The sequence below is a fragment of the Pinus tabuliformis genome, chromosome 2_2 (assembly GCF_031772625.1).
Source record: "Pinus tabuliformis cultivar Carrire ecotype Pingquan chromosome 2_2, CPIR1, whole genome shotgun sequence".
Classification (NCBI taxonomy): Eukaryota; Viridiplantae; Streptophyta; class Pinopsida; order Pinales; family Pinaceae; genus Pinus; species Pinus tabuliformis.
Window position 1 is genome coordinate 953,643,262 of NC_142300.1, and position 72,089 is coordinate 953,715,350.

Below are 72,089 nucleotides of genomic sequence, written 5' to 3' on the forward strand. Positions count from 1 at the left end.
GCATTGAACAACAGTGAAGCAGGTTTTCAGGTATTTGCGTAGCACTAGTGATTATGGTTTGTGCTACCAAGGAAGACCAAGATTGGACAGAGTGTTGGATATTTGTGGCTTTGTTGATGCAGACTGGGCTGGAGATCTGGATTAGAGAAGATCTACTAGTGGGTATGTGTTTAACCTATTTTGAGGTGCAGTCAGTTGGATGAGTAAGAAACAATTTGTAGTGGCACTATCAGCTACAAAGGCAGAATACATGGCAGCCACTCATGCAAGCAAGGAAGCAGTTTAGTTGCAGAGATTGTGTTCAAGTATGGGGTTAGTACAGGGAGCTATAAGGATAGACTGTGACAGCCAAAGTGCAATTTTCTTGGCAAAGAACCCTGCTTATCATTCAAAGACAAAACACATTAATGTTCAATATCACTTTGTGAGGGATATGATACAAGACAAAAAGGTGTTGCTCGTAAAGGTGGACACTTTGAAGAATACTATAGATGCATTGACAAAATCTGTGAGCTCTGAGAATTTCTCTTTGTGTAGAGAAACAATGGGCATTGCAGGGCTGGATAAATGACTAATCTCTCTTGTGGCCCCTTGTGGAAAGAAAACAACAAGTGGGAGAATGTTGGGTTGTGTTATATTCTTTCCACGACTAGCCCATGTAGTTAACCAGGGGGTTAGAGGGGGGCAGAGCCCACACTTTGTTGCACTGATTGTGCAGCGGGGGCCGGGTGGCCCCCCTCTATGGGGTCTAGGGCAGTGCCCAAGGGAAAAAAATTTTGGACCCTATATTAGGTTGGGCAAACCTACCTATGGTTTTGTGCATGATTTTTGCACATGGTTTTGGACGCGATGGTTTTCGGTCCATGGCTTTGGACGTGATGGTTATCGGTCCATGGTATTGGATGCTTCGACATGTATAAATATGTATTATAACATTGAAAAGAACACAATGAAAAATCAATCTGGTAGTCCCGGTTTTGGGATCCAGGGGAAAATCTGTGTGTATATGTGTTTTATGTGTTATTCTCTTGCATTGTTTATTTTTTGTTTTTTAGAATTCATATGCAGTTAATTTCTGGACGGGGTTAAAACCTACAAATAGACCATAGCAAGATATCAGGGAAAAGTAGTACCCCGGAGGGAACATCAAGAGCTACTCCAACGATTTAAAGCATTGACAACAACTAAAGATGAGACCTATGCATAACTAAGAGCATCTCAAAAGAAGTTCCAAAATTTAAAGGATTCCCTCAAGAAAGCTGCAGACCAAACAAAGCAAATTTTCTCTATTTACTTAGATGCCTTAGCATGCAGGACCTTAACCCGAAATTATGCTTTATACTTGCTCGAGCAATACTTTTTGCTTAAACTAAAAGCAATACAATCTGGACAACCATACAAGTTTAGGAATGTACTGGATTTGATTTTTATTTTTCGAAAACAAGATGAGTATACACAGTACTTTCTGTGTGATATGTATATGCATAACTTCCTTTTAGAAGAGTAGGTAGAAAAAAATATTGTCCCTTTCATCAGAGATATTAACTATCAAGCTTTTATATCATTTCCTAGAAACCAAGTTAAGTGGGCAAAGGCTTACCATACTTTCAAAAGATGAGAACATGGCCTTGACCTTTGGGTTAGAGGGGAAACTCAAAACCCCTTTCACACACAAATTCACCATAGAATTTTCATACAAAAACTTGGTGTTGCCGCTGCACTTGTACAAACCCAATATGATGTCTTGCACTCAAGAATGGAATATTTGGAAGACATCAGAGAAGAGGCCCTTCGTGGAGCAAAGGAAAGACAGAAGGCATCACCAAATGAAGTCAATAACAAAGAACCTTTTGGTTGTCATAACTTTCAGTATGCTATGGATAGAATAGAAGATTATGTTCACCTGGTGTTGGAAAGAGGTAGCCACTGGATAAGATGCAAGTATCAGTGCCCCATGATCTGGTGTCCCCAATCATTTTATAAATCTGATCTTGACTTATCAAAAGAAGGTAAGTTGGTAGTCTTTGAAGAGCTCCGAGAAAGAAATGGGTTCATGAATAGTGGAGAAGAAGCTTATGAAGCTTACTCCTTTATTGTCCTACATGTTAACCATTTATTTGCATGAGGTCATGTAAAGAAGGTTATTTGGGGGGTGATGTTGGGCTTGATATTTGTCATATTTTCCTTGCCCTATTTCTCAAATTTCATATAGTTTTCTAAAGTCTTTTGTGAATTTAAATCATGTTAATGAGTAGAGTAGGGACTTTATTAGTATTCTATATGTATTTATCATCTTATTATTTTCTGAATGAATTTAAGTAATAAAACACTATTTCTAACAAATAGATCCTTGATATTGACAGGAATCTATTGGCTCATTGATATTTGTTGTTGTTTCCTAGAACGTTCGAAGAATACTGCGCAAGACTCAAATTGTTACACCCTGTTTGGAATGAGTTAGTTGATGACAACTTCTCGACTTGGCTTCTCGGATGTATTAAGATCATTTCAACTTAAAAGAGAAATCCTGAAAATATTCAAATTCTTAGGATCACTCATTATTAAGAATAGATTCTCCAATCTTTATCCTCTGTGGTTACGATATAAAAATTGGCATTCAACCTCGAAAGGGGTTGTTAGAATTGTAATATTATTTTTGATACAAACTCTGACTTGTGATTAGTTTTCAACTGGTTTCTCTACAATTTGAATGGAAGTATTTATTATTCAAACTTCGTCTACTGTGTTGATTTTACTCTAAGGTAGTTTGATTCTGCATTTAGGCCAATCTTGGGACAATGTTGTCTTCTTTTGTACCACTAAAATTAGAGTTTGATTTCTCTGTTCCATCTATTTCCATCTGTGTAATGGTTTTAATTTCTTGCTATTGGTTCATTAAATTGAATGCTTTGTCTTGAATTAGGTTTATTGGAATTTTCTATGGTTAATTCATTAAGAAGAAGTATTCCTTCCTTTCATTTCTTGTAGAATTATCATATATTTCTATTTCATTTGACCAATAGTTGTTAGTTAGTATGATTGTGTAGTGTTATCTTTTTAGTAGTTGTTGCCTAAGAAACAACTTGTTGTTCAGTATGTTTTCTTTTGATGTTTCCTTCATTGATATGTAAAAGTTAATAATTTGAATAGTTTGCGATAATTGGGGATTGCATTTTGAATTGATTCCTTTAATATTGTAGTCTTTCTTTTCCACAGGACGATAGAAACTAGTCATAATTGAATTCCTCTTGCACAAACAATGCTGATAACCTTGAAATAATAGAACGAAACCTTAGGTTGATAGATTAATGTGTAGCATACTAGTTGGTCCTTTTTAGGAGCAATTAATTGGACCAACAACTGCATTGACCTCTGCTTGCTTTTCGTGAGCTCTGGCAAGTCTTTCCCGTGACTAAATGATCCTGTCATTATCTTCTTTACAACTCCTGATCTCTGCCTTTAGAATTCTCAATGTGTCCGCTAGGTCAGGAGAGTACTCATCTCCTTGCTGCTCAGTTGATCTATAAGGAGATTCACATGAACTATAATCCACCATTCTCAGTCGTCATCTATAATCTTCTACTTCCTGCAAACATTTCATGTTAGATGAACAACATATAAACATAATCAAAATCATACCTTATTGAAGTTTAGGGGAGCTTATCTCGTTTGCATAAATCAATCTAGATTAGCACGATATATATATATCAACATTTCAATCATCCCAACATCAACATCACCAACACCATAACATACCAACATCATCATGGTGACACAAGACTGCAATAATGACCATCACAATGCATGCATAAAAAACATATTGAAAACTAAGATGCATGCATAAAAATCAGACCTAGCCCATCCAATCCAAGTGTTTGAACCTGGAAGCTTCGATACCAATCAGTAACCATCCCTCCCACATTTACCCAATTTCACAAGCTCGCTATGGTAAACATGAGACGAGTGTCATGACATGACCTGACTTCTAAGTTCCAGTTAAGGAAGTGGGGCCTACAAACTAAATACATACTGACATCCTATACGGGCTACAAATCACTCAGGATTTGAATAATAGCCCTAGGTGATCAATCCTTGAGCTAGAACTCTTTTTATTCGACCTAGCACCCAAACCACACAAATAAAAAGGAAAGGGTGTGGTTATAGGCCTCCAACCACACACACAAGCCTCCTTCCATGGAGTTATGGCCTAAATATTCCAGATCTGTGCATGTGGTCCTGGGATCTGTGGGTCCTTTTCAAGCCAGCCTCCAAACCACTGCCCAAAATTTCCTGTAAATTTCCAGAATGTAATAAAATATAATGAAAAAACCATCCAATGAAAACTCAATCAAGAACTTGACCCAAATATGCCTAATCCATAGTTGACATTTCATCGAACATATGGCAAACATGTAAGCTATAGGTCATGAATGCATATCTAATCATAAACTGATAATATTCATATGAGAATCACCAAGAAGGCTCTAAACCTTCTCTAGCTAGCTGCACCAACACTTGTTAGTCCATATATTTATCAACCATTTGATAACTAAAAAATTCATCGCTAGAGCCATAGGTAGCATACATCATAAAACTAGCAAATAACCAACATAAAAATCATGGCCAATCAACCATAATGTCAACAACATAATTACTACAAGTATCCATAAACCACACTAGGAAAATAAATCTTATTAATATATGAAAATACCAACCAAGTCGGGGAATTCCTCGTACCACCCATGTGCCCTATTCCAAGCATGAATGTGGGATCACATGGAATAAACCAAAACACAACCAAACCAGGGCTTCCAGAGGACAAACTACCTCAACCCTCATCCACAGTGTTTCCAACTCTACGATATGAAAGTCACTAACATCAACCAGATCGATCTCTACCCAAGTTGTCTAAGGCTTCAAGAACTAGTAACTCAACGCACAAACTTTTAGGCATCCAGAGTGTTTGTTCCAACCACGGCTTTAGGGACTAGTAACCAAACCCACCAAGGGCTCCAGATTATTTGTTCCAACGAATGGCTCTAGGAACTAGTAACTCAGCCCAATTTGTTCTAGGGTTTCTAGAGCGTTTGTTCCAACCCATAGCCATAGGGAACTTGAGCACCAATTAGAAAAGCAAGTGGAAGAAACCCACATCACCATGGCTATCTAAGAAATGACATGGAAAGGCTAAAACCACAGTCACTCTAGGAAAATCTCCATGTCAATGAAAACACATAAACAAAAAATCACATGCAAATACCATGCATCCAAAAATTAGGAAGGAAATCAAACATGCAACCTGTTACCTACAAAGAAATCCAATTGTTTCCTTGTGCTTCCCTGCTTTCCTTTTGCCTTCTTTCTCTAATCCAAGTGATCTCCCAAGTGCTCCAAGATTTCTCTGAGTGTGCAAGAGTATGAGAGAGCAAAGTTAAATTGACAAAAAACTATGAATTAATTCTCATAAGCCTTTTTATCATTAAGGCCTCTATTTTCTTCATTTTCTTTCATTTTTCTCTAATTTCCCTTGCATGTAAATCTATGTCTCTTTGCCTTCCTTTTCTCCTATTTTCCTTTATTTTCATAATCAAAATGCCATTTATTTCCTCTTTGCATTTTCCAATTCCAAAGCCATTAATTAATTAGAAGTGATGCCCATCACTATGCTTTTGCCAACATTCAGGTTGGAATATTTGTCCCATGAACTTGGTCTTATTTTATTTACATGGAAGTTCAACCAGGGGTTGTTACACTACAACCCTTTCACATAAGGTAGGTGTTAGAAAATTATATATTACGGAGCAATGGAACACATAAAATATTGCAAAAATATAAACACAGAAAACGCATAAAACAAGAGAGACACAGATATACGTGGTTCACCCAGTTTGGGCTACATCCACGGAGAAACAACCAGTCCTTCTCTTATTATATTATCCAACAAACTGAAGAGATACAACCTATAGCAGATCTGATGTAACACCCTCTTTGCTCTCAATCTCCTCTCTCTTCTTCACTCAGAATACAGATATCCATAGACACAATACAATTCCCTCATATATAGTGAGGGGTTGCCTTCTAGGGCAAAAAAACCTAAATTAAACATAACTTCTACTGTCAGATCATCTACCTAATGAACGGCCCAGATTGACTAGAAATTACTAGACTTTTACAAGGAAATTTTACATCTATTTTTAGCTTCAGGAGCGCTACCCTCGAGCCCCTGCTGGGGGACCGCTGGCCCTTGGACCCCCGCGGGGGGACAAGTCCCCCCCGCACCCCCCCGCATGGAGGGGTGTACAGTATTCCTGGGGTATACATCCGGTTGAAACCTTTGAATACAAAAGATAATCAGGCTCCACACCCAACAGTAGGCCACCAAATCCCCTACACTATAAACTAAGGAAAACCATGCATTCACACAAAAAATAAAACTTCACACCAGTTAGAAAATAAAAGTTCACTGTAATTGGAAAAGTAAAGAAACATGCACACTTGTAATGGAAATTAAATAAAATCCATAGTATAAGATAGTAACATGAATCTACTTACAAATGAAAAATAAAGAAATCCTGTCACAAGATCATACCCTTAGTGGGCCCCTACTCAAGGTTGGCATATGCCTCTACACTTTCTACTTGCTCAACATAGGCATCCTATTAAGCTCCAAGATACATACAAGATACCAAAATAGAGTACAAGAGCTCAAGTAATCACACACAAAATGATATTGATATATTATGCAAGAAAAAATATCAATGTCTCCACTATCTTGATCTGTTGGGCATGGAATCCCCCCCACAACATGTTTTGGGGCTCAAAGCCCAAGTTTTGGTCAAATGTTTTGTAAAAATCCATGAATTGCGGGTGTGGAACGCAAAGTATAGGTTGAGTCATAGGGTTGTACGCCCTAAGTTTTGTAATATAATATAATGTCATGTCGGCCTACCCATGGTCCGCAGACCATGGGATTGTATAAATAGAGCGAGGCTTTAAGCTGTAAAGGGAATGAGGGAATTAGAGATAGAGGAATACGAATGGTTTGAGCATAGAGTAAGAGTCTATGTGTATTGGGTCATAGTAGTAGGAAGAGGCTCTGCAACTGAGTGCGCAGAGGCCTAGTAGAGTTTGCAGCTGAGTGCGCGGACCCCTACAGCTGAGTGCGTAGGGCGGTGTCGAGTCTATAACCTTGAACGAAGAATAATAAAGAGAAGTTGATTCCAATTGCAGTGCATCTGCTTGTATATTGCATTCTATACATTTATACTATTTTGTTTATCGCGTGCACTTATATGAATGCTGGATGTACTGTTAATTATCACTAGAATTACACAGATAAGTTAAGTAATCAGAAAATAACAGGTTAATAGTAAGGAACTTGAGTAATAATATAGATCGCACCCCGAATAGGGTTGTGCAAAGGCAACATCACAGGTTGCGAGGGACTAATAGATGCGCGTAGCGACGTGCGCGCAGGGTGAAACCACGGACTGCCAGAGCTCATCAGACATCCCCAGGGTGCGGAAACCTGGTTCTAGCACCCTCCCATACTACTTTGGGTGAGACCTTAGTCCGCGCTCCGCGGACTGTTGCCGAAAGGGCCAGTAGTACCGAGATTTTTTTGGCTAAATCACCTCTGAACCTGGGTCAGGTCCATACAAGCCAACAAATGGTTTCATTGCCGGGACCGAGATCTGCATAAGGGATGTCTGATGTTGTGCCACTGGAATCCAACAAAGAAAGAAATTGAAGGGTGGTTGGACAAGAAGATTCACGAGTTAGCGGCGCATGAAAACAGAAATTCGCGAGTATTTAAGGAACAATGGTTGGAGCACTACTTGTATATAGAAATCCACGAAATTTTCTTTGCATCCTTTCTGTCTAAGCTGTATGAGTGTATCGCGAAGCTAGCAGATAGTTAGGGAAGGTGCAGGCTTGACAAACCAATCGTGTGGACTCCAAAATTAATGCGCAGACTAGAAGCGTCAGGAGATAAGATTGCGCGAGCTGTGGACCATTGGCTTGACCAAATTATAGGAAGATTTATCACTGAGTTCGCGGTAGATATGACCATCAGCTACAGTGAGGCGGAGCGACGTTTCCTCAAGGGGCCGCAAGTTAAGTATATCAAATATTTGAACACTTGGATTAAGATGCTATTGAGTGAAAAGCAGGTTATGTGAATAAATTAATGTTTGGGACTATGCAAAGTGGGAAGATCTACAGAAGCAGAAGTAGTGAAGAATTGGAAACCAATCCCTTAATTTCTCCCTCGCGGGAAAGAGAGGAAGAGCTCGTGAAAGTTTCTCTGAGAAGCGTGGTCAGTTTGATAAGGCAACAAATTCCGCGCTTACCACCTCCACCTACACCGCCACCCGTCTCACCCTCCTCACCTCCATCTCTACATGAAGCAACCTAATTGTTTTGTGGTGAAGGGTAAGAAAGAACTAGTATGCAAGTTAAAGAAGTCTCTGTATGGGTTAAAACAGTCACAAAGGATGTGGTATCAGAAATTTGATACATTTATATGGAGACTTGGCTTCACCAGAAGCAAAGCAGATCATTGTGTGTGTATTCTAAATTAATTGGTGACCGTGTTATTTATCTGGTCTTGTATGTGGATGATATGTTGCTGGTTGGAAATGACAAAGAAATTATCTAGGATCTGAAGACCCAATTGTCCTCCAAATTCGACATGAAAGATCTTGGTGCTGCAAACTATATTTTCGGCATGGAAATTAAAAGAGATCGAAAAAAAGGAAGCTCTGGATATACCATAGGAAGTATGTCGAGACAATATTGTAGAGGTTTAATATGCAGGATAGTAAATCGGTGAAGGTTCATATTCCTGTAGGTGTAAAGTTATCTGCTGAACAGTGTCCTAAGACACAAGAAGAGGAAGAGGATATGTCCCATGTTCCATATGCAAGTGCAGTCGGTAGCCTAATGTATGAAATGGTCTGTACTAGACCAAACATTGCACACGCAGTGGGAGTATTGAGAAGGTTTATGTCAAAACCAGGGAAGGAGCACTGGACAACAGTGAAGCGTTTTTTCAGGTATTTGTGTGGCACTGATGATTATGGTTTGTGCTACCAAGGAAGACCAGGATTGGACAGAATGTTGGATATTAGTGGCTTTGTTGATGCAAACTGGGTTGGAGATCTGGATCAGAGAAGATCTACAAGTGGGTATGTGTTTAACCTATTTGGAGGTGTAGTCAGTTGGATGAGTAAGAAACAATCTATAGTGGCACTATCAACTATAGAGGAAGAATACATGGTAGCCACCCATGCAAGCAAGGAAGTAGTTTGGTTGCAGAGATTGTGTTCAAGTGTGGGGTTAGTACAGGGAGCTATAATGATAGACTGTGACAGCCAAAGTGCAATTTTCTTGGCAAAGAACCTTGCATATCATTCAAAGACAAAGCACATTGATGTTCAATATCACTTTTTGAGGGATATGATAGAAGAAAAAACGTTGTTGCTGGTAAAGGTGGACACTTTGAAGAATACTTCAGATTCATTGACAGAATCTGTGAGCTCTGAGAAGTTCTCTTGGTGTAGAGAAACAATGGGCATTGCGGGGCTGGATAAATGACTAAGCTCTCTTGTGGCCCCTTGTGGAAAGAAAACAACAAGTAGGAGAACGTTCGGTTGTGTTATATTCTTTCCACGACTAGCCCACGTAGTTAACCAGGGTGTTAGAAGGGGGATGGAGCCCCCCCTTCGTTGCACGGATTGCATAGCAAGGGGGTCACAGAGGGTTTGAGGGGTGCAGGTAACCCCATTCTATGGGATCCAGAGCAGCACCCCAGAAAATTTTGGTTTTGGACCCTATATTAGGTTGGGCGGACTTACCTATGGTTTTGTGCATGTTTTTCGCACATGGTTTTAGATGCGATGGTTTTCGGTCCATGGTTTTGGACGCAATGGTTTTCGGTCCATGGTATTGGATGCTTCGGCATGTATAAATATGTATTGTAACATTGAAAGGAACAGATTGAAAAATCAGGCTGGTAGTCCCGGTTTTGGGATCCAGGGGAAAATCCCTGTGTATATGTGTTTTATGTGTTATGCTCTCGCATTGTTTATTTTCTGTGTTTTAGAATTCATATGTAGGTAATTTCTGTATGGGGTTAAAACCTACAATAAAGTGGTTGTAGAGTACAATATATAAATCGTGAAGGTCACGGAAAAAATTAAGCTATATATAATATTTCACAAACAAATGGTTAAACATATAGTTGCTAACTATTGCTATTAGCTTCGAAATTGAAACATGGATCTTAGGAGGTATGATGGTCCAATCAATGTGCTTAGTGTCTTGTTCTTAGAGCCAAAGAGAAAAAAATGTAAGTATGGTTTCCTCCTCCTTGCTTTAATATACTTCCTAAGGAATCCTAATTGGTGCTTAACTAGCATTTTCACCAGATGTTGCAAAATAAATGCGGTAAGGCATAAATTCGAGAAGCATTGTGACATATAAAGAATCATTGAAGATGAAAATTAGTAGGTAAAGGGTAAAGAGCTAGTACCCAGTGCCCATTGCATTAAATAGGTCTTGTTCTTTTTGGAAACTTTTTGGCTATGACATCTGGCCAAAAAAGATTTCCATTTTTAACAGGCTATGGCATGACTTCAATTAGAAGGAGATAATACTCGATACTATTACATTTATTGAGGAGCAGAATGTTGTCCTCGTTAGTAAGATGAATAAAGGCAACAAGAAAAGAGGAACTACGAAGGGTTAAAAAGGGAAGAAAGAGAATCTAGGTTCTTGTAACTAGGGAAAGAAGGACTTGAGCCACATCAAGTGCTTCAAGTGTCCAAAGTTTGGGCACCTTGCTTCCAATGTCATCAAAAGAAGGGGAAGGGAAAGCAACAATGCCAAAAGCGACTTGAAAGGAATGAAAAAGGATTAGCTCAAGTGGATGAGATTTCATCCATTCTTGAGATACACTTCTCAATTGTCTCATGTCTGTCATCTAACATCATGTCTGATGTCAACTGGTATGTGGACAGTGGAGCTTGCAAACATACACCTCTAACAAGAGTACCTTTAGTAGAACTTGGTGATGATGCCAGTGATGTACATTTTCATGACAAATTATCAAACCAATATATAAGTCCATCAATATGTGCATTAGGAGGTCATGTATCCTCCTCCATATCTACACCCAGGACAAATCATGAACATATAATTGATTTGAGCCTAGAAAACCCTATTAATGAGAGCCCTTCTAAAACTAGCGTGCAAGTTCAACCGTCAGAAGATGTGAAGGGGTCAAGTTTGGCATCCTTGTTTGCTCTTGAAGTGAAAAGTAGCTTATTCCCTCCAGTCAGTCATTGGCCTCGATCCAGTTGTATTTTTAGAGAGGATGCTTCAAAGAATGATAATAAAGTTGTTAGTCTAGAGGATGATATTGAGTTCACAATTTTTGAGAAGGGGGTGGAGATCAGCAGTGGCAATCTGTCAGAATTACTGGATGACAATAATATTTGTGAAGTGAATATTTTGACATCTAGAGAAGAAGACAGTAGGATCGAGAATGGCACAAGTGTCTCATAGGTTCAGCAACCAGTTTCTCTTGATTCCTGTTTGGAGAAGAAAGGTGATGCTCAAGTATCTCATGAGCATAAACAAGAGAGACACAACAATTTGGGAAAGGCTTCTAATATAGATGTTGATGATTTGGTTGAGAGTGAATTCCTCAATATGCTTTATAAAGATCATAATTTGTTTTGTTTAGGCTCTGTAAGTGAAACAGGCTCTACCAGGGCACGCCTTTGCCACCAGTTTCAGGAAGGATCTTTCTCGGAAGTAGGCAGTAGTGGGCAACCTTATGTCCCTTCTCTCTCAAGTTCCACACAAAATTCTAGAAATAATTGTGGCACAAATGAAGATCTGAAATTGGTATCATTAGTACTCGCTGTAGAATCAGAGCTTAAAGTGATGCAGACAACACGCAGTAAAATATGAGCTAGGATTCTAGACGATGCAGAGGCAGAAGCACTGATGCAAAAGTGGGGTCTAAAAGAAAATAATTTTCAGAATTCTCCTCCAGACGCCTTAGGTGGATTTGGCAGTCCCATAAATTCTCCTGCATTAGGGTCTATTCACCTGCCTGCTCTTGCAAATGATCTAGGTTCAATTTTCTCGATGAAGGAAGGAGGTTTACTAACGCAAATGAATCCCATGTTATCTAATAATAATAAAGCAATGGGAGATTAATCATGCAGGTATCACAGCCTCTAGCAATGCCAGTCCAAAGAGATTTGAGTGTTGTTGATATTTTTCATAGTTTGGCTTCTCTTGGAGCTGAAAAGCTTACCATGCAAGCTGAATCAATGATGCCACTTGAAGACATTACTCGGAAAGCCCTTCAGCAAGTAGCATTAGAAGCAGGTTATGACCTTGACATATCCAAAAGAAGGTGAGAAAAATATTATTGTCGTTTTTTCATTTCTGTGTGGAAAAATTAATGTGCATTCAGAGAAGCTCTTCTTGGTCATGACTATCACTTATGTTTGTTTTTTCAACGTGTAGCAATTTAATAGGTCGATTCAGGAGATCAGATTGTAGTTCTGACCAACTACATTTGTATGTTTATCACATGTTTGATTTACATAGACCATCTTTACCTGATTGTAGATTCTAAATATTTTGAAAGGAAACATTAAGATCAACTAACATATTCCAAAATCTGGAATCAAATTAAGCTAACCCTAATCCATAAGTAAAAGTATGGTTGGAAAAACACCTCCTCAACAGTATGATGTGCCAACATCTTTTTCACGAATTGGATAGAACTTAGATTTCTGGAGCCATTGATCAATGCATGAAATATGATAATTATTCTTGCAAGAACTAAGAAGCTGAACTTCGTCATCATCTTCGACCAACTACAAGCATATGTTGTACGTATAACTCTCCTCTATGTTTAACCTTCCATAATTTTCTTTTGGAATCCTTTGCAACTGGGACTCGGAGAAGCCGGGTGTACACTTATACTTCATAGACAAATACAACAATATCTGCATGACGAAAAACATAACCGGAATGAGACCAAAATTGCAAAATTTGTATGTTTATCACGTTTTTTATTTACATGGACCATATTTACCTGATTGTAGATTCTAAATATTTTGGAATGAAATATTAAAGTCAACTGACATATTCCAAAACCTGGAATCAAAATAAGCTAACCCTGATCCATAAGAAACAGTATGGTTGGAAAAACAACTCCTCAACATTATGATGTGCTGACATATTTTTTGCAAATTGGACAACACTTAGATTTCTAGAGCCATTGATCTATGCATGAACTATGATAATAATGCTTACAAGAACTAAGAAGCCGAACTTCGTCTTCATCATAGACCAACTACAAGCATCTACTGCAGGTATAACTCTCCTCTATGTTTAAACTTACATAATGTTCCTTTGGAATCCTTTGCAACTGGGACTCGAAGAAGCCAAGTGTATACTTAAACTTCATTGGAAAATACCACAATATCTGCATGACCAAAAACATAAACAGAATCAGACATATTTCACTCGAGTGGACATAAACATATTCATCTTCATCTTCAAATATGGTTGAATCCCAATTGAAAATAACTTGCCTTCCCATCGATTGACTCAATCACAAATTCTAAAATAATCAATTCTTTGATCACAAGGATTGGGAATGATGTTTCAGTGATGTATTGTCTTATATGAGGATAACATAATTTAGCTGATGGCTACTGTCCATAAATGTAACTATGTAAATGTAGCAAATGATTATGAAGTTTTTGTTTGAATTTCTCATGGTTTTCAATTATTTTTACAAATTTTTCAACTCACCTACAACCAATTGCTCATTCAGTGGACTCAATCAACAAAGGCTTTAAGTAACAGGCAACTCAATCATGATGGAAATGAGAGGTGTAGAATTGGAAGTTGTTGTAACCAGAATCAAACTGGAAAACAAACAACCTGATTATATAAATTCTTTGTTCCAATTGGAGGTGCAGGAAGATAATTGTTAAATGATGTTTAGGATTTCTAGTTCATAGTGAGTTAGCAATCAGGGTCTAGAACGAAATCAAGTGATATTTAGAATTGTAAATACCTATGTAGACATATATGAATGTTACTCTTCAAAGCTTTAATGGCTGACAATTCCCCCTTCCACCAGACTGAGAATACTTTTCTTCTTATCTGGTCTATCTAGTGAAAATTTAGCCATATAGTTATGGAGGCCTTTCCAACAGGGTTCAATGATGCTCCTAATATGTGTTAATTGTAGATTATACAAAATATGGAACTAATCTCTATATTTAAGCATAAAAAGGGATCTGATATGTGCTAGCCACATTATAGGTCATTTAATAGACTATAATACTGAATTTTATCAGCCTAATACCGGGATTGAACTATGATACTAGAGGTAGTGTCAGATATGACTTATACACAATTCTAGATAACAACTCCCAAGTTTAAGTGCCAATCTTGGTAGCTGAATTGAATCACAATTCAATGTGCATGTGTTTGTGTCTCCTTGCAGATTCACTACATACAATAGCCAATAGAGTTTGGTATAATTGTATGCAGCAATACACATACAGTGATAGTTGACCATATAAATGTAGTAGGTTTCCTACAAATACAAGTGGACCTATAGTCTGAGGAGAAGAAGAGATCTATAAAAGGGCCACATCACTAGATGAGATAGGATTTAGAATTCATAGCAATGTAAATTATCAGAGATAAAGGGACTGTTATTGGAATGACCTCAAGGATATCCAAGGAGATATTAAAGGAATACATTGAAAACCATTCAAATGAGATAAATTTGATTAATTTATATCTCAGCACACTCAAAAGTGGTGCGGAACCTATTCCCAAATAGTTGATATCTTATGAAGTTTCTTTTGAGCAATTGATATTCAAGTGCATAATAGGAATCTCCTCTCAGCATGATGTATGGTCAGCCTATCTGGATGATAAGGCACATGGTAGCCTATGGCTCCAACTAAAGACAAATCCTTGGTGTAAAATATCCTATTTAAATCAAAAGGTCATAACTACCAAGAAGGAAGTCCAAGAGTTCACAAGGCAGCGATGAGAATAGATATAAAAGGGAATCAACTAGTTGAGAAACAGGAATTCTGTTTGAATTTTGTCAACTCTTAAATTATGAATTTTAATGAAAAGAAGCCCTCAAGGCCAATATTGCAAGAGAAGCTTGAGTTCTAGTGACATGCACTAAGAATTATCTGGAACCATTGTAAGTTTGTATTGCTCTATTATAGACTTTTCTATATGAAATTTACATTCTTGCTTTACTGTTCTGAGATGGTGAATGTAAGGTTGTGAACAGTAAATTTGAGAACAGACTCTAACATGAACTTGGCTCATTCAGTGGACTCAATCAACAAAGGCTTTAAGTAACGGGCAACTCAATCATCATGGCAATGATAGGTGTAGAATTGGAAGTTGTTGTAACCAAAATCAAACTGGAAAACTAACAACCTAATTATATAAATTCTTCGGTCCAAATGGAGGTGCAGGAAGATAACTGTTAAATGATGTTTAGGATTTCCAGTTCATAGTGAGTTAGCAGTCAGGGTCTAGAATGAAATCAAGTGATATTTAGAATTGTAAATACCTATGTAGACATATATGAATGTTACTCTTCAAAGCTTTAATGGCTGAGGGATCATGCACTCTGTAATTATACATTTTAAGATCATATCATATCACTGTATGTGTATTTCTGCAGACAATTATACCAAACTCTATTGGCTATTGTAAGTAGTGAATCTGCAAGGACACACAAACACATGCACACTAAGATCTATGCATTCTTAGAAAATCTTGGAAGTCTAAGATTGAAATAACATTGAATCAACTTAAAAATCCACAGTGCCAAATACAATTTCCAATTTTCTACTGAAAATGTACAAGAAGGCAATTGAGGAAAGCAGACATGCCAGGGAGACAAGCAAGAAGATCAGTTATAGTGTGTACAGCTTCTGCCCTTAGTCATAAACGGTAACCCACCTATCGTCCCCCTTCACTATCTTCCCGTCTGTGTTCTGTGTCTCGGTGGGGGGGGGGGGGAGAGAGACTAACCTTAATGTTGGGATGTCTATATGTTAATAAATCTCCTTTATCTCTGTGCGAGTAAGAAAGTAATAACTTACAAGTATGCAATGCTCGATTTGATTGGATTGTGAGAAGTTTCCTAAAATTAAATTTCCAACCCAATTATGAAAAGATGTCCTCAATTCTTCCTACAGTTCTGCCATGCTTGGCAGATACATGGGCCATGCCCTAATCTCGTTCTGTAGTTTGTAAAGATTGGCCTTTTTGGGAACAGGAAAATTCGCCACACTAGGAAGCTTGATCGCTGTGTATATTGTGAGGCAAAGGAAAAACAAAAAGCCCACCAAATGTCTATCCAAAAAGCATGGATAATAATAAGCATATTAACAAATAACCAGAATAGACAAACAAAGAGAAATTTTCATCAAATGTGTTATGGTAAAACTGATAAATCGAGTAAGCCAAACAAAAGTAAATGCACTCAAAAGGAAGAGATAGGAGTATGCACAACCTTAAGAAGGTGAGTTGTGAGTCAGTGCGATTGCGGACAACTCTTTTTCACTATAAATTGGAAGAAAATAGAAATTGAGGACCCCTTGTCCTAGATCATTGTGATTTTGAAGAAATAGAAGCTAAAGTAAACTATTGCAATGTAAGGATTGTTTGAGATTTGAAATCCCCTAGAAGAGGAAGCTTTTTGGTAAAGATTAGTCGTGTTGCCCGAGAAGTGAGGTTCCTTTGTTGTACAAGTCTATACTCTTCCATTTCACAACCATAATCACAAAGGAATTCTTAACTTGTTAAGGAATTCACTCTAATAACAAATTAGAACTAGGGAGAATTCGTCTTGGACCTTGACGACTTGGTTACACCTCGGCCTCCTATGGAGAAGTCATGGGATTTCACAACTGAAATTTCTTCTGTGGCCATGGGGTTATTGGCCTATCATTCATGCCAACTACCATCTCAGCTGCAGATGCCTCGGAATGCAGTTATACCCACTGCATTGACCCATGAAGACATTTCCAGGATATGAAGCCCTCTTTGGCAAGGACAAGTAGGAAACCCTCTCTGGAAGGGAGATATTTATAATTTTAAATACCTATGTAGACATATATGAATATTACTCTTCAAAGCTTTAATGGTTGAGGAATCATGCACTTTGTAATTATACATTTTAAGATCATATCATATCACTGTATGTGTATTTCTCTAGACAATTATACCAAACTCTATTGGATATTGTAAGTAGTGAATCTGCAAGGACACACAAACACATGCACATTGAATTGTGATTCAAGTCAACTACCAAGATTGGTACTTAAATTTGGGAGCAGTTATCTAGCATTGTGCATAGGTCATATCTGACACTACCTCCAGAATCATAGTTCAATCTTGATATTACGCTGATCAAATTCGGTATTATATCTATTAAAGGACCTATACGAGGGCTAGCACATATCAAATCCCTTTTTTTTGCTTAAACATAGAGATGAGTTCCATCTATTTGTATAATATTGATCCAGATTTAAACAGGAAGGCAACAAATTATAGATATAACCATAAATACAAATATGTAATAGAAATAACACTTCATTTCATTAATATCAAATACTGAAATATGCTTACAAACAAAATGAAGATAAGACTAGCTCGGGCGATGGTAGCTTATCTCTGAGAAGAGATGTGGTGGCTACATGCCTCTGAACTGTGTTACAATGAGGCTCGAAGGCCTATTTATTGTTGAGAAACAATGGAAAACCCTAAACATCCAAGAACCTAACCCTAGGAGATGAAGCGCCGAACTATGGGTCCCGTTTGGATAAATTGGTACATCAACTTCCCGGGGTCATAACTTTGGCATGTGATCTCTGTTTGACATGAAAAATACCTCGTTAGAAAGATCTAACCAAGGATTACATCTTTTGAGTGAGAAACATCAATATACGTCCCATGTTGCTCTCAGTTTTCCCAAAAAAAATCATTTAGGGCCTCAAAACGACTCCAGAAGTTCAGGACCCAAAAAATTGCCAAACATAGTAAATTGTGCTACAAATAAGGAAACTGAAAGAAACAATGATGGGGTTCCAAGTGGAATAGGTGGGTGGCCAACAATATCCACCTAGATCATTCCTCCCCCCTTAGGAAGCAATGGTCCCCATTGCATTGAGTTCCTCCATGAGATGAACAAACTTCTGTTGAACTCGAGCCGAGTAGAAATGGATCGTTGAGATTGAAAAGTCGGAAAGGCTCGAACACATATTTGGTTCATCCTTCAAGCGCGTTTCTCTCCAGTCATTGCACCTTCGACTGCTTCCATTTTTTTTAATACACCTTTTAATGAGTAGAACTTAGATGTTCTATTCACCGAAGGCCTTTATATATTCGATGAGGGTTCCTTGACCTTTTCACTGAACGGTGAGGATTTAATGTGGCAATTGCCAGGGCAAATGCTTCATCTTAATGAGTCCAAGATTTTGGGTGTTCGGATGACATCAACGTCTACAGCTTAGACATCTCACTTGCCATACACAAAAGCAAACGCAAACGCAACATATCTTTTTATATCAATATGGATATATGATTGTTATTGTTTTATTTTTATTATTACCATTGGGTATATAGCCCTAAAGCTAGATTGTAGACCATATATTTTTGTGTCGTCAAATTTGGATGGATTTGATATGACTGTATCAATAGATCTATGATGGTAATTTGGCATCATCAAATACAATATGTACTGAATATACTTAGATATATATAATGCTTTTCTATATTGAAAAAAAATATCCAAAAACTGTGTATGAATACAACTCTATCTAGAATGTTGTAATAGAGACATGTTATTGAACTGCATGATTTAGAGGTTCTTTCATTATTATGCTAGGTATTAATTAGAAATTGTTTTAAAAGGTGTAAAGAGAGGTAGATAGATTGTTAAATTGAAAAAAAATGTACTTTTGTTTTCATAATCAAGTAAATAATAAGTGAACTTTGGTTTGGAAGATTGAATTTTGGATCATTATGCAATTGTCCTTGAGCTTCACATTGAAGGTTGTGTATCTCATTGTTTTTAATAAAACGGTGGTCATAAATCCGTGAGGACTGCAGTTATTAAAAATGGTGAAAGCAATAAAGCATATAATATATGGATGTTGTCATAGTACATCATATACCACTTTACTCAAAATGATAATGCAAAATAACACATAAAAGATTATATCCATGAGTTTGACAATTTTCTGGACATCTAAACAAGTTTTGCCAAGCTAAATTTACTTCTCTTGTTTTTCTCTTTTGAAAGTTCTCTAAGTTAAAACTTAAATGTAATGAATTTTCCATAAAAACATATGGTTTCTACATTTTGGATAGATGCTCCTTCCTACCCCAATTTTGTGAAAACTAGAAATTACTACATCAAAAAGCACATAAGCATATAATCTTTGTACATTTTCTATTTATTTTATATTAGTTTAATAATTTTATAATAAAAATAATTATATTTATAATATGATGATTTTATAAAATTACTATAACAAATAAAAACAAATCTTAATAATATTTAATTTATAAAATATTTTTAAAACTTATATAAAATAAAAATAAAGAAATTATTCATCAAAAATCTTGAAAAGTTAGGAAAAAGAAAACTTATCCTACACCCTATTTATAAAATTATATCAAAAAAAAATGGTCTCCTATCTTAATTTCATAAAACTAACAATGAAGTTAATTTAGTGGAATGATTTATTTTATAATTGATTTGATGTTTTTAATGGTAAAAAGTCATAAAAATGTCAATGGTGGCAACCTTAGAAGCTTATCCTAAGTGGGGTGATCTATTTTAAATCTTTAATATATTAATGACCATAAAATGTATTAAGGATGCTTTTCTTAAGAGTTGAAAGAAGAAAAGATGTTATTATGAATATTGTATGGCTGATACTAAATATTTTGTTTTATTAAAATGCTATATATTTTGAGTTTTATTTTTAATTAATAATTTGGATGGTTTTAAATTTGGTTGACAAAGTTCCATATACTTTTTTTTATAATAATGTATTGTTATTTCATGTTTTATTTAGGTCATGTAAACGTAGTTCTTAAGGTTGGTAGAGATTATTTGAAGTTACTTTTTTTAATATTTTTACATTTTAAGTTATATTTAAGTTATTTCATATAAATATTATATTAGTGTAGTCATATAAATTAAATGATTGGTATAATACTCTTAGTTTATGACATACATCAAATCATTTATTTTATGATGCATTTCATATTATCAAAAATAAAAAATATAAAAAATAATTATTAAATTAGAACTTTATTTTTATTTATTTTTATTATTAGTTATAAAAGAATATAACAATAGTAGTAACTTAAGATTTATTGTCATTTTATCACATTGAGCAACGTAAAGCAATTGCACACATGTCACGGGTGTAAAATATTGGAAAGATGTGATAACGTAACATAGTGAACACATGTCACAAGCATAACAAAAAGAACGACAAAATGAATCGTGAAAAGAAAAGCCTATAGGCTTAAAAATTCATCGTTTTATAACAACATGTCACAACATAACAAAAAAGAGAAAGAAAACGGATCGTGAACCAATTCAAAAGAAAAGCCTATAGTTAAAAATCCATCATTTTATATTATTATAAATATTTTATTAATTGGTTAAGTTTGGAAATGTTTTTAATAAAAAGATTGGTTTTTGAATTTTGATATTATTTAATAATTCTAATTTCAAAATATGTATAATAATATAATTTTTTTATAAATTAAAATATTAAAATTATATATAATTATAACCAATTATTTTCAATTTTAGCAATTATAAAATTATTTATTTTTGAAATTAATTAAATTTTAAATATTTTAAAAACCAATAAATTAAAATTAATTTCTTTTACCATCATTATTATTAATTAAAATTTATATATAATAAAAATCTTAAACTAAGAATTTCTTATTTAAATATAAATGTTAATATTATATATCCTATGAACTAATAACAATTTTGGTTATTAACGTTTTTATTTTCTTTTAAGATAATTTTTTGAATAGTAAATTGTATTTGGTATTTAGCTATTTTTATGAGAGCACATGTTAATTATTTAACATTGAAATAATTCATTAATTAAAAATCTAAAATAATAGTATAATGATTTGTATTTTGGACCATCCATGAGTTAAATGGACATTATTTTACGTGACATTTTCTTTAATTTTAATTTTCAATTACATTCCTTAAAAAAAAGGACTCAAACATTTTTGTGACATCCTCTAGTAAATGTTATTACTTTATGTATGTGTGTAATAAATGTTGATATAACCAAACAATTGGATTAATTAGTGTAAATAATTGATTTATAAAATAAATAATTATTTGAGGAAATTGTGCACTCAGGTAAGACACTCCAGATAAGATTGTAAATTCTTCATGATTAAAATCTTTAAAGATTCTAGATAATATAAAAGGAGGGATATAAAGCCTCTTAGAAACACCTCAGTTGGAGAGAAAAAGGTTGAGACTAGTTACCTTTAAACTACCGTGGGTGAGAAAGGCGAGCTTTAAAAGCAAAATCCTAGGCAAGAAAACAGTAAAACTTACAAAAAAGCCGCTGAATTAGAAACATTATCATGAAGAAGGGAAATTAAATACCCATTAAGGAGATCAACAAGAGGTTATTGATCCTCTAGAAATTTACAATTGAGCTCGAGGGAGAACTGGAGGCAGTTCGTGGTTGGGAGGATAGTGTCTCCTAGTGTAGGTTTTCGCGCAACCAGTTCCTTCAATCCTTTGGTTTGGCTTATGTTATTTTATTTTGGTTTGGCGTATGATGATATCTTGATAGTGACACTCTTAAATACACATGATATATGAAAATTTACTAGCTCAAGAGTGATACGTAAGGTATGGGCATAGGTCCATAACGAAAAATTAATGTACTAGTTATGATTTAAGTCATTACTGTAGATTCCAATGCAACTCTAGATTTCTATATTAGATATTGAGTTAAACTATTACAATACATTCTAAGGCAATTGCATATTAATAAAGCTAAATAACTACTAGTTAGGTAACAATCAAACGTTAGAAAGGAATATGAACAAACACAACCTCACGTTGTAAATAAAACACACTTATAATTATAGGAACAATGTTAAATATGGTTACATCGTAGGTTAGGTGATCAATGTATAAGAATATCACTTTTATTTAATCAGAGAACCTTTTTTGCTACTAAGGAGGAATAACTCCATGCAAAACTAGTTATGAGGGAAATAAGAGTTGACTTTTGGGTCAAATGATTCGAATCAATGGCAGTATAATTGTTAATTTTAGGATAACAATGGTATATTCTATGTTTATAGAAATTTTACTTCAATTTCTTTATAAGCCCAATATCAATAACTAGTTTAGCAATCACATCAACATGATAGTAAAATGTAGATATAACATAAACAATAACAGTAGAAGACGAGCCAAGACAAAAGGACACAAGATATGGTACTAGCTAGGGACAAACCCCAATGTGGGGAAGCCCTTGATCAATTCTTCTTATAATTCTTCAAAAGTTCAGCACAGAGAGAGAGAGAGAGAGAGTACAATCTAAATATTCACTTGCCCAATCTGATCAGTTAAAACAACAAAAACAGAAAGCCCTAACCAAAAAGTCAACGCTAGTCAACAAGGATGAAATAGACCTCCAAAATAGCTTGGTCAACCTTGGTCAGCTTGGCCTCCAACAACAAGAAAATGTAGCTAAAAATAGTCCGAAAATAACCAGTCAAACGTGGTCAACAAAAGTCAATGCAGGAACCAAAACTAGGGCAGTCAACGATAGTCAACACTAAGGTCAAAAAGCCTCCCTTTTTGTGCCCGAAATTGCGGTCTACCCAAACGGAAGTCTCCCTCACAAAACTATAGTGAAATAGGGTCAACGTTGGTCAAAGTCAACCTCCCAAAATTTTAGTGAAATCTGATCAACGCAGCACCTAGAAAAACGAGTCTTCCCTTCGCACATGTGGGGAGAGAGGTGCCCAGAAATCCGTACCCAATCAAGATGTGAGAGAGAGAGAGATGAATGAGAGTGATGCCAAAATGAGAAGGAGGACCCTTGTATTTATACATAACGTTGAAGGTTGGAGGAGGCTAATTTGATGGTTGGTCAACCTTTACAATTTGCCCATAATCAAAATAAATGCATAACTTCATTTGTACATGTCAGAATGGGATGATCTTTAAGATACTTATAAAGTTCTGCATGAACAATGTGAAACCTATTAATTTTCCTGTAGCTTCCCATTTTAAGCATTCTTTGGGTTTAATTCCTAGTATTGATGAAGAAAAACGAGTATATGTCTCATGTGTTGGGTGTGGAGCCTGATTATCTTATATAGTACCGGCATTTTGGACCCCAGTTCAAAATGGGGCGGCAACGCCGCCCGTAAAATGATCGCTGTCGTGGGGGGTCCAGGGGGGGGCGGCAGCGACTTTATGGAGCCCCCCCCTGGCGGGGGGTTTCGGGGGCAGCTCCCCCGAAGCTAAAAACAGCTGTAAAATTGCCTTGTAAAAGTATAGTAATTTCTAGTCAATCTGGGCCGTTCATTAGGCGGATGATCTGACGGTAGAACTTATGTTTTGTTTAGGGATTTTTGCCCTAGAAGGCAACCCCTCTCTTTATATGATGGCATTGTATTTGAGGCTGTTATATAGGTGAGTATTCGATGAGTGAGAAACATAGAGGTGAGACTGTGAGAGAAAACAGAGGATATTACAACGGTTTTGCTGTAGGTTGTATCTCTTCATTTTGCTGGATAATAGAAAGGAAGGACTGGCTGTTCGAGGTGGACGTAGCCCAAACTGGGTGAACCACGTATATCTGTGTCTCTCTTGTTTTGTGCGTTTTCTATGTTTATATTTCTGCAATATTATATGTGTTCCATTGCTCCGTAATATATAATTTTCTAACAACTGGTATCAGAGCCGAAGGTCTATTTGGCTGATAAACTCGTAGGAAAGAAGGGTTCCTGGTTCGAGTGGGAGCAATGGCGGAAGATGGTAAGTTTAGGGTCGAGAAATTTAACGGCAAAAACTTCTCGCTGTGGAAGATGCAGATGGAAGATTATCTGTATCAGAAAGATCTATACCTACCATTGGGCGGAAAAACAAAGATGCCGACGGGTATGAAAGACGAAGAATGGAACCTTCTCGATAGAAAGGCACTCGGAACAATACGGTTGTGCCTTGCTGTGTCAGTCGCCTTCAACATTTCGAAGGAAACCACGACAGAGGGTTTGATGCAGACGTTGTCGAAACTATATGAAAAAACCTCGGCCTAAAACAAGGTATTTCTTATGAAACGGTTATTTAATATGAATATGTCGGAAGGTGGATCTGTTGCAAACCATTTAAATGATTTTAATACAGTTACAAGCCAGTTAAGTTCTGTAGGGGTAAACTTTGATGATGAAGTTAGAGCTCTGTTATTCTTGTGCTCATTACTAGAAAGTTGGAATGGTTTGGTAATGGCCATTAGTAACTCCGTTTCTGGATCTAGTACTTTAAAGTTTGATGATGTTGTCGGTGCTATCCTGAGCGAGGAAATGCGACGGAAAAGCTCCGGTGAGACATCGGGAAATGCTTTGAGTGGAGAGTCTAGAGGAAGAAAAATGGAAAGAGGAAAGAGCTCAGGATATCGCAGTAAATCAAGGAAAGGCAGATCCAAGTCCAGATCGGGGATAGTGTGTTGGAAATGTGGAAAGAAAGGACACCTAAAGAAAGACTGTAGATCTCGGAAGGGAAAAGAAGGAGATGCACAACAAGAAAACAATCATGAAGCAAATGTGACAGGTGAGGTGTTACAAGATGCTTTGATTCTTTCTTTCGAAAATATTACTGATTCCTGGGTGGTAGATTCAGGGGCCTCATTCCATACCACGCCTGAAAAGAAATACTTTTATGACTATGTTCAAGGAGATTTTGGACAAGTTCGTCTGGGTGATGACAAACCCTGTAAAATTGTTGGAATGGGTAAGGTTCTTGTAAAACAGCAGAATGGAAACCAATGGCTACTAAAGGAGGTAAGGCATGTTCCAGATCTAAAGAAAAATCTGATTTCAACAGGGCAGTTAGGCAGTGAAGGTTGTGTGACAACTTTCACAGATAAAGCTTGGAAGGTCACAAAAGGAGCCCTGGTAATAGCAAAAGGTGAAAAGGTTGGTACATTGTATTTATGCAATGGTATTTCTAACTCTGTTAATGCTTTGACTTCCAAAGGAGCAGATGCAGCATTATGGCATCATAGGCTCGGACACATGAGTGAAAAAGGGATGAAGATTCTTCAGTCAAGGAATTTGTTGCCAGGTTTGAAGAATATTGATTTGGATTTCTGTGAGAACTGCATTTATGGAAAACAGAAGAGAGTTAGATTTCTCAGAGTTGGGAAAGAAAAGAAGAACAAAAAATTAGAGCTTGTGCATACAGACGTATGGGGACCTTCTCAAGTATCATCTCTCGGTGGCTCTCGTTATTATGTTACTTTTATTGATGATGCAACTAGAAAAACTTGGATTTATTGTATTAAGAATAAATCTGATGTATTTGATACTTTCAAGAAATGGAAAGCTTTGGTTGAGATTGAGACAGGAAAGAAATTGAAGTGTCTTAGATCAGACAATGGAGGTGAATATTGCAGCAAAGAGTTTGATAGGTACTGTTCAGAGCATGGAATTCGCAGAGAGAAGACAGTTCCAAGAACACCACAAGAAAATGGTGTGTCAGAAAGGATGAACAGAACAATCATGGAGCGTGCAAGGTGCATGAGACTCCATGCAGGATTGCCTTTACAGTTTTGGGCAGATACTGTAGATACTGCTGTTTATTTAATAAACAGAGGACCTTCAAGTTCCTTGGATGGTGGTGTTCCAGAGGAAGCATGGACAGGGAAAAAGGTAAACTACTCTATTTTAAAACCTTTTGGTTGTGAGGCCTTTGTCCATATTGATAAAGAAAATAGAACAAAGCTTGAGGCAAAGTCAAAGAAATGTACCTTTATTGGATATGGTGTTAATGATTTTGGTTATCGCTTATATGATTATGAAAATCACAAAATCATTAGGAGCAGAGATGTAATATTCAATGAAAAGGTCTTGTATAAGAATCAGTTGCAGGAAAAGAAACAAGAAAAAGGAAACAAGGAATACGTAGTTCTTGATGAAATTACTGAAAAAGTAAAGGTGCCTAAAAATAATAATAATAATCAACAACCACAACAACAGCAACCATCACAACAACAACAGGCACTCCAAACACCTGAAAGTGGTGTTAGAAGATCTACCAGGACAAGTAGACCTCCTGAACGATACTCTCCTTCATTATATTATTTATTGTTGACTGATTCCGGTGAACCTGAATGTTATGAAGAAGCAATGCAGGTTGAAAGCAAGAAAAAGTGGGAGGTAGCCATGGAAGAAGAGATGGACTTCTTAATGCATAACCAGACTTGGGATTTAGTCAGGTTGCCTGCAGGAAAAACTACATTGAAGAATAAATGGGTTTACAGGCTGAAGGAAGAAGATGGAGGAAAGCAAAGGTACAAAGCTAGACTTGTGGTGAAGGGGTTTGCACAAAAGAAAGGTATTGATTTTGATGAAATATTTTCTCCTGTTGTTAAAATGACTTCAATCAGAACTATTTTAAGTCTTGTAGCAGCTGAAGATTTTCATCTTGAGCAGTTAGATGTAAAGACAGCCTTTCTCCATGGGGATTTGGAGGAAGAGATATATATGCAGCAGCCACAAGGATATGAGGTGAAAGGGAAGGAGAAACTTGTGTGCAGGTTGAAGAAGAGCTTGTATGGTTTAAAACAGGCTCCAAGGCAGTGGTATCTAAAATTTGACAAGTTTATGTCTGAACAAGGTTATACTAGATGTCACTCTGATCATTGTGTTTATCTGAAAAAGCAAAATGATGGCAGCTATATTATATTGTTATTGTATGTAGATGACATGCTTGTTGCAGGATCTAACATGCAGGAAATAAATGTGCTCAAAAGAAAATTGGCAAATTCATTTGCAATGAAGGATTTGGGTGCTGCAAAACAAATCCTTGGTATGAGAATAACTAGAGACAGGAAAAATAGAAAATTAACATTGTCTCAGAATGAGTACATACAAAAGGTGTTGAAAAGATTTAACATGGAAAATGCAAAACCAGTTAGTACACCTTTTGCTAGCCATTTCAAACTTAGCAAAGAAATGTGCCCAAAGACCCAAGAAGACATGGATTATATTTCTAAAGTTCCATATGCATCGGCAATTGGAAGTTTAATGTATGCAATGGTCTGCACAAGGCCTGATATTGCACATGCAGTGGGAGTTGTAAGCAGGTACATGAACAATCCAGGAAAGGAACATTGGATGGCAGTGAAATGGATTCTCAGATATTTGAGAGGTACCACAAATCAGGCATTATGCTTTGGTGGTTCAAACATATCCCTACAAGGATATGTTGATGCAGATATGGCAGGTGACAGAGATAATAGGAGGAGCACTACAGGATATGTATTTACTGTTGGAGGAACAGCTGTCAGTTGGGTTTCAAAAATCCAAAGTGTTGTTGCACTTTCAACAACAGAAGCAGAGTATGTTGCTGCTACAGAGGCTAGTAAAGAAATGATTTGGTTACAAAGGTTTATGGGTGAATTGGGTAAGGAGCATGATATGGGCACGTTATACAGTGATAGTCAAAGTGCCATTCATCTTGCAAAGAACTCAGCGTTTCATTCCAGGACAAAACACATACAGCTCAAGTACCATTTCATACGATCAGTGTTGGAAGATGGAGAGTTGAAGCTGGAAAAGATACACACTAGCCAGAACCCTGCAGATATGCTAACAAAAGTTGTAACCAGGGAGAAACTGAGAATATGCTCAGTTTCAGTTGGTCTTCAAGGATGACGATGAAGATGAGGAACAGCCAGGTCCAAAGAGGAGTCATTGTCCAGCAAATGGAGCAGCGGTGGAGTTGCTACAATCAGTCTCCAAGTGGGAGATTGTTGGGTGTGGAGCCTGATTATCTTCTATAGTACCGGCATTTTGGACCCCAGTTCAAAATGGGGCGGCAACGCCGCCCGTAAAATGATCGCTGCCGTGGGGGGTCCAGGGGGGGGCGGCAGCGACTTTATGGAGCCCCCCCCTGGCGGGGGGTTTCGGGGGCAGTGCCCCCGAAGCTAAAAACAGCTGTAAAATTGCCTTGTAAAAGTATAGTAATTTCTAGTCAATCTGGGCCGTTCATTAGGCGGATGATCTGACGGTAGAACTTATGTTTTGTTTAGGGTTTTTTGCCCTAGAAGGCAACGCCTCTCTTTATATGAGGGCATTGTATTTGAGGCTGTTATATAGGTGAGTATTCGGTGAGTGAGAAACATAGAGGTGAGACTGTGAGAGAAAACAGAGGATATTACAGCGGTTTTGCTATAGGTTGTATCTCTTCATTTTGTTGGATAATAGAAAGGAAGGACTGGCTGTTCGAGGTGGACGTAGCCCAAACTGGGTGAACCACGTATATCTGTGTCTCTCTTGTTTTGTGCGTTTTCTATGTTTATATTTCTGCAATATTATATGTGCTCCATTGCTCCGTAATATATAATTTTCTAACATCATGTACCATATGCAATGTTGTAGGTAGATTAATGTATGTGATGGTGTCTACAAGACCTAGAATTTCACATTCATTTGGAGTTGTTAATAGGTTCATCGAAATGGATGCTTCGATGTTGGTGAGCAGTGAAATGGGTGCTTCAGTATTTAAGAGGCACAAGTCACCATTGTATCATCTTTAGTGGTTGAGCTTATTCAATATGTGGATATGTTGATTCATATTACGCTAATGACTTCAACAAGAGATCTATTAAAAGATGTCTTTAATCTTATAGGTGGATTGATTAGTTGGATGTTAAAGCTTCAGAAAATAGTTTCTTTGTCCATAACTGAGGTAGAATATAAAGTTTCTTCACATCTCTGTAAAGAGGCAATCTGGTCAAGTTTCCACTAGGTGAGCATGAAAGGATAAAGGAGAAAGTGAATGTATTTTGTGACAATTTGAGTGTTATTCATTCAGCTACTAATCCATATCATCACTAAAATACTAAAATACTAATCATATTAATTTAAAATACCATTTTGTAAGACATGTAATTAATGGTAGCAAAGTAGCTGTCAAAAAAGTTCACACATAGGAGAATTGTGCAGACATGTTCACTAAACTATTTTTGGTAGAGAAGTTGGGGTGGTATGTATTTGGCTTCTCTTGACCTACAAAAATAGATAATAAATGGGGTGAGAAATGAATTAGGAAAATTGTTCTCAAAGTGGAGATTGTTAAAGAGGTTGTTAAAAATGAAAATATTTTGTAAATGTATTTTTTACTTGTGTGTAACTATAAGATGCATATTAATTAAAATGTTGTATCCGATGAAAATTTATTGGTAGGGTGTGTAACTATAAGATGCCTATTGATTAAAATGTTGTATCCGAGGAAAATTTTATTGGAATGTTGTATCCTCAGAGGAAAATTTTATTGGAGAGTCATTGATTGACCGTGATTACAATGTATTCCAATCCCTTAACCTATGGAGGTTTTCTTGACACACTAGCAGGTTTTACCACATACAACTTCTGTTTATGTTTATGAAATTAGCTTCTTCTTTGCTAGTTTTCGCATTTTTTCCTTTTATTAATTTAAGATTATGGGCTCAAAAATATCAACAATGGTCACAAACAAAACAGTTGTTAGCAATTGTTGATTATCTAATCCGGTCCATACTAAGTCAATAACCAAAGAAAAAAGTTAAAGCTAAATAACAGATAAAAATATGAGAGAGTAGTAGGAAATGTGGCAAAGTATTCTAGGCACATTACAAATTGAGAATCACAAGATAACAAAGCATCGATATGTCCATAGCTCGAAAGAAAACTAAGCTACCACAAACAAACAGACTAGTTTGCCTTGCAAAGCACCTTTGGCTTCCTGCAACCCACATATTCACTATTGATACCACAAAGACAAAATCAAAACCACATCAAAACAATAAATACCTTCATGAGAGAGATCTCCACCAGATGTATACATGGATAGATACAATCCTTCAGAGAAAAAGAGAGTGAGTTCAAAAGCCAAAAGATAAATGCAAACACAAAATATTTAAATTGTTTCCAGGGAGAGAATGATTCATGAAAACTTCTACATTTGATGGAGTTCACAAACTCGTTGTTTAAAGCACACATTTGTAAGTCTACACGAATAGTCAGTCTTCCCGCTATACATTCAACAATCATATGATGACATTGCTGGGGTTTTTTTCGCTTCAGGGATTTACATGAGAATTTTTTTTGCATATGGAGCAATTACGTGAATATTAAATAAGTAAGAAATTAAATATAATATTTTTGTTAAAAGTAACATTTAGAAATCCTCAAACCGTATAAATAAGAGGAAATTGAATATAATATTTTGGCAAGACAATAACATTTAGAAATCCTCAAACCCTATGAATGTATTTTATGGTGAGTGAACGGGATGACTTGAGAAAATTCAAATGGTTTGACGATGAATTGTGTGGAGAATTCTTAGAATGCGCCACCCGGAATAAACGCATAACACGTGGCTTAACTCTATGAATTTCACACCAACGTCAGGGCTTATCATAGGAACGTACGCCCTCGATGGCCTGTTCAGTCCATGTCGATTGCTCGATGAGATTATTTTAAATTTTAGAAATTTTAGTGCATGTTGCGAGTTTTTAATATGCAAAATGTCTTGCAAAATTATTTTAAGTTTTAATAATTTTATATAGTATTTAGGCTATTTTTAAGATATTTTTTCTGTAAAATTTGGGAGGCCATTTGATTGCCGCAACTAAATAGTTAAATTCAAATTTATATAAATCAAATTAAAATAAAATCCATACATCATAATAACAATATTTAATAAAAATTCCAAACAAAATATTTAAATTACCATTTACGAATAAAAAACAAAAAATATCAAATCTCATTTCCATAAAAACCGAATGAATCACAAACCTTAACAGATCTCATTTCCACATAAAATGAGTTGAACTTAGATGTTTTATTCGCCGAAGGCCTTTATATATTGGATGAGGGTTCGTTAACCTTTTCACTCACGGTGAGGATTTAATGTGCCAATTGCCGGGGAAAATGCTTCGTCTCAAGCATTATCTACAATGTACACAGAGCGGGTGGGGTGGACTTAATGAATCCGAGATTTCGGGTTTTCGGACGGCGTCATTATTGATAAAAGATTACTAAAATATATAATTATTGATTAATTATTTTTATATAATATTATTATATAAAATATTTATTTATTTTCTAACTAAATATTAAATAATTTAACAAATGTTTATTTATCATATATTCTTAAATAATTTTTTTTTCTTAATGATGATATAAAATATTTATTTATTTTCTAACTAAATATTAAATAATTTAACAAATGTCTATTTATCACATATTCTTAAATAATTTATTTTTCTTAGTAATGATTTCAACAACGCCTAACCCTGAACAATGACGCATCTCTACTATTTGTTCTCTCATATCAATTGATTGCTCACCTTGTCCTGAGGATGAACCACATTAGTTGGTTCGAAACCTGGACCCAATCTTAGCGATGTGATTCGAAACACAGATTTCTATATTAAAATGTTATATATTTTGATTTTTCTTTTTAATTAATAATTTGGATTGTTTTAAAATTGGTTGACAAAGTTTCATACACAATTTTTACAATAACATATTATTATTTCATATTTTATTTAAGTCAAGTCAAGATAATTGCTAAGGTTGGTAGAATTTGTTTGAAGTTATTTTACTAAAATATATATATATATTTTTTACTATTTTACATTTTAATTTACAGTAATAATATTTTTGTAATACAAATTTTGATTTAGTTATTTCATATAAATATTATATTAGTGTAATCATATAAATTAAATGATTGATATAAATTAGTGTAATCATATAACTTAAATGATTGATATAAATTAAATGATTAGTATAATATTATCAGTTTATGACATATATCAAAACACTTCCTTTATGATTCATCTCATATTATCAAAAACAATTTTATTTATTTTTTATATTAAATTACAATTTTATTTTAATTTATTATTATTAATAATTATAAAAAAAAATATAACAAAATTAGTAACTTAAGATTTATTCTCATTTTATTTTATTTTATTAAAGTAATTTTTAATGTGTAAATATTTTTTGCTATAATATTATGGGGAATATTGTAACTTATAAATATTATATCTCTAAATAAATATGGTTTATTTCATAATTAAAATACTTTCTTTAATTTTCATTTCTAATGATTATTTATATTCCTTAAATAAACACTCAAACTTTTTAGTGTTTGTATTTTCCAAAAATGATGAAGCATGCACATAAGGTATTTGCGGACACTCCTTTTCCTTTTATTTTAAGAAAAGATAAAAAGTGTCCAGATAAAGTTTACATTTTATATATCTTAATTTAAAACACTTTGCTTTATAATATTTATCTTACAGTTTATCATAGGCTTTTCTCAATATGAAAATCAATTATAGTCAACCATGGTCAAGCATGGTTGAAATTAAGATTGTGACAAAGAATGTCTAGACATTAAAATCAATCATGGTCAATCATGGTCCATTTTCGCATTGTGACAAGGATTGTCTCAATATGAAAATCAACCATGGTTAACCATGTTTCAAAGTTGCATTGTGAAAATGATTGTATTAATCACTGTCAATAAACACACTACCACACCAAGGGCACTTTCAAGACCTTTTTTTAAGATGAAATAAATATTTTGTCTTAAAAAGTCACTTTTTATTTTAGTTATTTTACATTAAAATTTAATATCAATTGATTTTTCTTAAATATAAAATTTAATACAAAAATAGTTTGAGACAAATATATTTTAAGACAAAACTTTATATTGAAGACAAAAACACTATAAGACAAAACTTCAAAATTTCATACTTCTCCTATCATTCCTATGCCCATACATTTCTATTTTATTGTTCTACAAAAGTGTATTTCTTAACATCAAATTGTAGCTTATAACCATTACATTTTCATAAATGAACACTTCCATTGTCTAAGACACAAAAATTCCATCAAAATCAAGTCTGTGTTAAAATGTCTCCTAACAGAAATTGATGCTGCCTCCATTTACCATGATACCTTGCTTGAAGGCTGAGATTTTTTTTTTATGTATTTCCTTCGAAATACCTCTTTTAGATAAGAGGTCCATTGTCTAATTATGTTCTCTGTATATATGCTGGAAATGTATATGATTAAAAGTCCTTACCCGGTTATGAATCCTCATCATCTAATTTGCAAGTATGGGGCAGTTGAAATTAGTCTTCTTGTTTACCTAGTCAATGATTCCTTTTACATCTCCATATCCCTTAATTTTGTCTAATCTTAACCATTTTTCCATGATAAGGACTCCCCATAATGTTGTAATCTCCACTTTGTTATTTGATCCCATTCCGCCCTCCTAGTAGAAGTGCAAGAAATTACCAGGCTTAGTAACTATGACTGCACCACATCCGCATTTCCTTCTATTGTTGGCTCCGTAAAAAAACTCAACTAGATATTCTTTCCAAATATCAATGAATTTGCATTTCCTATTTTTGTTAGGCTTGATCACCGACCCGATCTCATTGAAAAAAAGAACTGTCTTGATAATGTATTCTCTAACAATTACAATTTTTTGATAAAAATACTAGTGTTCCTACTTTTCCTTATAATCCATATGATATATAATGGGAGGGACTTGTACTTCCTAAGTAAAGTGAACCATGATAAAAGACATATGAACAAGGGTTGATTAGTGCCAATGAAAAGAAGCTTCATTTCCTCCATAACACCATCCGAAATCAGCCTCACATATGATCATTTGATCAACAAATGATCTATCTCTGCCCCGCCCCATGCATAGAGGGAATACCATAGAGGGAATATTCTAGGACGAAATAACCCATACTTTTGTAAGTTGTTCCATGTGAATATACGATCATGTGCTACTACCTACCAAAAACATTTTAATTTGTTTAGGAAATTCCATCTCCATGGCTCTTGTAGATGCTTATTATAGTCATTGATTCTCCCGAGCCTTGGCCTTGGCATCTTCAACTAGATGTCTTGGACCATCGGATTGTTCTTTTTCATTTTACCGCATATCATATAGTCCTACCTCGCATCAATGAAAGTGGAACTGTTAGATGTGGTTCTTCATGTTAACAAGATGCAGTTCTTCAAGTTAAAACGAATGATAATAGGATGACTATGGTAGCCGCTTCAAACGGATTTTTATGAATTCGAAACAACACTTTTGTAGATGGATGGGACGTTTGCTTTTGGTGGGAGGAACTTAAAGAAAATATTCACTCGTGTTTTCAACTCAATAGGTAAATCTTGTAATCATGCTCGCTTAAATTGTTCGAAGCCCTTGTAAAGTTAATATTCTTAAATATTGAACGATATCCTACTACAAGCAGTCCACGACAAATTAAGCGAAATGACAATGACTTTGCAAGTATGTGGTTTTTTATTACTGGCAGTGGCTTTTGACTCATCAATTTTGGACCTTTTGATTAATATTCTATGTTGTTTGTTTGAATGCGTACATGCAAAATTTGTTATTTAAGATGTGATGTGTTGTGTGATAAGTTTTTGACCAGAGGTTAGGAAAAAAATAATGAATAATTAAATTTAATGTAAGTTTAAAAATATATATAATGAATAGTGAAATTTAATATAAGTTTAAAATATATAATAAATAGTTAAATTTAGTTAAATAATATATAATTATTTACTCATAATTAAAATTAAAAGAGATATAAATTTTATTGACACCATTGTAATAATTGGATTTATATATATTTTTCTCATGTATATTTGTTATTAATATTGTGTAATTAGAAAGAAATATCTCTCACACATATTAATGTATATACGGTGCAATCTAATTTATAAACTAAATGATCTTTTTTCAATAGAATCTTACAATACAATTTCAATCAAGATTGAGATTCTTTGTTGTTTAAAATATATTTTTGAATCCTCTTAAAAATCAATAGAGAACTCAATATTTTACAAACTGAACCACTTAAAATCAACTTTTTAAAAATACCTCATTTTATCATTGCTTTTAATTTTGACCATTTTTTTCTAATCTTTACGTTGTTCTTATCCTCAATTTAATAACTACTCTAATATTTTCCTGAAAACGGTCATTTTATCCTTGCTTTTAATTTTGCCTTATTTTTATTTTTTCACTAATCTTTACGTTGTTCTTATCCTCAATTTAATAACTACCCTTAAGATTAATAGAATATTAAATTAATATAATATGAATATATATTTTTTATTTTTTTTCTTATCCTCAATTTAATAACTACCATTAATATTAGTACACATTATTAGAATATTAAATTAATATAATATAAATATATATTTTATATTGGAACAATATTACAGTATATGATATTATATAGTTAATATTAATTAGTTAACTATATAAATATAAAATATATAACTATAAATAATTATTATTGCTTAGAGAAGCACATTTCCGTTGAGTATATATTAGTATATATTATTAGAATATTAAATTAATATAATATGAATATATATTTTATATTGGAACAATATTACATTATATGATATTATATAGTTAATATTAATTAGTTAATTATAGAAATATAAAATATATAACTATAAATAATTATTATTGCTTAGAGAAGTACATTTCCGTTGAGTATGGAAAAGATGTCGTAATTTCCAATATGTATTAGTAATATTATATAAAAATAGAAATCAAAGTGAAAAAAAATTAAAAGAAATAATGGTCACAGTAAACGAGGAGAATTAATGTTGGGCGTGGCTACCCCATGCATGCATAAGCATGTGCTCTTTATCTTTTCCATCATTATGTTTTGCGACCCATGCATGCATAAGCATGTGCTCTTTATCTTTTCCATCATTATGTTTTGCGACAAAATAAAGACCGGGTGGTGAGAGTTGGTTTATGCATTCATAGTGACAAGGGGATGATTCAGTGCCCCAATAGATATTTTAGGAAGGAAATTCATAAAGGATTCGGTAGAACTATTTATGGGCTTGTTTCAAAGTAAAAGCTTTGATGATAATCTTTGTTAGGGGAACTAAAGGTACCATTCTGTGAATTACCTGGCAAGCTAATCTGTGAAAGTCATGGGAGATTAAATCAGAGGACATAGATAGAAGGTGATGTGGAGTGTGTTTTAGCTTGTTCAAGTTCATGCTTCTAGTCACAGATGTTCCAACTTGAAGTGATATGCCTCCCTCGCTTGAAATGAAAGGGTATTTCTCCATATTTACTAGGTATTTCTTAAGCTTTAAGATAATTCTATGAATTTCATTACATCTTTAGAAATATTTTGAATTGCTCAAAGATTGGGTCTAATTTGGGTGTTTTTTTAAAGAGCCTTTGGAGTCTTATGTGTGGGATTTTGTATCAGATATTTGTTACAATCTGTGATCATGTCAGTGTTGCTCGGGCAGTTGATAGATGAACTAGGATAGAGACCCTTTGTGTCTTAACTTGTCTTCTCTTATTTTGGGTCCATCATTTTCTTGAGGTCCGTGTATGTGTAGTTTTAATGTTGATCTACCTCACCTCGCTCGCGCTATGGCTGGCATCCAAATTTTCCTAGTGGTTTATTGTGTATAGGGACAATTCCTAATTGTTGTGGTGTTTCTGCATTACATCCTGTATTAACCTTCCTTTGGTTAGTCTATAATCAGTTCGTTAAATCTTACCAGGTCTGGAAATTGTGTCCCATCTATCATGGTGTTGTGTCTTGTGAGTTTTAACTCAAGAGCACATTGTCAATAGTGGAAGATGGAATGTGAGAGAATGCACAACAAACATGCAGGAGAGGGTATTGATCCCTCAGGCTACAATGGAGCTCAAAAAAAGACCTAGGAGCCTGTTGATAGCTACCATGTAGTGGTTCCCATAATACCCAGAGTGAAATCCATAATTTGGAGTCTCGAGCTATCTAAGAAAGATAGGTATTTTGGAATTCTAAGATCCCAGATAATGTAGCGACTTGGATTCTTGACCTGTGTCACACTTGCAGATGAAGGAAGCACTATTATGGAGCACTAGCCATATAATGCAAGATGAAGATTATGTTTTGTAGAATATTTATGGAAAAACATGTTGAGAGGTACAACATATTTGCGAGTTTGGAGGATGTCAGAAGATACCAACACAATCAAAACTATCATTTAGACAAGATTGAAGAGAGTATTACTCACATATAACTCCATTTCTAGTGCAAACTAGATTCATGTGTTCCTCCAAGATTGAATGATAGAGACAAAGTCCTAGTCACTTCTTTAGACACTTAAGTCTACATGCTTATATTTAGTGTATGTTTTTGCAGTGCACTAATAAATAGTTTTGTTATGCTTGCAATGTTGGAAATTTGGACTAATTATTCTATAGGCAGGTGGTAAAAAATATATGGTTTCCCATTAGATAGATTGAGACCACTTACCAAGTGACACATATGTTAATGATTCTTAATGGATGTACATGATTTTCTTGAGATTTTAAGATAATATAAATTAAACTTAGAAAAAACGTAATAACTAAAATAAAATTGAGGTGAAATAATAAATTTACAATTGTTTATTTTACAAAGTACCTAGAGGGATCAAATCTCTTGAAAAATTCCCTGATGGGGGTGAGGAACCTGACGCACGAAGCACCACATGGCTCATGTTTGTAAAAAATTGGCATAAGGGTGGAGGGTCGGCCTCCTCGCCCTCTCAAATCACCTGGCATACGAGGGAGATTTATGGCGTATGTGTGAAATACCTCAACACCTTGACTAGTGCAGGAGGAAACGATCTAAGACATAGGATGGGTTATGGTGAATTCATGTGCGTTGGAGTTTCCATACGGTTTCACGTTCCTTGTTGGTATTCTTCTCACTGATGAAGGAAGTGTTGCCGATCTTTTTTGGAATGGTGGTAACCCTAGATTTTCTTCCCAGACTCTTGGCTCTACAGGTTAGGATCCTTCCTATTCTAGGGGTGGTATCCTGTGTTTTCCTACACATTCACAGTTCGGCTTTCAAAGGTGTCAACTAATTTGTATTTCTAGTTCATTTGGAAATTGGAAGTTATGGGTTATTAGTTCCTTAGAGGTTGGTGGAGGCGGTATAGCTGGCAGTGCTTCTAGCGGTGGTGGCGGCTCTGTGCGTGGCACTCCCTAGTAGGCTGTTGGGCCTATAATTGGGTTACTCTGCTTCTTAGTGTTTGGTTTTATGTGTTTTACAGAGAAGGGAGTTTGGTTCTTGAATTTTTTCATCGTTGCCTGTTGTTGGTGTGGTTGGGGAGGTGCTCCTTGGAGTTCTTCTGGTAGGTTCAGGTATTGCTCGGCCCGTCATTTTCTGAATTTTCAAAATTACAGTGAGGTTATGTGTTAGAGCCTAGGGAGGCAAGATTGGTGGGGTGGCCGAAATTTGGTAGGTGTGTGTCACTACTTCGGGAAGGGAAGTGCTAGCTCTCAACCCTACCTGGGTGGCTGGCAATTACAACATGGGCAAAGTGGGCCAGGTGGTCAACGGTGGGGTGTGTTTAGAAGGACATTGATGGTTCTTATGTTCTTGGCTTCAGTAAAGACACTGTCATTGCTGGTCTAGGCAGTATGCCTGGCTCAGATCGACGTGGGGACCCAAAACACAAATACAATCTTTGGAATCTGGAGTGGAGACGACAGGGGCTCTCCGGGGTGGTATGATAGTGGGGTGCTCCCTATGGAGGGTGGATGGTGTGTGACGTGGTCATGGAGTTGGTGACTCAGTGATGATGCATGGGGGGCAGTCACTGAAACTACATCGAAGAGGTGGCGTGCAGTGTGGTGACATGGGAAGGCGTGGGTCTACAGGGCATTTGACATGTGGCGTGAGGGAAAATTCAACATTGTTGTATGGATATTTTTTCGAGATGATACAATACCTGTTGGAGTGATTGGAAATGGTTGAATGGATTCGAAGAGAGGAGCATGCTGAACTAGTAGCCACCTTAGACAAAATGCACTACTTCGAGTGCTAGGATTGAGAATGAGTGGTGGTGGTCTGGTATGGATAGAACTTGCTAACGAAGAAGGTGGAGAAGCTGAAGTCCTGGATGGCTCACTTCTAAGTGTATGTCCAATGCTCCTTCTGTCCTTCGCTTACTCCTGGGACAACCCCAGACAACCCAACTTCCATCATGTCAGATGATTAGCATGACTATAGATGTTCTCTTTGTGTTACTTCTTTTCTTGTGTCTCTGGCATTCTCAGTTATGGATAATGTCCTCAGTATCCTTTTTGTTTTTTTGTCATATGCTGCAAATGGTGGTCAGCAAACCTGGTGAGGGTGAGACCACCTATTTTTTGTTACTCCTGATGTACATATTTTTTTATGAATGAATAACATTTGGACTTTAAAAAAACATCTCTTGAAAAAATTATTCCCTTTTAACTCGTAGTAGATTTAAAATTAACATAAATACAGATTAATATATACATGGTTAGGTTATCATTATTTTTAAAAAACCAAAATTAATTTAAATTAATTTTTAATTAATTACATCTAAATCAAGCTATTTGAAAGTTATATATTTTTTCAAAAATATATAATAATGTTTAAAAAAATTCTAGTCATATTTTCATATATATAAACAATATTGATATTACAATAATAATAATGTAATCGAAATTAAATAATCGACTCAGCGATAACTAGTTTATATAGTTTCGATTATATATATATATATATATTATTTTTTATAATTTATTGTGTTATAATATTTAAAGGAAATATTTAAAATGTCTTTTTTTTAATTATTTATTTTATTTTTATCTTTCTAATTTTAATATAATTATATAATTAATTTTCTTAAATATAACACTTTGAATATAAGATTTAGTCATCTTAAATTTAAATTATTTTTAGAATAGGTTATATATCTATATATATATATGAATTACTGGAAAAATTATGGGTTGTTAAAATGTGGAACTCATAATCTTTTAATTAACTATTTTACCTCGGTTTTATTTTAGTTATTAATTGACGAGAAGACATTGCAACATTTCTTCTACGTTAAGCTGGAGAGTGCCTCTTAGTACAACTTATGTAGCCATATAAATTAAATAGCTGGTAAAAACAAATAGGCATCAATCCATAATAAGCAATAAAGCACTTATTTACTCTCTATCTCAAACTAACTAAGTTATAACTTTATTTTAAATTATTATTATTATAATATTAAGATATAAATATATATTCTAAAGATATATATGTTTAAGAAAACATGAAACACTTTTTTCTACCATGGAGATTTACCCCTAATTTATGAGAAATTCTTAATCTAAAAACATACTTTACTACAACACTATGGACCAATACCACATGCTCGAAAAATGATAACTCATTATAATTAACAATTTTTGATATGACATTTTTTTTAATTAAATCAATTTAATTAAAAGAAAATAATGGCATAACTACTTTGAATAGAAATCTCAACCTTTGATTTGTGTTTATTACTCTGAATATTCTAAAATATTCGATGGAGATTAAATTCCTACCATCCATCAAATAATCACTAATAAAAAAATTAAAATTCTTAAAGCACTATTCCAAAATATATATGCATGTAACAATATTTTTCATTATGGAAATTCTCATATGGAGATTTTAAATCCATAAATAGTATTTTCTATAATACTATGGGCCAATACCATGAATTATCAATACCACTTGTTAAACAAATCATAACTCATGTCATTTGATACTTGGTCATATCATATTTTTTAATTAATCAAATTAATTAAAAAATAAAAATAACATAACATTTTTGTAATAAATTCCAATTTTTTATTTGCCACTACAAATACCAATATTTTAGGATGTTCCATCGAAGTTATATTTCCAATCCATCTAATAATTAAATAGAGACGCTATACCCATAAATGAGAGTATAGGAGTCAAGTGAGCCTGTATGTAACTTCATTTTTTCCTATCTAATTATAATTAAGTAAAAATTGCACAAAGTTGGTTTCTAGTCAACTATTCCTTACTTGATTAAAGTTTGTATTAGGTTGAGTGATAAATAGTGGTAAAATATAAATATAATATGGTGTGTCATGCTAAATTCATTTGATTTCATTGCTTCGGGGTTGGCATGGAAGGTGGGGAATGGTTTGAAAGTGATTTATCTGGAAAGCTAAATAGTTTGAAAGTTATGTTGGATAAAGATCCCTGGTCTCAAAGTGGTTAATGCTATCGGTTACTTCAAGCGTTTTTTGATAGGCTAAGAGGAAAGGGTTTCTCTTGTCTTGCACATACAATTAACCCAAATTATACCACCATTTGGAAATAATGATGGCTTATGGTAGATGATTTGCAGATCAATCAAGAATTCAAGGAAGTTTGGAGGGGTTACTTGGAGGCATTGGTAAATGGTCATATCAGAATCTCTAAAGAGGAGGATGAGCTGGTTTGGGCTCATTCTATAGATAGTACTTATACTCCAAAGGTGAGTTATCTTCATTTAAATGTGGAAGCTAAGAATTGAGCATAGATGTGGTGGTGGAAAGGGGTATGGAGAATTAAGAGCCTACAAAGTCATGTCTCTTTATGTGGTGTATCTTGGAAAAACGAGCCTCTACATGGGAAAATTTGTATAAGAGGAATAAGATCAGGCCTAGGTGGTGGACTTTATGAAATCAAATGGTGATTCTATCAAGCATCTCTTTGTTGATTTCCCTTTCTATTTTCATATCTGGTATAGATGTCATTTGGTCTATGGTCAATGTTGTGTTTGGAAAGTACCTTCATTGGAGGAGTGATGGTGATCTTGGATACAAAGAATGAATACTAGACCCTTCAAGGCTTTTCCTCTTCTCATTTTTTTGAGTGTTTGGTAAGCATGAAACAAAGAAATTTTTCAAAATTTGTGTTCCAATCCAATCAAGGATGTTACTAAAGTGTTGTATGTTTTGGGTCATTTTTCATAGCCCATGGTTTCCATCTGTGGAAGAAATGTTCCTCATGTAGGGCATGATATTTCTTTTCCACGAGGTTTCTTTAACAGGGATGAATACGTGGAGGATCACTAATGTGGCGACAATTTTATCTTATATCTTTTTTATCAAATTGCATCAAATTTAGTATGTGGTTAGGGAGTGGCACATAAAACTTGGCCGAATTATTATCTTGTCATTTTGTAGTTTCTTTTGCTAGAGAAAAGGGTTGTGAACAACTTCAAGTGTTTTATGAATATGTTTTTTATCATAAACTAGGTTAATGAGATTCAACAATGTCACGTTATTCACTTGGTTCATATTTTGGAGCATTTACAGAGAATAAATCTTAATTATTCATCTTTTTCATACACCTATATTTACATAGATATAAATAATGAGGTAGATTTGTTTTATAGGGAAGGCTTGTAGTTGGATTGGGGCTCTTGGCATATTGAAAAAGTGATAAATGATGCTCACTACAACTATAATATCCCCAACCACGCTACGTGGAATATATAATTTATTAACATGAAGATTATTATTAACTTAGGGCTTGTGTGGTTATGACCAATGTAACTAATTCAAGGAGGTTCTTTCCCATTAGTCTCAATTTTTAATATGACGGGAGGCTTTTTCCTCTTACATAGGGAGATGTGTTGAATTGGGAAAAAGGATTTCAGGATCTCATGAATGCCTGCACCATTAAAAACAATCATGGTGATTTAGACATAACTTATAGTGATAGTGAGGCTTTGCTTTCATCATTAACTATGAAGTGACCCACCTCTAACTCTGACAAAATCTACATTGGAGCTTGAACGCACATGATACTTATGATACTTGAGACTTGCGAGCAATAATATTGAATCCGAGGAAAAAGGTCCAACCGAGAGGAGGAGGAATTGTTGGGGTTTGTTTCCATCTTGAGAGTTGTGAGAAAATTACTACTTGCTATAGAAAAATGGTTTGGTGAGAATTTCTGAGTGTACCAATACTTCATTTTAATGGTTGCATGGGAATATTTATATGAGTATCCACTCTCTTACCTTAACTCTTGCATTGTGAATTAAATATCCATGCATATTGAATGACATAATTTGTTGCATTTTGCTTATTTAATATGCACAATAGGAAGTAAAAGGAGGAACTTTCTTCTAAGAGTAAAACAAAACTGGTTATTGCACGTCTTAACATGATTTCATTACCAAAATTTTAGATTCGTATTCTTTGAGGTATGCCGGTGAAGAATAGATTCTTTGACATTGTAAAAGAATATCTATTCAAATTTCATAGTTCTTCTGAATAATATATATATATATATATATATATATATATATATATATATATATATATAGAGAGAGAGAGAGAGAGAGAGAGAGATCAGGTTGTGTATTCCAACCCTCGTAAGGTAAATTTTTACATGAATACAATGTGTTATTCACATTTGGCTTCCAGTGGATACATTTTATATATATGGGAGTTGCAAAGGAAAAATTAATAGTAAGATTATTGACCTTTAATAATATACTACCAATGAATTATGATAACAAAAGAGGAATAACATTGCAATGGTTAATGCATTTGAGTTTTAAGTTCACAAAAAAGTAGAGTAAAAGGTGGTTTATTTTGTAGAAATTAACGTATAGATTTTAAACTGCTCATGAAATTTATTAAATCGCAACACTAGAAGATACTCAACTAATCTATGGAAGCTAATTCATGATTGAGAAAAAATATCGTTAACATGAAAAATGAAACATCACACATGCATAGAGATTTATCTAGGGGAATGCAACTGCTCAAAACCCCTTACTATCTGTTTTGGATTAATCAAGGAATAGAGATAAAATACAATGCTTGCTCAAGCTTGAGCATAACCTACAAGTGTATAGTTTATGTGTCTACCTAACTAACAGAACCTGGCTAATACATACCCAAATTTTCAAGCCTCCAAGCTCCTAATTCCTCGCGTTGTTCCTTGAGAAATTAACCCCTATTAATTAGGATATTCCCTCATCTAGATTTCACAATTGCTTTAGGTCCTTCCTCTCACTACATGCATCAGCTGTACACATTGGAATATGCTACAACTAATAGTACATTGCCTTGAAATATCCATCTCATCTGGGTAACTCTAATTCTATGAATGCATGAGATAATTTAGGTTGATTGATTAGTTATCTGGATGATCACTGAGTGTGGTTGAAGTTCCACTTCCACAACTTAACCTTCCACTAGTTCCTCCAACAATTAGAACTAGTTTATTCCTAGTTATAACTTGATCTTGTTATTTTCTTCATTCTACCTCATAGATTTCATAGGATTTTTGCATACCAGACACCGTTTCAAGAACTAGAACCCATAAAAGATTTAAATAAAATGGATATGTAGAGGAATTTCTTGTTTATATTCTCAATAGAGTCCCTTGAAAATCACAAAAAAAATTAATTTGTTCACGTTCGTATATACCATGTGTATCCATCCAACCCATGCTCCCAGCATGTGTGAACAAATTTGAGAAATCGTTGGAGGACTGATTGGCTAGGGAAAGGAAATCGATGGGGACATTGTTTCAGAGTTTTCTCTCTAATAAAAACAAAAGCACTAAAACCCAAAATCAATTGATTACTAGTAGATTGTCTTGAAACAACCCTTGAAGGGACCTACAAGAAAACCCAAAAATGTCATTCTGGTTTCATTACTTCAAACAAAATTGAATGAATATCATCAAAAGGGTTATGAATTTACCCTATTGTTTATAGTGTGAAATGATGTAGAGAAAATCATATTAGTGTGGAAAAATGAAGCGCAAACAAACACAAGAGGAATCATATTAAAAATCTTCTCCTAGCCCTCGCGTGTGGAGTTTTCCTCTATCCACATAAAATGATCACATTGAAAAATAGCGAACAAAAGGATAGCATAGTCAAATACTAATTTCATATTAAATTAAACGTGTTACATTGCCATGTAGTCAATCAACAAGAATTGTATGGTTAACCTTTCATATGCTAAGTGTTGTAAGATTGCTAGCTAAAGTTTGGAAAGGTAAATAGTTAGAAATTGCTATTTAAAAGAAAAGAAAAGTTTTATAATTATCTAAATTAGTTGTTAGGAAATTATGTAGGTGAATTTTAATGAATAAAATTAAAGAAAAAAATATAATTTGTTTGAAACATTACAATTTATATCTTAAAATGCTTTATGGATCTCCTTATATCATTGGAAACATTCAAACCATATTTACACATTGCGATGTTTTCCTTTAGAAGGCATAGAGTTTGGGGTTAAGTGGTTAGTAAAATGGAAAGATAGGATATTAAAATAAATCAAGCAAGTTAAGGACATCCAAATATACCGAGTAGACATTATAAAAGTTGGAATACCTATCCTCGTCCTTTACATTCAAAACATCTTGAATTTTCAAGTTATGGCATAGAGTTTGGGGTTAAGTGGTTAGCACAAGGTAAAGCTAAGGAAATAAAAAAAATGAGGCAAGTTAAGGAAATACAAAGATACCAAGTAGACATCATAGAAATTGGAATACCTATCCTCATCCTTTACATTCAAAACATCTTGAATTTACAAGTTAAGTAGAGTTCCCTTAAACCCTAGAATCAAATCTTAATGGTCCCTGTTTGTGAAAGTAAGGAAAAAATAAATTCCTCTAATTACAAGCCGCCATGATAACCCATATTTCATCCAAGATGCATGGAATTATATTTGAAATATATATTAGTTTATGGCTATAAATATGTAGAAAAAGAATTGAAGGCCACACCAAAATTAAAAGTTTCAAATTAATTATGGACCACATTTTTATATTTCAAGTAAGTGTTGAGGATATTTATAATAATGAAACTAATATCCCATGTTTCTTAATTGAATTCAAAAAAACACCTTTAATATGGTCCTTTGAACTCACCTTTGGAGAAAAATTAGAGCTAAAAGTCCCTTTCTAATTGAGTATCGTTACATTACGGTTATACATGAATGCTAGTACAAGTGTAACAACACTAAATTCTCATCAAATAAATTAATTGTAATATAGGATTTAATTATGGACAACATTGTTATGATTCAAATAATTTTGGAGGAATTTTCTAATAATAAAACTAGTCCCTTATGTTTTTTCATTAACTTCAAGAAAACCTTTGAGCTTAACTAAACTTATATTATTGAGGGATGGACAAAAGGAGCGTGTACTTGTGATCCATAAAATGTCGTGGATATTACACTAGATAGTTTTTCACAACATATCTGATAAAATTACACTTAAAAGTTTGAAATATACACTATTATAGTTTTATATATTTTTAGATTTATTGATATGTATATTATTGTTAATATCATATGCAGGAAGCTTAAAATCACACATAAAATAGAGAATGCCAAAATAAAAGCTCATAAACACATTTGGCACATGATATGACTTGGGAAACCCTTTCACTAGAAAAACTCAGCTGTAAGGTGAGGTCATTCTTCTTATTTCTCTTAATGGAAATATGGCTATGAGTACAAAGAAGTATGGCTTGTAGCCTATGGGTTGCTACAATGCACAAATGTTCTTTGTGTGCTCTACCCCTATCCCTCTTGGCTATTTTTTCTTAGGTATGGAACAAATGCACTCAAAATAATGTAACCCCTTTTCCTCCTCGTGGCTTGGTTATAACACAACTTGATAGCATACTAGTTGTGTGGTTTGACTACCTCAACTCTTAACCAAAGCTACAATATAAACTCTTTCTTATCTTCTACATCATAATCATGTGGAAAGCACCCTATCCTTGGACCCTCGTCCATCATCATTATGGATCATCCACAAACCCATGGTTAGGGGTCAACCACATAATACCCTTACAACCGAAGAACATTTGCTAGGTCGTGCATTGTCAACATCGTAGTCGGCACACAAGCATTACATGGTATCTCTATCCTTATCTCTTCGTTCATCATGGCTATGGGTCAACCACACAAAACCCTTGGCATCGAAGTCCATTTGCTAGGCCACACACTATCCATATCACAATTGTCTCACAAGCATTACATGATATGTCTATCCTTGGATCTTCATGCCTCATGGTTATGGGTGAACCATGCAAAACCCTTGTCTTCAACAACACTTGGTTTTTGGTCATCCAAAAATCCACAACTCATCTTTAATAAAAGGTTCTCCAGAGGGAACCACACGCAATGGGGACTATTGCTTTTTAAGGGGGGGGGGGGGGGTTGTGTGGGGGAAATGATCCAAATGGAAAGTCACATCCACCCATGGTCTTTACCCATGGAATCCACCAATGGTAATTACCCATGGTATTGTGACTCAAAAGGCTATAAATTTGACGCTACCTTGTAGAAGGATAGATTGGTCTACCCAATGTAGTTGAAACAACATTTTTCTCTCTTAATTTTGTTTTATGGTGTATTTTGTTCAATCTTCTAATTTTTTGGATGTCTTCAATATTTGCATTCTTTGTCAATGTTTTCGTGTTAGGTTCTCTACTTCTCTCGCTTGGTTTGGGTCTTAACCCCCAAAATTTGGATCTGTCAAATACGTGACTAACGACATTATCATTAGATTACTGGAAGATAACACCTTCTATAGGTTCGGTTTTCCTACAAAAATAGTAATTAATAATGCTAAAGCCTTTAGCTCCTTTAGGATGTTATATTTTTGCCAAAAATAAAAGAGTCATGTAAGTAAAATAGTCATGAGGGAAGTCCAACACTCACAAGGGCTAGTTTTACCCTTTGCTATAAATGCACCTCATTTGTACATGCAATGAACTTTTCACCTTGGCTCCTCCCACATAGCCTTCAGAGTCTGTAATATTTTGTTTGAGGAGTGAGTAGTGGCTCCAACGCCCCGCTATTGAGGTTAGTGATATAATGGTGTATGGATTTGTCTTGGAACTTTTCTTAATTTAGAAGCCCGTTAACAAGGCAACACATTTTCACACATGTATTGTACTAGTTTGTAAGACTATTCTTTGGATGCTTGTAATGCATGTTGCTTTAACCGGTATTAATACAGTTGAATTATTTTGGTTGTTTTAGTACATATGCTATTGTAAATGTGTTGTATTAGTCATTAACATTGTCTCCACTGTGTGGGATATCCTACCAGACACTCGACATATTCATTGTTGTAAATTTGTTAGAAAGACCATTGCACTCGTGTCGACTATTCCGATGTGTGTTGTACATGCTATCTATTCATCTTGTGTTTCTGACTACCGCATTCGTGTGGACTACTCCCACCAGAAGCTGCACATGTCCTATTGTGTTGTGTATCTCTAGCAGAGTTGGGAATATTCCCTTTCAACCTGAGACTCACTTCCACCCTCTCCCTCTGCAGTGAAAGAACTCTGACACAAGTGACAATACACACTCACGAGGCATGTGAACCTCGTTGTTCAAAGATAAAGCAAACCACTCTCACGTGCTAACAAGAAAGAGCTAAGGCATATCTTTAAGATCATGGCAACTGGGCCATTGTACCAGATGAGACTCCTACACCAAATGATGTGAGGTCTAGTTGGGACTTCATACCGGGGAGATCCTCTGAATGTTGGCGGGTCTAGCCACATCAACAAGTTGCATGATTACTCAGACAGCATGAAAACCAACATAGCTACATTCAGTCTCAAAGGTAAAGTAAAAATTTGGTGGGAAGATGTCAAGAATGTCAGAGGTATACATGAGGAGAACTTGACATGGGATGAGTTTGAGTGGCTATTCAATAAGAAGTACCTATTAGAGAGATACTTTGATGATAGGAAAATGGAATTCTATGAGCTAAGATGGGATCTATGATAGATGATGAGTACACTAGAAATTTATTGGAGATACTCAGGTATGTTCCTTACACCAAGGTGGAGAAGGCCAAGATTCAGAGATTCACTAGTGGGTTACTGATGGAATTCAAAGACAATTGATTTCGATGAGCATAGATCATTGGAGGAGGCCATGTTAAAGCTAAAGCATTTCTATGAACAATCGAAGCGCATTTATGAGACTATGCAGGATTAGAAGGGTAATGCAAAGACCAAAGGACAATGGAACAAGAAGCGAGTAATACCTCAGGATTCCAGTGATAAGGAGAAGATAGCACCACCTAAGAAGTTCAATGCATTTAACAAAGGGTAGGGACATCGATCGGAGGAGAAGAACAAGGATGCGGGCTGGAAGCCTATAGAGTGTTGGACTTGTGGTAAAGAACATTGCAGGAGAGATTTTCCATAGAAAAAGGGTGGTAGGACTTAGATATATAGTGAATAGGAGGCACAGAGTGTTGGGGATGTTGGTCAGAGTGTTGCTTATATGTATGCAGCACTGGATAACAAACAGGCAAACCATCGGGCTTTTATCATTGAGGTGGATGGTAAGATTTGTGATCAAGTTATTTCTATTTTGATTTACCCTGGATCTAATTCCAGTTATGTTACTCCTAACTTGGTGGATAAGTGTGGTTTGAGTAAGGAATTGCATGTTGAATCTTGGTTAGTTCAGTTGGCTACCGCTGCAAGGGAGTGAGTTCATCGTTCAGTAAGAGATTGTGCATTTGATTTGAATGGTATGCCTACCGTAACACATTTGAATGTATTTCCATTGGGATCATACAGTATGTTGTTGGGCATGGGTTGGTTGTACCTTCATTGAACCAATGTGGAATTTTATAACAAGGCCATTGAGTTCTTGGATAATAATGGGGAACTAAGAGTCTTATAGGGAAATAAGAAAGCCACATCAGTTAGGATGGCGATGACTATGCAGGGAAAAAGTAGTCGCAGAAAAGGGTGTGTGTTATTTGCAGTGCACATTTCTAGTGACAAAGGTAAGGAAGTTGAGGATGTAAATGTTTTGAGCAGTTATCCAGTTCTACAATAGTTTCAGGATGTGTTTCCAGAGGAGATTTCAGAGTTTCCACCTCATAGGAAAGTATATGTTTCTATTGAGTTAGTGCCAAGGGAAGCTTCAACATCAAAAGAACCATACAGGATGAGCACACCTGAGTTAGTAGAGTTGAAGTTTCAGTTGAAGGAAATGTTGGACAAGGGATACATTAGACCAAGTGTATCACCTTGGGGTGCACCAATATTGTTTGTGAATAATAAGGATGGTACTCTCAGATTATGCATTGACTATAGACACTTGAACAAAGTGATTATCAAGAATAGGTATCCATTGCTGAGGATGATGACTTTTTCGATCAGTTGAAGGAACAACAGTGTTCTCGAAGATTGATTTGAGATAAGGATATCATCGGGTACACATCAAAGAAGAGGACATTTACAAGACAACTTTCCAGATCAGGTATGGACATTATGAGTTTGTTGTAGTTCCATTTAGTTTAACAAATGCTCCAATTACATTTATGCATTTGATGAATAATGTGGTGTGTCTGTATTTGGATAAGTTTTTTATTGTATTCATTGATGACATATTGGTATATTCTAAAAATGAGGAAGAGTACGTCGAGCATTTACTAGTAGTGTTGAGGTTGTTGAGAGAGCATTTGTTGTATGTTAAGCTTAGCAAGTGCAATTTCTTCTAGACTGAGGTACATTACTTGGGACATGTTGTCTCCAATGAGGGAATTGTAGTAGATACACACCATCCAATTATATTTCCCCTCACCAATATTCATTGAGAAATATACCAATTACATTCTCCCTCCATCAACATGTTTGGTACTGCAGCCAAAGCATGCACGATATAAGAATAAAATGTTTAAATTTTCAATTACAAATAAAAAATGACCCCTAACAAATCTCATTTCCATAAAAATCCAAGGAATCACAAACCCTAACAAATTTCATTTCCATAAAAACACGCAATCCGATTATGTTGCCCCTCATCACTATTCATGGAGAAAATATACCAATTACATTCTCCCTCCATCAATATGCTTGGTACTGCGGCCAAAACATGCACCATACAAAAATAAAATGTTTAAATTACAATTTATAAATAAAAAACAAACCCTAACAAATCTCATTTCCATAAAAACTCAACGAATCACAAACCCTAACAAATCTCAGTTCCATAAAAACACACCATCTAATATTGCCCCTCATCAATATTCATAAAGAAATATACCAATTACATTCTCCCTATATCAACATGCTTGGTACCGCAGCCAAAGAATGCACGACACAAGAAGCCGGAAAAGTAACCAAAACCAAAGCATCTAAAAATGAACATAAGGAAAAAAATATACGTTAATTATTAAGATTTGTATCCTAACCAGCATTATGAACGGGAGGGTTGTTACAATCTGAATAGTAGGATAAAACTAAACTGTCAAGATTTTGATAATGAGGAAGTCACATGGAGAAACGATAAAACTAATTTGGAGATTTTGATTGTGAGGTGGTTTAAACTGTGGCTTAAATAGTGGACTATCAGGTCAAACTACTTAAGATCCAAAGCCAAAATCAGGAACACCCTCGAAGCTAAAATCAGGAACATCTCCAAACATAAAATAGGTAACCACTTTATACAATATGGAGGCCCCAAAACATGACAAAATATTACTGAGAAAGGATGCTTGCTCAGGTGTAGGAACAAACGGTCGGTAATGGGAAGGAGGAGGCTAATAGCCCCCCCAATAAGTGGAGGATACAGGTGAGTGTAACCCCATGGGGGTGGAATAGTGCTTTGGGGATAGCTCCCTAGTGAGTCATAGGAGGATACTGGCGAGGTGATCGAACACGTCAGAGCCCTTCAAAGGGCCTTTGGCACATCACAGAAGTAGGGAGAAAATTTTACTATTCAAAAAAAAAAAATTTGAATTTTGCCATTAAAAAAAAATTAGAATAATATTATAAATTTTTTTAAGAAGGGCTGTTAAGTTGTCAACTTGTCCAATTTTTTTTTTTTTTAAATTTCATTTTTTTCTGAAATCCAGACTTTGGGAATTCCAATTTCCAAATTGTCAATGTACTGTGCATCTATAAAAAAATACAATGGTTGAACTTGTGAATTTCCTTTCTCAACTGATGTTAAATCCCATTCCAGAAACAACAGTTTCCAAATTCAGAGTTGCTCCCATTTCAAAAACAAAAATTTCCTTTTGAATTTCTTTTTCTAGTTGTAACTTGTGCATATGATGCAAGTTAGCAGTTGTGCATGCAGGCTTCCCCTAAAGCAAGGTTTGACAACGATTTACACTAGAGAGGAACATAGATTCATCATTCAACAGAGGCCTATCAAGCAAGGTTTAAGCATGATTTATGCTTGGAGAGGAACGCATTCAACTGACTTCATAAGTTCATAACATATTGGATTTGATAGAATTTCACTAGCCGAGAGTTATTTTGTGGGATTCTTACCTGATCTAAAGTATTTAAATTGTGTTTGGGCTCTTTCCACGTGATTTTCCTTTCCCTGATTCAATACCCACATTTCAAATTTTTCTTTTTGCTATGATCCATGGCAGAAAAGAGCATACAAAAGAGTGAGACCATTTTCCTTGCAATTACTTCAATACCAACATAGGGAACCTTTGTCTTTTCATATTTTGGTAATTAAATGATGAATTTCATATTATGGATTTTGAAAGTATTTAAAAAAATTAGATTGTCCATGGAAGCCTGTCACGTGATAGATTTGATTTTTTTGGCTCTTTTTCCATGCTTCGATGTTTCAAGCCTGAAACTTCTAATTTTATAATTTGGCTGACTTAAACCTAAATGTATACAGAGAGACACAGTACGCTAACTGCTCTCTGTTAATAATATTTTCTCCAACTAAACTCTTTTGGTTGTTTTAGAGCATTCCAAGATTTGGCCTTTCTGTGTATGCTTTTAATCTTTTTCTGCCCGGACTTCACGGCTCTTGTTGGTCTGGTGTTGTCCTGCATTTTGATAACAAAATATGCATGCATTAGAGAGTGACATGCAGTGAATTTCATGGCTGACACTGCAAAGGCTTGTTATTCAAAATTGCTAGCTATACCCTTGTTGAATCCTTCACAACATATGCTAGGCAATGTGCATTCCTACGCTCTGAATCCTCAAAAATAACACACTCCCGCTTTCCTTGGCCATCTCTTTCTGCGGCAGTTAATATGGACATTGTTTTCCTCCAGCCTTCCCCACCCCAATGGTGGGAAATGCAGGACTCGTAATCTTGATCGAGGGATAGTTTTTTATTTGATACATCATCAGTGACAATACAGATAGAGGTCGACCAGTTGTGAATCACACATGTTTGCTCTGCCATGATATTATAGAAAGAAGCTTCTGTTTTGTGCCTCATTTTCAAATATGTAGTTGGCACATTTCTCTCTTTGATTTTCTAGGGATCCCCATTTCAATACCCCATAACAACCTTGCCTGGATTGATGGACATTCAAATCCCTAATCAAATGCATGAAGTTAATGTTAGATCATGGGAATTAAAGCTTATTCTTCTCCTCTGGTAAAATTGGATTTGAGATATTGGGTAGCAGAGCATCCCATAATTGCCCATTTCAGATGGGATCACAATGCTTGGGGATCATCATGGCTGTTCTTGCTAGCCTCTATTTCTGCATATATCTTCTTTGTTTTCTTCCTCAAATTGGTTCTTCTCATATTTAAGAAGAAGTCCTTGCCCTTGGGCCCAATCCTTGCAATTTATAATTTGGCACTTCTAGTGATTCTAGTCACCATTTTTGTGGGCTTCTTGGTGGCAACTGCTATGGAAATAAAGGAGATGAGGTGGATATGGAGGAAATCCATGATTTCTGCAGAGTGGGTATTCTGTTTTCCTCTAGGTACTTGTTCTGTTGGGCGAGTATTCTTCTGGTCATATCTCTTCTATCTCACCAAATACTGTGAATTCATAAATACTTTTATGAGAATTTTGAGTGATGAGCCTGTTGGTTTTGTTCACATTTTCGACCACTTGATTAGGGTTTTTGTGTGATTTTCCTAGCTAGAATTCTCGAAATCTCTTCAGGTTTTAGGGATTCTAACCAACGCCTTAATGAAGGCAATTGTGTGTAGTTAGGAATTTTGGCATCTGGCCTATCGACCAAATCTGGCAGCCATGTTTCAATTTGTTGAGTCCTTCATAATGGTTGCAGGATTTGTTTGGATGTTGATATTGCATTTTATGAGGGAGGGATGCAATGGCATGGCCTCCTGAATTTTCAATGCCTGTGCATATTCTCTTCTCTTTTTACTTCTCTGGAACTCAAATCTCAAAGAACATTTCAAAGCTCCTACTAAGTTCAATCAATCAGTTCAGTAAAGAAAAACAAAATTAAATTGAAATACTGAACGCTTGAGGGAATGAATAAGACTGAACTATATCATTTGAGGAATTCAGGGAAGAATTTGCACACATTGAAATATACCATTCATTTAGGCACTTCAGATCAAAAAACATTGGTAATATGGTTTACTTAAATTTTCTTTTTGCCATCATGTCCCTCAGCAAGGAAATGTTGTATAATACAGTTTTATTATCTTCTTGCTTGGCCTTCTGCAATAATTTTGAACAATTTTGTTGCACACTATAGGAGATTTTGATCATTTGATGCTTAACTCAGTTTTCCCCTTTGTGTTTGTCAAAGGTATTTTGATGTTTTTTTTTGATGATATAACCTCTTTCACATTAGTTTAAGAATATGCAATTCAAACATCAAGACAAAAATTAAATTTAATGTCTTAATAGCATGAATGAATCAAATAGTAATAAGAATAAATTCCACTATCTCACCAATACAATTCATAGTTCAATTGAATCAAATAGCAATAAGAATAAATTCCACTGTCTCACCAATGCAGTTTACAGTTCAATTGAGCTCTTGTCATTAGAAACACCATCCAAATCAAAATCCTAACCAAAGCACCTTGAACTAATCCCTTGTTAGGCCTAAGTCATTAAATTCCAACTATTTAATGCCCAATGAATAAAAAATTAACGAAATATATGAATAGCATAAGTCATAATTCATAATGTCCCGACAACCTAAACTGTAAAAGGAAAGAAGTCCTCAAAGTCCTCCCAAGTTATCAAGATAAGCAGGAATTGCTGAATGGTAAAGTTCACTCCCACCACTACAAATTAAAGCATCAAATTCATGACGTAGTATATTGCTAGAGTTCAACATCCCCAAAGTTTCATCCACTGTTAATGCAGTTGATAGTACAAGACCGAAAAATCTTCTTGTTGTTGCATCAGAACACACAACTTTGATTATCTCCTGAATTATTTCCAACATATGGGGAGATACATTGCCACGGTAATCATAGCAGTCCACAACGATAACAAAAAGCTTCTTCTTATTTCTCAGTGCAGTATACTTGTTTGAGACAATCAGGTTATTCGTTGGAGGCCTTGGCTTAGGTTCAGTTTCTTCAATGTTAAAAGATAGCGACGCCCTTTTCAATTTATCCAAAATAAGTTATGGGTCGCCCTTTGGTGCTAGAAGTTTGTCAACTTCAGTAAAATTATCCAGAGAGCCATTGACGGAATATTTCTTGCCATCGATAGAAAACTGAAGAGGCATGTCCTTCAGGGAATCACCCAACGATTCCTCCCCCATAGTAGTAACCATTACAGTGATAGTCTTCCACTGAGGATGCCTCATCCTGCATATAGTTACCCGAGACAAATATTTTCTGCAATGTTCAGGCCATGAGAAAAGGTGAATGTTTCTCAACCCATTACAGCGGCATTCATTCCATGGGTTTTTGTTTCCTACGAGCTCTAGCAATACATTTACTATGGCCTTCTGATCATGGGGTTCGACTAATAGTCCATTGTTCAAAGTCTGCTAAATTTTTAGAAACAAAGAATTTTTTAGAGCTTTGCTTTTTTTGCCACATGTTTAAACATCAAATTTGAAACTAAAAAAATTTCTTGGAAGCCAGAACCTAATTAACACAAGTGGAAACTCATAATATTGGTGGAAACTAAAACTAATTCTTTTTTGGATGTTCTTACACCAACCTTTGCTTAATACGAAAGTAATTCAAGGAAAAAGACAGAAAACATAACATTTTGCGGACATAAATGTTATGAACACAGTTGACTGGTCACTTGTCAGTTAGTTACAATGGGTATGAATGGTATGATAAACACTCGACTTGCAGCTGCGTTGGAAAGGGCTATTGTTCTTGATAAACTGAGGAATATCTTGCACATTGTAAAGACACCGGCAACCAATAGTATGTTGTTTTGGAACTCACAACATTAGTTCCAAATAGTTACTAATTCACCATGTGTTAAAAAAAGAAATTTGAAAATAATTTACTGTTGTCAATTAAATTGCTTTTTTTAATGCTTTGAACAGCCTTCTAAACGAAATTAAGACTTGCCCTTCAAATTTGATCACTGCTGGGACTGTACACGGTAAGGTCGGCTACTCGTCGGGGCTGGAAGCGGGTTTTGCGGATAGCCTCTTGGGTGGGGCCACGGAAACTGTCTGTAATGATGGGGTGGGATGCCGTCAGCATTTTGGGCCAATTTCACAGAGAAGTCAACGTACCCGTTGGGTGTCTGGGGGGTTTCCAAAGTTGGCAGGTGATAATAACGGACAGGGCGGTAGGGTTTAGGAGGAGCAGTTCTCACAATGGAACGCTGACACCGCTGATGTTTTCGTGGCCATTAATGAAGATTCTCATATCCAGCCTCCGAAAACCCAGCTGCAGGCCGACTTCTTGGAGGCTGAATATCATCAATCTAGCCCCAATGAAGTTACCGTCGTTCTGTCTCTCTGCTGGTACCTGCTGAATGAAATTCGAATCACTGCTGATCCATATGACTGCGCAGGCCTCCTGCCCAAAGGGTATGGTTGAGTTCCTCATATCTCGGGCAGTTAAGAGGGTAAATTCCAATCGTCGGGTCGTCATAGCACAACGAAGGAATATAAACTGAACAGTGACGAAGGGATAGAAGAAACGAGGCGGGCAAGCGAGCGTTGGTATTTCGGGTTTTCATTACAGTGACGAATTTATAAAATGAAATTGCAGAAGAAACCGTCAAAGGGCAGAAGCCACCCAGTAGAATGGGTCATTGAGATTGAAAAGTCAGGAAGGATTGATGCTCTTTCGTTCGTCGCGCACCTTCGACTGCCTTCAATTTTTTTTCCATGAACCTTTTAGTGAGTAGAACTTGGAGGTTTTATTCGCCGAAGGCATTTATATCTTGGATGAGGGTTGTTGCACCTTCGACTGCTTTCAAATTTTTTTTAATAAGACTTTTAATTAGTAGAAATTCGTTGACATTTTCACGTGAGCATTTGATGTGTCAATTGTTAGGAATATGCTTCGTTTTTGAGAGATTTTTGGGCGAAAATCACATGGAATACTATTTGTCGACGGGTTTCGAACCAACTAGTGTGGTTCATCGTCAGGACAAGTTGAAGAAACAGATCAAGCTTAGCAAGTTAAATAGTGAGAGCCTCCAACGGCTAGTTTGACTCTAGGACCGGGGTCAAAGTTATTTTATTAATTTAATTAGTAATATTTAGGACCAATCCCTTAAAATATATATAAAAATATATAAAATATTTTTGAAACTCTAATTAGCAATGTGAATTAGAGTTTCAAATAAGAAATTACGAAGATAGAGTGATTTGTGATGTTATTCCTATGGGTGTATGTCATGTGTTGTTATGAAGGCCTTGGCAATATCATAAAAAATCAGTCCATGAAGGAAGGAAAAATACATATAATTTCAAGAGGGATGGTGGAAAACATACATTTTTTCCTTTAAAAAATGAAAGTGTATCAGAGGAGAATAATCCTAAAAAAAATTTACTTAGTGTCTAGGAGTTTCTGCAAGAAATCAAACATGAAGAGTAAACTTTTCTTTGATTGGTAAATCGAAAGAAATCCTTAGAAGAAAAAATTTGAATGATTTTCAAGAATAAATTAAAACGATGTTAAACAAATTTCTTGATATTGTAGTGGAAGGCTTATTGACTAAATTTCCTCCCATAAGGAGGAGTAGTCATCACATAGATTTAAATCCAATTGCTAGCCTTCCGAAAAAATCAAGTTATAAAATGACTCTAGAAGAGAATGAAGAGATTAGTAACTAAGTACAAGAATTATTAGATAAGGGTCTAATTTGATAAAATTTAAGCCCTTGTGCTCTTCTAAAAGTATTAACTCCAAATAAGGATATGGGATGGAGAATGGATAAGGATTCCCAAGAAATAACAAAATTAAAACTAGTTATTGGTTTTCGTTACCCCGGATTTATGATATAATAGATTTGTTTAAGTGGGGTTGCATATTTTTTGAAAATAGACTTAAAAAGTGGATATCATCAACAAACAAAAAAAGAGAAGGTGATGAGTGGAAAACAACATTTAAAACTAATCATGGGTTATATGAATGGTTGGTAATGCCTTTCAGGCTTACCAATGCTCATAATACCTTTATGAGGTTGATGAATGAGGTATTAAAATAATTCATTGGTAAATATGTTATGTTTTATTTTGATGATATCCTAATTTACAATTAGACAAAAGAAGAACATTTAAGGCATGCTAGAATGGTATTAAGGAAATTGCAACAAGATAAATTGCTAGTTAATTGGAATAAATGCAACTTCATGAAGAGATAATTATTGTACTTTGGTTTCGTGGTGTCAAAGGATGGCTTAAAGATCGATTAGGAAAAGAAAAATGCCATGGTAAAATTCCATAACCTCAGTACGATTTCTGAGGTAAGAAGCTTCCATGGTTTGGAAAGTTTCTATAAAAAGTTCAACATAAATTTCAGTTGCATCAGTGCTATAATTGTAGAGACAATCAATAAAGTAACTAAACATTTTATTAGGAAGAATCTACTAATAAAATCTTTGATTCGTTAAAGAAAAAAAATCATAGACCACCCTATCCTTGTGCTACCATATTTTAATAAACCTTTCGAGGTTGAGACTAATGTGAGTAGAATTGTAATAGGAGTTGTTCTAAGTCAAGAAGGGAGACTAGTTGCTCAGTTCATTGAAACACTTAATCAAGCAAAAAAAACAATAATTGTCATACGATAAAGAGTTCTACGTCATTATACAAACCTAAGAGCTCTATGCCATCATACAAACCTTAAAGAAATGGAGACATTACCTCATGGAATAGAATTTATCCTTTATGCTCATATTCATTCTTTATAATATATTAATAACCAAACAAAATTGAGACGAAAACATGTTAAATGGGTTGAGATTCTTCAAAATTTTACATTTATTATCAAGCGTAAAAATGGACAGTCAAATGAAGTGGAAAATTTATTAAGTAGAACCAATATAGTTCGCGTGAATTCCAGGTGAATATTGTAGGGATGGATGAATTGAAAGATATGTATAAATCTTACCCACATTTCAAATATTATTATGAAACTTTTGAAAACCCTTTAAGTTGAGACATAAATACATAGATAGGTTACATTATACATGGACTATTGTTTAAAGCTAGTAAATTATGCATACCAAGATATTTAATGAGAGAAAATTTGATAAAAAATAAATGTAGTGGAGGATTGGTAGGGAATTTTGGAGAATACAAAACTATAGAAAAGCTACAGGCATTTAGTTTTGGCTAGAAATGTATGGAGAATTTACAGTATTTGATTATATCATCCCCTACCAATTCCAAATAGTCCATGGGACACTATAAGCATGGATGTTGTACTAGTATTGCCTAGAACTCAAATAGGAAATGAATTGATTTATCTTGTTATTGACATAATTTCAAAATTGGAACACTTTATAGCCTACAAAAAGATAAGTGATGCAACTAACTTAACAAAATTATTCTTCAAAGAAGTAGTTATATTCATAAATTACCATGAAGTATTATATTTGATAGTGAAAACAAGTTTGTGGCCCATTTTTCAAGAAATTTATGGTAAAAATTAGGAACCAACCTCAACATCAAATCAACATACCATCTTTAGACTCTGGCCAAACAAAAGTGGTGAATAGAAGTATTGGAAATATTCTACGAAGTTTGGTTAGTAAACATTCCAAATGATGGGATTAGGCACGCATTGAAGCAGGGTTTGGATATAATGAATCCCCTAATGGAATAAAAATAGTAATTTCATTCCAAATTATCTATGGGATTCACCCAAGATGAATCTATGAATTGATAAATCTCAGGAAATAGGAAATCAGAAGTGTTAACGCTGAATATTTTGCAGTGAGTATGTAGGAATTAGAAGACAAAGTCAATCAATAATTAAAATAAATTAATAGTAGGTACTAACAAAGGGCATATTCAAATAGAAGACAACTGGATTTTGAACTCGAACATTGCCATGACACATCTTCAAAAAGAACGATTCCTAAGGGGCAGCTTAATGAATTGAAAATTAAAATATTGTGTCATCCAAAGTCTTAAGGAAATTCTCCTCAAATGCTTATGAAATAGATTTTCCCAAATAATTTGGCAATTCTCCAATATTTAATGTTTATGATCTATACCTCTTTAAGGGACCAACAAATTTTTCCACAAATACACCGTTCAGCGATGGAATTTATATTATCTATTGGGACAAGCAGCTTCGTCCAGTACTAAAAAACATATTGAATAAAGGATATAAAAAAAGTTGGCTAAGAGAACTAGGTAATGGAATATTTTCAATACCTCATCAAATGGAAGAGTCAACTAGTTGAAGACACCACTTGGATGTTAGCAACAAAAGTTTGCAAATATGGTACTAGTATTGAAGAACTCTGTCAACAAGATACATGAATGTATTATTTTCTACTAGAAAGTATGATGTAGGAGTATCCTCTTAAAACACTCTATATTTAGGAAGATTTCCTTCGAAAAATCTAAGTTTTCTAGATTTATAGAAAATCCTCGAATGGTGTAAAATAAAAGCAATCATCTCCCTAGAAAAATTCTAGAATTATCTTTAGTAAAAAGATATCTAAAATTGAGAGACTTACTCTCAACTTCCTAGGAATTATCTCTTTCAATTCTAGAGTCTTCCTTCTCCAATTATAAAAATAAATGTAACTCAACTATTGAGGTAGGAAACAAGGTTTGAATTCCTATTTATGACTGAAGTCTTCATTTATGAGAATTTGAGTTTCTATTTGTTATTTTTCAATTGTGGTTTTATTTTTAGGATTTGTATCAACACTGAAGATGGATTTCACGATCAGAAAGCAAGGCATCCAGAATAGCAAGACAGAACGACTTATAACATTTCACCCACTTGATTTCATTTAAAGAAGAGATTATATCATTACAGTCTTCATGTTTCTCCTTCAAGACACCACCTAGAAGAGTTTTCATTTTCCAATGAAGACATATGGAGTTCAGATACTGGTCCCATGTTCCCTTGGTCTGTCTAAGGTTAGGAACCCAGTTGGTACCTCCTCTTAGATTTATGAATTAGAATCAGATTATCAATCATTGACAATCAAAGTTTCAAGTTGATAAATTTCCACACAAATTTCAGGCAAGCTGGTGGAGTAGAAGATAGCTACAACATCTTAGGATTAGGCATGCAACTTACATTGAGGATCACTTCCGCTAGACCTCATCCACTTTGCATTCACTACCAAGGCATACTACTTCAAATATGAAATAGCTAGGATAAAATTCTTGCAAACAACACCCAAACACCCAAGGGATGTATATAAACAAAACCATAAATAGCTAGAAGTTAGGGAGATTCAAATTTCTAGACCAATTTGAGATAAGGGGAAGACATATGAGAAGGAATGGCATGTGAATGCCTCCTGGTAGGGTCAAGAAACCTTCGAGAGATGCTAGGGTTCATTCTGTCACACACCCCTAATGAGCCTATTCCATAACAAGCTAATATTCACCAACTAAAAATTTAACCAATGAATGAAATGGAAAAACCAAATAAATTTTAAATACATAAAGTTACACAATTCTAGTTAGCCATCTAGAACTGAACCAATGAGGACATGTGAGTTGGATGAAGATTGACTCCTCCCATTCTTGTAGCATCACACTCGAAGGTAGCTCCCAACTTCTAAAGAGATGCACCCCTTATTTTCCCTAGTCCTTCCCCTTTTCAATTATTCAATGGCTATTGCCCGATCTAAGTAATTTCACTCCCTAAATCCAAGTCACCTAGAGTTCATGTGCATGTCGATTCGTTTCCATGGAAAAAAGGCAATGCTAGAGCTTAAGATAAATCCCCCCAACTGTGCACCTTCTCTAGAAATTTTCATTTAAATAAATACCTTCCACTATCAATCTCCTAAGGGAATTTTCTCACCTATGTTGAAGGAAGATCCTAAACATAACGAAAAAATCAAAGATCAAGGTCTTTGGTCTTAGCATCTTCAACCACAATGATATTTAGCATATGCATGGAGAATGGTAAATGCACTTGTATGTTTGTTACATGGGGTGGGTCAGCCACTCCACCTCCTCTGCCCTTATTAAATGCGATGGGAGGTAGTGGGCTGGTGGCCTCCCCTAGTCCTCGAATGTCCCAACTTCCAACACCCAACACCACCCTTATTGAAGTAAAAATTCAAAATTCAAAATTGTAATTAAATCATTATCTTTCATATATATGTGAAAAAATATCTCTTTTTACCATATTTTTTAAAATAAAATTAATAAGTTAAATTTTATTTTATTTATTTATTTTCTAAAATACTTTATAACTTTCCACTCATATTAAAAAATCAATTAAAAAATCATTTTGGTTCATAAAATCAATTTTATTAGAAAAATTAAAAATTAAAAAACTTCTTTTTCTATTATTATAAAATTATTGAAAATTACTTTTTTATATTTCTTTATGTCTCATACAATAAACCTAATATGTTTTCCCTTCTAAAATTACCTCAGCTTTCCAACTTTATTTATATATTTTTTTTTCCAAACTCCTTAACACTGTATTACACAATTCAATCCATATTTCTTTAAACAATAATACTATATTTATTTTAAACCATAATAATATATTTCTTTTAACACATTGTTTATATATATATATATATATATATATAAAATTAATATGTTTGAAAAGAAATTAAAATAATGAATGGAAAGGGATTTATTAATTTTTTGTGTGGTTAATTATCTGAGTTTTCTAGAGATTACTTCTGACGTGATAAACTATTTAATAAGACAACCATCATAGCCTGTTTCACATTAATAAACTATCCATTTTTATTTTTATTTTTAAAAATATATTTTATAAATTTTGACAAAATTTCATACTCATTTATATATTAAATAATAATTATATTAAAAATAACTAAAACATCATTTATTTATTAAATAATAATGTTTATTAAAAATTACGGAATTTCATATTTATGAAGTAAGCCACTTAAGAAGTTCAAAAATATATTATTTATATTTAATTATAATTAATAATAATTATTTTATTTTATTTTTCAAATTAACCATAAAAAATTATTAGCTAAATAATTTTTTATTTATTAGCTAAATAATTTGTTAGTTAAATAATTGAATATGAAAGGATTTAGATTTCACAACAGGGTAACCTATTTTGTTATTATTCAAAAGTAATTCAATCAAAACTTTTAACAATTAGTAATCGCAGGTTTTAGGCTCATCATAATTAATAAATATGAGAAATTTATTAAAAAATTTAAGATTTATTAATGATTATTTATATTCATAGTTTATATTTTCATTAATAATTAATCTGGTTATTTTATTAGAAAATAATTGTATTAAAAATTTGGCATTTTTAAAAACAATAAATTATTAAAAAAAATAGTATCCAATCTTCTATTTTGTTAATGGTAAATCATGGTAATCAATATTAAAATATAAAATAATTATATTAAAAATCTTGACATTTTTAAAAAATAATAAATTATTAATCAAAAAAGAAATAGTATCCAATCTTATTAATGGTAAATCATGGTAATCAATGTCAAAATATATATCATCATAGGTTTTTATATTAATAATTATCAATTTATTTTTGTATATTAATAATTAACCACAATTGGAAAAAAAATATTTTAATTTTATTTTACATTCTTCACAAAAGTATGTAATTTTTATCTATATTCAAATACCATTTTATTAAATAACAATACATGTACATTTTGTAAAACAACAAAGAATATGTATAATTAATATTCAAAAGGTTCAAATTATATCGTTAACATATAGATATTTATATGTACAGACCAATTTTATTGAGTTATGTAGGGAATCAATAGAGACCATAAAAAAGTCTTTGTATGCTGGTGGGAGGCAAATCCACTATGTAATGCCTTTGTTTATTTCAAACAATTAATATATCAATAATACTCCCAAATACTATCTTAATTCTCATCCTTAATGCTATTAAGGACATTTTTTCATTTCCATGGCTCAACCATTTTCTTTAATAATATTATGATTTGCATTGTCTTTACAATGTTTTGTCTTATCTTTTTTATTGTCAAAGACTCTGCTTCCTTTGTTGAAGAGCTCAAGAACATCAAGCTTGACCCTAGGGACATTCTTGTTAGTTTCGATGTAGTCTCCCTTTACACTTGCATCCCTATAAATGAGGCCATTGAGGTAATTAACCACCTTATGGATCCCGATAGAGCTCGGTTAGTTGAGATTTGTCTCACATCCACCTTTTTCAGTTTTGAGGGCAAGTTCTTTGAACAAACCTATGATGTTGCGATGGGCTCACCCCTATCCCCTGTCGTTGCTAATCTTTTTATGGAAGATTTTGAATCCAAATCTCTATCCTCAGCCCGCCTCCTACCTAAACTTTGGAAAAGGTTTGTAGATGACACTAATATCATCTGGTCTCATGGCCAAGAAGAATTAGATCTCTTCTTCCAACATCTCAACAATCAATCCGCAGCCATAAAATTCACCATGGAATAGGAAGTTGATGGTTGCCTCCCTTTCCTTGATATTCTTATTTCTAAGAATATGGACGGTTCCCTCTCCCACCAAGTGTTTCGAAAGAAAACACATACGGAGCAATATCTTCATGCCAGTTCACATCATTTCCCAGCTCAAAAGTTGGGCGTTCTCAACACTCTCGCTACTCATGCCATAAGGGTCTCTGATAATAAAAGTTTCGAGAAATAGAAATCCCATCTCCTTAATGTCTTTGTCGAGAACGGTTATAGCTGATACCTAGGTCTAAAGGCTTTTCTCAAAGCCTCCAAAAATTTGTTTGTTAAAAAAGAGCCTAAAGAACGAGTCCAAGGAGTCCATCTTCCCTATGTTCGAGGGACCACTGATAAGATTACGAGGATTCTTAGGAAGCATAATGTTCCCTCGACCTTTAGACCTCTTAACACCATTCGTAAATCCCTCCGTTTAGTTAAGGAAACTATCGACCCTAAGGACATGAAGGGGGTTTATATTATTCCTTGTTCCTGTGGGGCCCCCTATATTGGTGAGATTGGGTGCTCCATTAATCAAAGGATTAGTGAGCACACAGCTGATCTTAAGCACAGGCGAACCAAGTCTTCCACTTTTGCAGAGCATGTAGAGAAGACCAATCATCATGTTTTTATTGAAGATGCCAATGCTATTGCTAGAATTTCGCAGTTCCATCACTGAAAATTTAGTGAAGCCATCGAAATTGAGAGGATACCTAGTAATCTCAATAGAGAGAAGGGTTGGAAAATCAGTAGTTGTTGGGTCTCGACCCTCGCCTCTTAGTCGTTTCCTCCCCATCCTGCCCCCAGTCTTAATAGCTTGTTCGTTAGTTTTTCCCCCTTGATATCCTCTAACCCTCTTTTTCTTGGGTTAGTTCTTTTATCCTCTTCAGGGTTATTTTATTTTTATATTTAGATTATAAGCACATGACTTTATTAATTAAATATTATTATGATAACACTATTATATTGTTAATAGCAATTCAATAAATCCCTTCGGAACTCTAATTAGTCATTCTGGTTCCCTTGGATTTCTTGACTTTATTGCCTTAACAATTGGTGATTAGAATAATACTTTGATTATTCACAATACCACTTTTAACAAACAAAAATTTTAGTATTGAAATTCCCCTTTTTTCTTAACTAATTAAATTCTGTTTAATTTTATATTAATTAATATAGAATTTTATCATAGATATAATATAATTAAGATTCTATTTAATTTATATTAATTAATATAGAATTTTATCATATAGATATTTCCCCCTTTTAGACTTAATATATATATATATATATATATATATATATATATATATATATATATATATATATATATATATATATATATATATATATAATATATATATATCAATCAATCAATCTGATAATTAAATTAACCCTTAAATGAACTATTAATTATTTTAAATATTCTTTCTAAATATAATTTCCCTAGTATTTATACTTTTAATAACTTTTATAAATAATATTAATTGAAATTAATTTATTTTATAATTAATTAATTTTAATTTGTATTTAGAATTATAAGTTTATAAAATAGTCCCTTTAACTTTTATTTTAATAAGAATATAACTAACTATGTATATTTATATTTAACAACTTTTATAACTAACGATTGATTACTCTAATATTTATATATTTTTAACTAACTATTAATTTACATTAATTTATTTTCTAATTTATTTATTTTAATTATAATTATAAGTTTATAGAGTAGTCCTTTTAACCTTTATTTTAATAAGAATTTAACTAACTATTAATTAAATAATCAATTGAATTAACTTAATTAGTTAAATAAAGGTCATGCCCCTAATCCAGGCCAACTAACCGTTTCCCGGTCAAATTTATCTGTTAGTCAATATAGCCGTTATTCAATATAGCTATTGGATGTTCTACTCTGACTATTTAATATGCAAAGCTAGATCTAATTCTTCAACTTGTCCTGATGATGAGTTGGTTCAAAATGCGTTGACAAATGCTCTATCATGTGATTTACGCCGAAATACTTGTATCATAACACATAAGTACTTATTCCTTTAAAATGAAGAATAATTAAAGATGCAAAAATGTGTCCCTATTGAAATTGGTCCAAAGAATTAATAGATGGCCCATCTAGATAATCAAAAAATGATAATTTAGAGAGACTTGAGGAATCACCCCACTAAATTTATTATTTGACAAGTTCAACCTCGAGAGTTATCTAACTAAAAGACTAAGGTATTTTTCCTTCCAAATAGTTCTCAAAAAGATTTAGTAATCACAAGCTTGTCATATTACCTATGCTTATAGGGATTTCTTAGATAAGATTATTTCTAGACAAACTAAATATAACATCACCTAATCTCTTTTATGTATTCTTCCATTTGTGAAATATACTCATTACTATTACATTCATATTTTGTAAAGCTTTGCAGTCTTCCAAAATCATGATATTTTTGTGCTAAGAAGTACTCTCCAATCCAATATAGAAAAAAATTTATAAATATATGCTATGTTAAACATTTTGACTTAATCATATTACCTAAAATTAAAATTAAAATAATAAAATAAAATAAAATTATTAATTATAATTATTAATAATTAAATCATTCAGACTCTAAATCTATAAAAACTGATAAAAAAATAAATCTCTTAAAATTATATAAAAAAATTCAATCATAAATTAAAAAAATTTAACTAATATTATAATAATTTTGGATGAGTTTACATCTATCTTTACTCTCATCTACAAACTCAAAAAAAATCAAACAAAACCTGTACTCTTTTTTCACGAAATTAAAAATCATATTTCAAAAAAAGAAAAAAGACAAACTGGAGTATTTGAAGGGGTCGAAGATGCGTGTGGACTGGAGAGCAACGTGCATGAAGGCTAAGGAAAGTGGCGTGGACTGATTGAGCCTTTCCTTCTTCTCAATCTCAACCCATTTCTACTCAGCTACTTTGACGGTGGATCTGCAATTTCTTTTTATAAATCCCTCACTATCCACACCTACTTTAATCGTTTGTCCATGCCACTTATTGGTCCAATTGTAACAGCCGTCCCTTTCATAAAGCTGGTTAAGACAAATCTAAATAACTAACACATATCTTCTTGTTTCCTATGTGCATTTTTACATTCTTTGGCTTTGGCTTTGGAACATAATTGGATTCGTTATGATGGGTGTGTATTTGTATAGAATTGGGATTTGTTAGGGTTTGTGATTCCTTGGTTTTGGATTCGCAAATGGTAATTTAAAGATTTTTTTAATAAATATTATTATTAAAATTTGTAAATTTTACATAAAATTATTATTTTTAAATTTATAAATAAATTTTAATTAAAAAATATGATTAATATAAAAAATATTTAATAAATTTAAATTTTAAAATGTAGATTTCCAGAGTTATAATTCATAATGAGTATATTGTTTATGGAGAAATTGTTTTAATATTTTTTGAAACTTCTTAAATTGAGGGTGAATTATTTATTTATCATTAGAGGCACATGAAGCACGAATAATGATGAAGAGAAAGCAAGACCAATTTTTATTGGTCTTGCTTTCTTTTCATCATTGTTGCTACTTATTGGTATTTTTAACTCTTTATTAGTGTTGTTGTTTATGATTGTAAAATGTTGTTGCTTATTAGTCTTTTTAACTCTTTATTAGTGTTGTTGTTTATGATTGTAAAATATTGATGTAGCTTTTTCTTCATCACAATATAAAACTTTTCAAAAAATATTAATATAATTTCTCCATAAACAATATATTTATTATTGATAAATTTATTTTATGTACAATTCAAATAATCAAAATTTATTAAGCAAATTCTATTCGTAGAAATCACATAATAGAAATTAACTAACAAGTGTGGTTTCATCAGGACCAAATGAAGAGGGAGACCATGGCAAAGGCTTAAATAGAGACCAATCTAGAGACATAATTTCAAGTAATGACTATATTTCAACAATAATATTTAAATTATGATATTAATTTATTAATATATTAAAAAAATATTGAAAAAAATGTATCTTAAAAAAATATTAGTTTATTAATTTATTAAAAATATTACCTGCTAGTGTTCGAAAAATAATATTTAAATTAATATATTAAAACCAAATATTACTTTTGAAAAATAATATTTAAATAAATATATTAGTTTATTAAAAAATTAATAAATAACTGCTATATTAAAAAAAATATTAAATTAATTTATTAAAACACCAATAGCTAGTTTTTGAAAAATAATATTTAATTAAAAAAAAATAAAAAATAAAAATCAAACTCTAAAACCAAGAAGCCAAAATTCATAAAAACAAGACAAAATCATTTGATAAATAAAATAATTAATGGAAATAAAATAAACAAAATTAAAATAATCAATAGAAAAATAAATAAAACAAAACATGATGATGATGGTGGTGGTGGTGGTGGTTAACGTAGAATTGAGACCAAACTTTGGTCTATTAGACCTAAAGAAACGAATTATTTAGTTTGAATTAAGATTTTATTCCTATGCTCAAAAAACAGTTCACTGTAATTTTGACAACGTAAAAGGCTAGGAAGGTCAGTGTTGCAACAAAGATTTTGAAACTAAGATCTAAAGTGGTAATGTGGGCGGAGCACTCTAAGAGGAAGTGATTTTCATATGTTTGTATTCTCACAGAGATGGCATAACCTTTCCATCCATGGTGTTTTAGGAACTGCCCAATGACCCATTTCACTATGGAGCTCATGAGAATTCGTTTAATCTTGGCTATATTAATTTTCTTCTTTGAACTAGTTAAAAAAGAAAGATACTTTTGATCTTCTAGGGTGGGGTTGATGACCTCCTTATAATATCTTAATTTTCTGTTAGCTGCTAAATCTTTTTCACACCACATTTTTCTTTGAACTTAGAAGTAACAATATTTTTAATGTTATTAGTTTTGCAATTCAACATTCTCGTCCATCTCCCAATGGTTTAACCAAGCCTTGATGTCTTTATACCAACCTCATTTGAGCCTTTAAATGGTTTTGGCTGGAATTTAACACTAACTTAAAAAATATGTTATTGAATAAATAAATCAATAAAAAAAAAAAAAAAAAAAAAATATATATATATATATAGGAAAGCCGCTCTAAGAGACGGTGATTAGATTCTTGTCATTGAGTAGCTGAGCCATGGTATCCAAAGCAGCGCAGAGATGCCTATGTTGTGGTGCCTGTGAGTTTTGAAATCTCGTCGTTAATGTGGCACCGAGATCGTCCTAATCACCGTCTAGGATTGGGAACTTGTCAACGTCGTCGCACTCCACGGTTGCAAAAACTACGACTAAGAAGAAGAAATAGCGAAGAAAATAAGACCGGAATTGCAGTATACCATCGTGCACCTTTTTTACCTGAAAATGAATTTTGTATCCTGTGACCGATTCAACTCAAAAAATAAATAAATAAATAATGTTTTTAACTATTTATATTCAACCAAGTGAAATCACTAATTTGCCTTATAGTTATCCAATCTCATAGTTTTCGAATTATGACACGAACTAATCGTACTAACGAATTTCCGAATTTTCTCCGCTGATCCGGCGAAACTTGGTAACTTAGATTTACCTACCTTAAATTCACTACTCAATTCACTGAAACGCTGGAAATTTAATTACTGCAGAACACCACCACACGTTGTTTGGAAGTTTGACCTCGAGATTTAATTTTTCAAACATAAATTTGACTTTGACTTTCAGTTTTAAAATTTTAGGTTTTATTTTGTAAGTGCTTCGTTCCAACCTCATTTCTTTCCGTTTCGATTTTTGACGCGGCCATGTGATTCTCTTAGTCCCAACATAATGCCTTTGGTAATATTCAATGGTTATTGTTGTGCCCTACAACAACCCCCCATTTCATATCATCTGTATTTATAAACAATCAACATATGAAATGGGTCCCTTTTAAAAAAAATTAATTGGTATTAATGAATTTGTTCGAAAAAGGAATGATAATCAAATGTGTTTGTGAATTGAAGCCTTTTTCGAATAACAATATTCCCAAAATAAAACAATCTTTTGTTATTGCGATAAAGCGATCGCAAGATCGCATATCGCAATAACAAGAGAGACGCATTTAAACGGCACTTCAGTCTTTGCCGATGCGATATCGCTATCGGCCGTCGGCGGTATCCCATACACTCTCATAAGGCACTCAGGTCTTTCCCCGATGCGATGCGATATCGCTATCGGAAGTCGGCAAATCTCTTAATATGCATCTGGTAATGTGTTCACACGCTAGTCCGATGCGATATCGCAATCGGCGTTCGCTAGGACTATTTTCAAATGATAGTGTAACTCTTTCCCCCGATGCGATGCGATATTGTTCGTCGGTAATCGGCATTTTCAAAAAGTGATTGCTTTAAGCCTTAAAGTTATATTTAAATCCGGTTGATAAAGCGCAGATTTCAAAATGCCGTTAAAAGCAGGGATAAGGTAATGCACCCTTCGATTAACGAATACTTGCGTCTAAGGCATTATCATATCTGTTGCACGCGTTAGGGGGTCATTTAGCTGAATAACAGTGTAAAGGTCATTTAATGGGTAGCAGGCCTTAAAAACACCATTAATGCATATGCGATCTCTTACCAGTGATTGGATCCGCAGCCACTTTTTGAAAATTAATATCGCCACGCTTCAAGTGATATATATCTTTCACATTATGCTTTGTCTTCATTATTTCTCGTGTTACGATTTCTCTTGCATTTGTGTAGAGTTCGTTTGTTGAGAAAAGCCTGAATATGATGGGGAAGAAAAATAAGAGGACTTATGGTTCCACTACAACACCTGTTGCAGGTCAAGCTGCTACAATTTCGAAGAAAGGCCTAATCTCGGACACTACGTGCACTGGTCTTGCTAGGACCACATGGCAGGGCACATATAATCTGTTGGAGGCCGAGCAACCACAAGTGACAGTGAGAACGGCTAGTGTAGATGTACTAAGGAAGTCTG